The 60948-nt window shown below is 54.2% G+C and overlaps 2 protein-coding genes across 10 annotated transcripts in view; both read right to left on the bottom strand.

The window, feature by feature from the left end:
• Nucleotides 1–1281: 1281 nt before the first annotated feature.
• Nucleotides 1282–25647, bottom strand: LOC101935523 (ultra-long-chain fatty acid omega-hydroxylase-like). 7 transcript variants are annotated; one of them, XM_008176444.4, is made up of 14 exons: nt 25492–25646; nt 24582–24693; nt 22662–22884; nt 21330–21474; nt 14664–14717; nt 12496–12623; nt 11818–11939; nt 6698–6965; nt 6118–6184; nt 5559–5688; nt 4939–5072; nt 4747–4811; nt 4152–4234; nt 1282–3809 (listed from the first exon to the last, which is right to left on the bottom strand). In XM_008176444.4, the coding sequence occupies exons 3-14, from the start codon at nt 22881–22883 to the stop codon at nt 3605–3607; spliced, it is 1623 nt and encodes a 540-aa protein (XP_008174666.1). In that variant the 5' UTR covers nt 22884; nt 24582–24693; nt 25492–25646; the 3' UTR covers nt 1282–3604. The 7 variants fall into 7 exon arrangements, with proteins under 7 accessions (XP_008174666.1, XP_008174668.1, XP_042714880.1 ...); XM_008176446.4 differs by lacking the exon at nt 21330–21474 and adding an exon at nt 17199–17343; XM_042858946.2 differs by lacking the exons at nt 14664–14717; nt 21330–21474 and adding an exon at nt 17199–17343 and having other exon boundaries at nt 25492–25647.
• Nucleotides 25648–53586: 27939 nt separating this feature from the next.
• The window catches only part of LOC101935991 (C-type lectin domain family 4 member G), a 15676-nt gene continuing 8314 nt past the window's right edge, over nt 53587–60948 (bottom strand). For all 3 annotated transcript variants that reach the window (XM_005312588.5, XM_042858952.2, XM_065575565.1), the window contains exons 5-9: nt 60924–60948; nt 58939–59028; nt 57960–58111; nt 56394–56500; nt 53587–55506 (exon numbers count right to left, since the gene is read on the bottom strand). The exon at nt 60924–60948 is cut by the window's right edge and continues 38 nt beyond it. In XM_005312588.5, coding sequence (XP_005312645.2) covers nt 55368–55506; nt 56394–56500; nt 57960–58111; nt 58939–59028; nt 60924–60948 — 513 coding nt within the window. In that variant the 3' untranslated portion in view covers nt 53587–55367. The remainder of the gene's footprint in view (nt 55507–56393; nt 56501–57959; nt 58112–58938; nt 59029–60923) is intronic.

The following is a 60948-nucleotide window of genomic DNA, read 5'->3' as shown; positions in this document are numbered from 1 at the left end:
GCCATCTAGTAAATAGCTGTGTAACCCACTGTCAAAGTGAGTGCCCCCCACACCCCAGTAGACTCACATGGATGGGGGTGGGGGTTAACCCCCGGCCCTTTTGTCCAGGCAGCACAGCTGGGGCTGGGCTCCTGCCTACGTGGTTTAGAAGCAGCTACATACAAGATTTCTGTTATTCTGGTTTTATTTTTCAGCAGTTGGGTTGTTTAAACATCAGCCTTTCCACCAGGTTCAAATGCCTGGACAACCCGGCCCAAGGTTCCCTGCTGCAGGTGGCGTTACTCCATATGGGTGCTGCTGTCACACCCAGCAGGCAGAGAAGATGGGGGGCAGAGGGGAGGTGATAACACAAAGAACTGGGCAATGAGACCTGGGCCTTTGCTGCCCCTCGCCCCCCTCAGCTGCCCAGAGTCTCCCTGCCAGTGACTGGGCGCTAGTCTCTGGGTCACAGCAGGCAGAGACGGGTTAAGGGGAGGGATAGCTCAGTGGTTTGAGCATTGGCCTACTAAACCCAGCGTTGTGAGTTCAATGCTTGAGGGGGCCTCTTAGAGATCTGGCACAAAATCAGTACTTGGTCCTGCTAGTGAAGGCAGGGGGCTGGACTTGATGACCTAACAGGTCCCTTCCAGCTCTATGAGATAGGTATGTCTCCATATATTACTTTTCAGGGGGGAGGGGTAGCTCAGTGGTTTGAGCATTGGCCTGCTAAACCCAGGGTTGTGAGTTCAATCCTTGAGGGGGCCACTTGGGGATCTGGGGCAAAATCAGTACTTGGTCCTGCTAGTGAAGGCAGGGGGCTGGACTCGATGACCTTTCAAGGTCCCTTCCAGTTCTAGGAGATAGGATATCTCCATTATTTAATTTAATTTAATTTAAAATTTATTAAGGGTCTGGACACAAAGAACATTTGGGCCCCCACCCCATTCAAACACAAATGTATGAATACAAAGACTCCATTCACTGTTTACACAATGCATTAATAATGAAGCAAACCAGTTCATGATGGCTAAATAAACTGCTCCATTTTTCCACACAGAAAATGAATACGGCTAGAGATCACTACACGAAGGTGTTCACTGTGACTCTGGACAACCCTGGTGTTACACGAATCAGTCGTTCGCAGGTCAACACTCAGTTCTTTCATCTGCCCCAATTTTCTTATCCCTGACCATTCCGCAGGGGCCCCTCACCTGCGGCAGCGACTCTTGCTGGTGGCCGCTCTGACACTTGTTCCTAACATATTTAACTAACTTTAGGGAAAATAAACAAATATGCACAGACCCATGTCCAAATCAGTGTAATTTATTTATGTAGGATTTGGGTTTTTTTTTGCAAACTGAATAATACAAATAAAGTCGAGTTGTCTTTATTCTTTACTGGCCCTAAGCAGAATAGAAACGCAAACAAGGTGCTTTGCACATTCTTCTCTTTTTTGTTGTAGTTTCTTTTGATTTTTGGTTGCTTTGGTTATTTTTAGCCTTACGAGCTAGTAAATCTGCTGCTGTGAAAAGTGATACTTGTATGTTAATTTTCCCAGACTCCCAGCTAGCTACTCAGTCTGCTGTGAAAAATGACATTACCAAACATACAAATATCACTTTTCACAGCACTTACACAGCCCTGGCAAGCCTGGAGACAAATTAAGCCCGGGATGGGGAGGTGGGTATGGAGGCAGCTGAGGTCCAGGGCACTGGGGGGACTGGATAGGGAGCTGGAGGAGGCAGTGGGTCCCAGGGGCAATGGGGACAGTGGGAGGGACAGCAGGGGCCAAAGTTGATGGTGTGGGGGGGATGAGCTAGGAGCCTGCACCTGCCACTGCATGGCCAAGAGCCGGAGCCAGAAAGCCGAAAGCCCCGCAGCCGGATCCCGTGGCTTGAGCTTGAAGCCCCGCGGCCAGGGGATTGAGCATGTCGACAAAACCCAGGGCCGGAGGAGGCAGAATGGGCCGGGGTCATGGGGGGTGGGTGAGCCTGGGGCTGGCACCTATCATCTCACAGCTGGGGACCAGAGCCAGAAGACCCTTGGTCGGATCCTGGGGCCTGGAGCCCTGCGGCCAAGGAACGGAGCATGCAGTGGAAGTCTGGGGCCTGAGGAGGCAATAGGGACCGGAGAGATGGGAGGGAGGGGGTGAGCCCAGGGCTGGAGCCTGCCGCCATGTGGCTGGGGGACGGAACCCAAAGCTTAGTGACCAGATTCGAGGGCCAGATCCTGAAACCCCAAGGCCAGATCCCAAAGCCCCGTGGCCTCGTCCCTGCAGCAGGGGCCTTGGAATTCGCCATGCTCCGGAATGACCTTAGAAATATCATGAAATCAACTGTCCCCCAGTTCCAGGTCCAGCTGCCCCAGGGGCCACACCCGGCCCCCTCCTCCCTGCCCTCAACCATTGTTTGTCTCGTTGAACCATGAGTTCCCTGTGGCAGAGAGCAGGTCCCTGCTGGGTCTGCAGCCAGCCCCCCCCCCCCTCCCCCCCCCCGGGCACTCTGGCAGTACAATTCCCCATTGTGTGTGTGTTCCCTGTGGCGTGTGTGGGTGTTCCCTGTAGCAGGTGTGTCTGTGTGAAGGAAACAAAGGCATGTACAGGTTCTCTGCCCCAACTCCCCTGGGTGACTGCAGGCAGCAGTTGCGATTGTTAGGCAGCTGCCCCCTGGGTTGCTGCCCCACCCCAAAGCCACCCACAGCAGGCCAAGGCAGAAGTTCTCACCCGGCCCCCTGGGGGCCCCTCAGGAAGATCGGCCAGAGCACAGAGCCACCTGCCCACAGGCCTCTCAGCTGTTCCTGCCCCAGACCAGGCGGGTGGATTGCTGAGTGCAGAAGTGGGGGGAGCAGGCAGGAGGGAAGATTCTTAACCTCCAGGGAAGGGGAGTGAGAGACAGACCAGACCCTCAGCTCCAGACAACAGCATCAGGACACAGGGGGGCTGGCCCTGGGCTGGGGGGAACGCAGGGGCTGATCCACTAACGAGCCCATAGCATTTAGGGTTATTGACCATGTGTTCTTAGATGCCCCACCATAAGTATTTGTCACTTCACCCCCCGACTGCATTTACCCTCAGCCCCCGTGGGTAGGGCCATTAGCCCCATTGCACTGATGGGAGTTCAGGGCCAGAGGCTGAGTGACTTGCCCAAGGCTACACAGGGAGCCCATGGCAGAGCAGGGAATTGAACACAGGTCTCCCACATCCTAGGCTAGTGGCCGAATTTCCGGGCATCCTGACTCTGGCCAGTGGGGGCAGGGAACGCAGGCCACGGGGGTCACCTAGACTGTGAGTGGGCCGAGCCGGGAGCCAGGCTGCTGGGCTCCATTTCTAGCTCTGACATTGAATCACGAGGTGGCTGTGGGCATCCAGCAGGGCTGGGGAAAGGCACTTGTTGCCCTCTCCCAGGGGCAGGTGGGGGAGGGCTAAGCAGCTGGTGTCTGAAAGGAGCCTGCAGCACTTTCGGGGCCTATGCCTGGACCCCAGAGTGCCTCCTTTGGTACAGAGGGCTGGTCTAGATTAGAGGAGAGACCTGGCCCCACCATGATCCCCACCTGGTCCTCCACTCAGCAGGTCCCTGAGCTGTGTGGAGCAGGCTGGATCCCCCGCAGTGGGTGGGAGTGGATGGCCCTAGAAGCGCGGTGCGGAGGGCCGGCTCTCACGGCTGAGCCCCAGCGGCTCCAGGTGCAGCCACAGCCCGTTCTCACTGCGCAGGATCAGCTCGGGCTTGCGCCGCACAGGCCTGCTCTCATCCAGCCGCACAGCGAAGCGCAGCAGCGTCAGCGCCAGCACCACCTTCATCTCTGCCATGGCGAAGTTCTGCCCGATGCAGTTCCTGCGAGAGAGCCAGATGTGTCAGCCGGTGCTCTTCGCCCGGAAACCACACGCCATGTGAGAGCAGGGATGGGGGAGCAGGGACAGACACCCCAGAACCCACTGCCCACAGGGACAGACAGATGCTGGGGGAGCCCAACCCCCTCTGGGAGAAGGGACAGATCCTCAGCAATAACAGCTGACCCCAGCACTGACCAGAGGCCACCTCCTGTGTATCCCACAATGCTTTACTGCAGCCAGGGCGCCAACAGGGAGCCACTCGTTGGTGGGCAGCCGGGGGGGGAGGGGAGGAGGAGGAGGCAGTTCGTGCGGCGAGGGGCTCTGAGCCTGGCAGGCAGGTTACCTGGGTCCAGCAGAGAAGGGCATGAAGGCCAGCGGGGGCTGGTTCTTGGAGTTCTCTGGGTCGAAGCGGTGCGGGTTATAGACCTGGAGCAGCAAGCACAGGGCACGTGAGGGGAGAGAGGATGGGGGGCGGGGCTGGGGTCCCTGAGCCAAGGAGGGAGCAAAGGCAGCCCCCACACCCAGGTGCAGCATGGGCATCAGGCTCCCCAAAACTGAGCTGCCCACTGGGGCCATGCGCTGGCAGCGGGGATGGTTCTGCCTCCATCCAACACTCAGAGCCGGGCCCGGCCCAGTGACCCAGCCCTGCCCAGTGAATGGGGGTGTGACCCTCACTCCCATCTAGGCTAGCTCGGGAGCGGGGGGAAGCTTCCTCTCTGTGGAGGATCGCTGGGAATAGGAAGCTGCTAGACTGATGGTGCTTCAGCACCCCCTAGTGCCACGCCGGGGCACTGGGTCAGCAGTGACTGCGAGGGGACAGCACCCCCTACCGAGCCCCCCAATCCCGCCCCTGCAGCACAGCGCCCCCTAGTGCCATGCTGGAGGTGGCCATGGGGCGGAGTAGAGCCAAAGGGACAGAACAGAGTGACCAGCGATACCTGGGGCTCTGGCCAGACAGCAGGATTGTGATGTGTCCCGTAGATACTGATCAGACAGACGTTCCCTGCCAGAGAGGAAACTGCCTCGTTAGAGGAAAGGGAGAAGGAAGGGAGGTGTTGAGGGCCTCAGGGGTTATGGGCCCAGAACTGGTGCCATGCCCCTGGCTGGGAGGCAGGGAAAGAGGCTGGTACCTTTGGGTAGGACACGTCCGTCGGGCATTTTGATGTCCTCGGTGCAGCGCCGGGACACGGCCGTGACAGGCGGGTGCAGGCGCAGACTCTCCTTGATGCACATGGTGGAGAAGGGCATCTGGGACAGGTCCTCCCTGCAGAGAGCAGAGCTTAGCGCTGGCCCCAGAGGTGGATGCACGAGGGGCCCAGTGTGAGCCCATGAGCCAGGCACTGGGCTGGGACAGACTCGCATCTGCATGGAGCTGGCACTGAGGGGACGTATGACACCGTGAGTGACGGGGGAGGGGGATGCACACCTGAGTGGCAGGGCCCTTGGGCATATCCGGGGGGGCATCAAAACCCAGAGAGGCAGGGCCCTTGGGCACTGGGGAGCAGCCTAGGCCTATCTTGCAGGGGAAGCCCTCCAGTTTGGGGGGCTGGCAGAGGTGAAGGGACCCCAGCGCTAGGCATGGACTGGTGGGGGAGGGGAGGGCAGCGGCTGTGCTAACCCTCACAGGTGGGGCGGGGGCTGTTTTGGGACTAAAGGGTGGGGGAGGCCACACAGGCCCTGGAAGTTGTGGTGCTGGCGGTCAGCACTGCACTGGACAGAGCCAGCGCTGCAGCCGGAGCAGCCATCTCACCATTCAATCTCCTCCGACTCCTTGTCCCGCATTAAGTCCTTGATCTCCTCCCGGCAGCGCTCCTGGTACTCGGGGTGACAGGCCAGGTTATACAGCACCCAGGAGAGGCCGCTGGCTGTGGTGTCGTGGCCTGCAGGGAGAGGCCAGTGCAGCGTGAGAGATGCCGGGGGGCCAGAGAGGAACTGTGGAGACTCCGGGGCTGGAGGGACCCTGCCTGGCTCAGCTCCCTCTGCCAGCACCTCCTCTGGGGCCTTGCTCCCCGTGACTCTCTGGCAGTGCCAGTGGGAACTCCAGGCCCCTCTTGCATGGGGGGCGAGTGGGGTGACTCTAAGCATCTGCCCCCTCTAGCGCCCCCCTCTATTGCTGGGACTGTCTGGCAGTGCCTAGGGGAAGATCTATCTTAGCTCCATTTCACGGAAAGGCACACCCAGGTCACCCAGAGCCAGGGACTGAACCCAGCTCTCCTGCCTCCTCCCCGACCAGAGCCATGTCATCTGCGGAGACCACATGAGGCTGTGAGGTCAGCAGGAGAGCCCCCCCGCCCAGGGCGGCTTCTCACCCTCAAACATGAAGGTGTCGGCCTCGGCTGCGATGTCCTCATCTGACAGGTCCTGGCCGTCCTCATCCTGCACAGAGCACACACTGCTGGACGGATAACTTGGCTCCCCACGGGGCCCAGCCCATGCCTTCCCCATCTCAGACCCTGGGAGGATGGGACATCTTGGGGTGGAGTGACCTAGGCCATCTCCCCTCCACCCCAGCCCAGGGAAAGAGGCAGCCCCTGCCCTGCCCCACAGCCTAGGCCCCAAGGTGGGCTCCCCCACACCCCCATGCCCAGCCTGGCTCTGGTGTTAGAGCTCCCGAGAGGTGCCAGCCCCATGTCGCCAAATGCAGTTTATATCACTCCACACTGAGCATGCTGGGAAGGCAGCACTGGCTCAGCCGCCCCAGAGAGCTGGGCTGGAGGGCAACTCCTGGTATGACAGACATCACACAGCACCTTCCACCTGGCAACGCCCTACCCGGACATCAATGAACCCACAGCTCCCGAGGGCACGGCCTCCCACTGTGCTACCTTGGCCAATAGCAGGACATCAGTGACCTCCCCACCCCCATGGGACAGGCCCCCACCACGTTACCTTGGCCGAGAGCAGGATGTCAATGAAGTCCACTGTCTTGCCCTGCTTGGATTTGAGCCAGGCCTCCCTGCCCAGGTGGCTCAGGGCCTGGTGGCGCTGCTGCACCACGTTGGCTGTGAAGCGGTGCACGGTGTCGCAGGCGCGCTGGAAGCGCCGCCCGTCGGGCGTCAGGTAGTATAGGAAGTCCCAGTGCAGGAGCAGGCGGTGCTGGCGTCGCACCACCAGGGAACTGAGCTCCAGGATGGCCGCGATGTAGTCACTGGGTGTCCTGCAACACAACAGGCCAGCATGTGACTGACAGGCTGGGGCGGGAGGTGCGCCCTGATCAGAGCTGAGGGATCCCGGGGGGCTGGGCCTTGCAACAGAGCAATCGTGTGATCTCCCAGCCACGGGATCTCCGGGCTGGCCGGCGGGGAGGGGACTGAGCTCAGGTGTCTCTGGCGGCTGCTGTGGCTCAGCCAGTGTGGGACTGTGACGCACAACCGGAAAGGGTTAAGCATCCTGCAGGATAAACGACTCAAATTCAGCCCTTAAAAACATATGGGGAGATGATGTTTGTGGTTTTACGTATTTACGTATTTATTGATAGAGGTCAACAATGTCATCAAACAGTCCCTGTCTATGCTGTATTCTGTTAATTCAGAGATCAAAAGAACATCTTAGCATTTAAATGAATAAATGCAGGATATCGCTGTATTCATCTTTGAAATGTATAGCCAATCATCTGCGAATGGTGGAAAAACAGGCAACTGCCTTATGTTAATTTGGGTAGCTAATTACCGGTGGTGGACCTACTTCAAAGTGGCCCTGATTGCCTATTGTTGGCCTAAGGACTCCGACCTATCAAAGAAGGCCTGGAGTTTTATAAAAGACCGTTGGGTCCTGAGCCTGTTTATCTCAGATCTGCTTGATGCTTCATGCAGGGGAAGCCTAAGTCACAAGGACTGAGATCCCAGGTCTGACAGGACCGCCCTGAATATAAACATTGGACTATAACCAATGGACTATTTCTGAAAGAACTCTTTGCATCTACAAAGCTCAGCATCTCTGCTATAAATCTGAACCTCAAGAATGATACTCATGTCTGTATGTATACCGTTCTTTTAACCAATTCTCTCTCTCTTTTCTATTTTAATAAATTTTAGTTTAGTTAATAAGAATTGGCTGTAAGGGTGTATTTGAGTAAGATCTGGAATATTCATTAACCCGGGAGGTAACGTGTCCGATCCTTTGGGATTGGTAGAACCTTTTCTGCTATATGATGAATAAGATTTTCATTGATCCTCATCATATTTGACTTGGGTGTCTAGGTGGAGCCCTGAGGCTGGGCTGCTTTAAGGGAACTCTGTTGTTGACTTCTGCGTAACCAGTGAGCTATAACAGAAGCTGTTTTGCGCTGACTTGGTAAATCTAAGTATTGGAATGTCCACCAGCTTGGAGGCTTGTCTGCCCCATTCTTTGCAGTTCACCCCAATTGAGTGACCTCAGTTGGCTCCCCTGAGACCCCAGTCATAGGGAGCCCCAGACACGGGGGGGTGGGGGTGGGGGGCAGCACGGCCCAGACAGGCTCCAAGGAGCCCCCAGGCTAGTGCAGCCTGTTCCCTGGGTGCACCGAGGGGTCTGGGGTGTCAGGGGACCTACCCCCATGGGACAGCGAGGTCAGCAGGGCATGGGAGATTGGGGGATGGGTGGGGTTCAGAGCACAGCTGGGCCTGGCAGGGATGGAGAAGTGCCCCTCCCCATCAGCTGGACAGAAAGAACGTGGGTTTGGCAGGAGCCGATCTCGGACTCCTCCCCAGAGCAGGCTGATGGGTCAGGACGTCCTGGTGTGAGCAAGTCCTGCCTGGGTTCCCCAGGGTCACAGGCCACCTCACTGCAGCAGAGGTGAGAACTGACTCCCGGCCTGCCAGGAAACCAGCCAGTTCCCCTGTCGCTGCCAGGTGAGGCTCCAGCCCAGCCCTCAGTCCCATTTCTGGCAATGGGGTCTACTCTGAACTTGCACGCTGTGGACAGAAATGCTGGGCTCCCAGTAGGTCCCGTAGCCAGCCTGGGGCCTGTCTACACTAATGTGTAGTAAAACAGGTACAAGCTGCAGATGAGGGCCCTGCAGTACATGTATAAACTGGGGTGAGGAGGGTTCTGGGGGGACGGGACTGAGGTGAGGAGCTTCCTGGCAGTGAGATGCATGCGGCAGCAGGATCATCCCCCCAAGAGAAGCACTGCACAGCCATGCTGATTTCCCCCCGCCCCCCGCAACACCTCCAGACACCCCACTGGAGAGTCCCTGCCCAGGCCTGCAGTAACACCCTCCCCCCCCTGGGATCTCCAGTTCAGGGACCCATTCCGTGAATCTGGATGGGCTCACTGGGGCCAGGCCAGGAAGGGAGGGACCCTGCAGCCCATTCTCCCCACTCTGACCTCCCCTAGGGTGACCAGACGTCCCGATTTTGACGGGACAGTCCCGATTTTAGGGGACTTGTCCCGCGTCCCGACCTTACCTTGGTCGGGACGGCACTTTGTCCCGATATCCGGGACTGCGGCAAGCCGGCGCCACCCACGTGTTCTTCGGGGGCCCTGGGGCAGCGCTGCACAGCTGAGCTCTCAGCTGGTGTCCGCCTGCCGGCCGGCAGGAACCTAAAGAATCCAGCAGCAGCAGCCCCAGGCACACAGAGTGAGGCAGCAGGGAGGAATAGTCCACAGCTCAGCTGCATGCTGGGGGGGCGCGGCTTGTAGACGCCGGCAGTGGGCAGAGAGACTGAGTCCCCCCCGCCTGCCTCGACTTGACCTGACCCCCAGCCATGCGACCCTCCAGGCTAGGAGCCAGAGCGGGACCTGCCTCTGCCTGCTGGATGTTTGCTTGCTGCATGCTGCTGCTCCAGCCTCCTGGTAAGCAATCAACTTACTCCGGCTGCTTTTGCTGTGGCTAGTTGGCTGTATGTGTGCCTGGGGGATCCGCCGGGAGGCAGCAAGAGCGTGGGGGTGCTGGGGGGGGGGCTTTTGTAGAGTCACTGTTCTGCTCTGCTGATGCAGGGGGCCGCTGGCCTGGTGAGCATGGGGGCAGGGAGCCACATTCTTTCAGAGGGGGCTAAGCATAGCAGTACCTACACCCCACAGCCCGCTGGGAAGCAGCTTCTCTCTTGTGGAGGAAGGTGCCAGTGGGGGGGTGAGGACATTGAGTGATTGGGAGGGGGGGTGAAAATAAAATAAAAAATAGGGGAGGAAAGAAATAAGCCAACGAGGGTGACTGTCCAGCAGGGTTGGGGGGAGGGAGGCTCAAGTTGTGACAAATGTTCTCAAGTTTTCAATGAATCCTGTGTGCCTCAGTTTCCCCTAAATTTTGCATGGCTACCCAGTGGGGGAATGGCCAAGCAGGTGTGAAACCTGGAGGCCAAAGGGGGGACTCCCAGGGAGGGTGTGGGCGAAGTGACTCCGATTCTGAACAGCTGCGGAGAAGGGAGCGGGGTGGGCTAGGGGACACCCCCGCTACCTCCCAGCTGGGGGCTGCAAGGCTTTAGGAAATGGGGTGAGCCCAGCCCTTATCTCTCTTGCTCTTGCCAATCTGCCCCGCTTGGGGGCAGGGGCGGCAGGTTATATGGGCTTGTGGTGCCCGAGCACCAGGAATATTCAAGGCTGGGGGCTGTGCTCCACCAATATTTGGAGCTGGGTTTCTCCCTTGGCCCTGCCTGGAGCAGGCCCCGGCCCCTGTAGGCCACCCCCCAAGTCCCTTCCCCCACCCCAGAGCTTCCCTGCCTGAAAGAAAAGAGCCCAGTGCCTCTCCCTTGCTTGCTTCTGCTTTGCTGTTGGCTGCGGCTGCTTCTGCCTAAGGGCTATCGCACAAGAGCAGCAGGAGGGGGAGAGGGAAGGGGGGATGGGGGAGGAGGCGGCACACATGTGTTTGGCAGCCCCCCTCCCCTCCCCTGGCAACCACCTGGAGGAGACGCCAAGGGGACTTCTTGCCAGGAGACGGACATCTGGAGTGGATCTCACTCACCTGAGCAGCTTCTGGGGCTTTGGTGAGTGTTTGACCCTGTGATCCACCCCCCCCCCCTCAGCCCCCACTCCTGCTCAACGTTGGGCAAGGGGCATCCCCACCCCCCACCCCCAGTGAGGGGCAACAGGCTGCAGCAGGGGAGGAAGGAAGCCACATGTGATGGCAGCCCCCTCCACCCCCAGCACCCACCCACCCACCAGAGGGGAGATGGGGGAAGGGGGCTTCCTAGCCCTGAGCAGCTGGGGCTTGGGTGAATTTTGTGACACCCCCCCCGCACCACAGCCACCACCCTGCAGTCCCCACTCCTGCCCCACACTGGGCAAGGGGCAGCCCCATCCCCAGTGAGGCTATGGTGAGGGGCAGGAGCAGGGGAGGCCACACATGCAGGGCCGGCGCTTCCACTAGGCGGTCGCCTTGGGCGGCAGGATTTGGGGGGTGGCCACACCCCAGCCCACCCCAGAGCCCTTATCTGAGGGGAAAGACACGCAACTTAAAGTTCTTTGTTTAGTGTTCAAATAAATCTGTATGTTTAAATATGGATTATGATTGTCTATAATTTAGACTCACTGATTCCAGACCTTTGTGATGATGTAGTTTGCTTCAGCTGTCAGTGGCTGAAGCTGCGGCTGAAGGCAGGACTGGGGCCTCCCCTCTGTGACTGCGGCTGGAGCCAGACCTAGAACCAGGACCCTTCACTCCCCTGCCCTGCAACTGGATCTGACTTGGCAACCAGGATCCTGCGCCCCTGTCCTGCAGCTTCAGGCGGGGGCTGGAGCCGGAGCCCTGTGCCCCTGGCCCCATGGCTTCTACTGGAGCTGGGGCCATGAGTCCTTGCCCTGTGTCTTGTGGTGCGGGCTGCAGCAGGGGCCGTACAACCCCTCTCGCAGCTTCCTAGGGCCCCCTTCATGGCTATGTGCACCTGTGTCTGTCATCGTCATCTCTCTCCCCCCCCCCCCGCTCGCCGACGCCCGCCCGCCCCCCCCCCCCCCGCGCCCCGCTCGCCCAATGTGTCCTGATATTTCACTCTTGTGATCTGGTCACCCTAACCTCCCCCCATGAGGGGGCTCCCACCCTCGGGTCAGCTGGGGGAACTGCCCCCTGCTGGGGGAGCTGCCCCCCTGTCACTCACTCCTGGCAGTTGCTGTTGTAGCTGAAGACGCATTTCTGCAGACTGTCCAGGGTCATGAGGCTGACCTGTCCAAACATGTCCAGGGAGGTGGAGCCTGACGCCACCAGCCGGCGCCACTTGGCCTGTGGGAGAACAGTGCCTGTGAGAGCTGCGCAGCCACCCGCAGAGACAGCCCTGCAGAGCCCAGGGCCAGCATCAGAGACAGCGAAGCAGACAGGGGAGGAGGCTAGTGGACTGGTGTAGTGAAAGGGCGGGGCATGCGGTGGGGGCAGGTGCAAGATCAGTGGGCAGGGTATCGGTGCAGTATATGCCCTGGTGGGGGAGGTGCAGGGCCAGGGGCACAGCGTAGTGATGGTGCAGCATATTCCATAGGGTGTGGGGGAGGCAGGGGTGAGGGCAGGGTGCTGGTGCAGCACATGCCATTGGAGGAGGGCACTAGTGCAGCGTGTGCTGTGCGGGGAGGGTCACAGGCAGGCTGGGGGTGGCAGGTGACAGGGCAGTGTGTGCCATGCAGGGAGGGTGCATGGGCAGGCTGGGCGGTGGCAGATTGCCAGGGCAGTGTGTGCCATGGGGAGAGGGTCACGGGCAAGCTGGGGGGTGCCAGGGCAGTATATGCTGTGGGAGGAGCCAGAGGCACAGGCATGGATTTGGTGCAGTGGGGGGAGGGGAGGTACTCACATGCATGATGTCAGTGCTCTGGTTGAAGATCTTCATGTAGGGCTTCAGGATGTCGAAGTGGAAGGCTGGTGTCAGCATGCGCCGGTGCCGCACCCATTTTGGACCATTGCTCAGCAGCAAACCGTCCCCTGAGATGACAGGCACTCGGCTCAGAGCCTGGCAGCCATGGCAGAGATCCCGTAGCCCAGGCCCCCAGCAGCCCTCTGGGTCACAGCCAGCTGGGGAGCTCAGCGAGAACCAACCTCCCTGGTGCATGTTGGGCAGGCACGAGAGTGTGTGCTCATGTGTGCAATGTGTGCAAGGAGCGTGGGTGGGGGTGTGAGTGACGTATGTGTGTGTGTTTGTGGGGCACATGTGGGCATGAACATGCAGGTGCATGCGTGTGTGTATGTGCAGGTGCGTGATGGTATGTGCAGAAAGGTGCATGGTGCACACCCATGTGCTGGTGCTCACGGCTCTGGCATGAGTAGCTCCAGCTCCACACCGACATAAGAATGGACAGACTGGGTCAGCACAATGGTCCATCCAGCCCAGTGTCCTGTCTGCCGACAGTGGCCATATTTCCCCTTAATCGTCTCTTTTCCAAGCTGAAAACTCCCAGTCTTTTTAATCTTTCCTCATACGGAAGCTGTTCCAAACCCTAGTAATTTTTGTTGCCCTTTTATGAACCTTTCCAATTCCAGTATATCTTTTTTGAGATGGGGCGACCACACCTGCACGCAGGATTCAAGACGTGGGTGTACCATGGATTTATAGAGAGACAATATGATATTTTCTGTCTTATTATCTATCCTTTTCTAAGGGTTCCCAACATTCTGTTCACTTCTTTGACTGCCGCTGCACATTGAGTGGATGTTTTCAGAGAACTATCCACAATGACGCCAAGATCTCTTTCTTGAGTGGTAACAGCTAATTTAGGCCCCATCCATTTGTATGTATAGTTGGGATTATGTTTTCCAATGTGCGTTACTTGGCATTTATCAGCATTGAATTTCATGTGCCATTTTGTTGCCCAGTCACCCAGTTTGGAGAGATCCCTTTGAAACTCTTTGCAGTTGGCTTTGGACTTATCTTGAGCAGTTTTGTATCATCTGCAAATTTTGTCACCTGTTTACCCCCTTTTCCAGATAATTTATGAATATGTTGAATAGCACTGGTCCCAGTACAGACCCCTGGGGGACAACACTATTTACCTCTCTCCATTCTGAAAACTGACCATTTATTCCTACCCTTTGTTTCCTGTCTTTTAGCCAGTTACTGATCCAGAAAGGACCTTCCCTCTTATCCCATGACAGCTTACTTTGCTTACAAGCCTTTGGTGAGGGAACTTTGGTGAGTTACCCCCCTTCTTTTGGTCAGTCAGGGACTCCAATGAGGTAATGCTCATCTGACCCCGAGGGGGGGGGGCAATATAGCCAAGAGGGAAGAAACAACATGATAAAAGGGAGAGACGTTTACAATGCTTTTCCTCTCTCGTCCACCTCCATCTACAGATACCACCACCAAGCGACTGAAGCACTGACCAAAGGGGAGAGCCTGGCTGAAGAGCAACCAGCCAGACTGTGGTGAGAACCATCTAAGTTTGTAAGGGCATTGAAAGTGTTAAGATCAGCTTAGAATGCGTTTTGCTTTTATTTCATTGGACCAAATCCGACTTGTTTTGCTTTGACTTATAAATCACTTAAAATCTATCTTTGTAGTTAATAAATCTGTTTGTTTATTCTATCTGAAGCAGTGCGTTTGGTTTGAAGCGTGTCAGAGACTCCCCTTGGGAGAACAAGCCTGGTACATATCAATTTCTTTATTAAATTGATGAACTTATATAAGCTTGCAGCATCCAGCAGGCGTAATTGGACACTGCAAGACAGAGGTTCCTAGGTTTGTGTCTGGAACCACAGATACTGGCTAGTGTCATTCAGTTGCATAGTCCAAGGAGCAGTGACATGCCAGAGGCTGTGCGTGAACAGCCCAGGAGTGGGGGTTCTCACAGTAGAGCAGGATAAGGCTGGCTCCCAGAGTCAAGGATTGGAATGACCTAGCAGATCACCGGTCCGGATAACACCAGAGGGGAATGTCACACCCTCCTTTCCCCACAAGGCCGTCCCCTGGGGTCCGGGCCCCATGACACTAAGCACAACAGATCCAACCCCAGAAGAAAGCGCACTCACCCAGCCAGGGCTTCAGGAAGCCATAGAACACGTAGTCCTTGGGTGCGATGGCAGCTGTGGGGGAGACCAGAGACGGGGCAGGCCCGGGGGTTAGTGCTGAGACACATACATCACTCGGGGGGGCAGAGATGGGGCAGGCCCAGGGGTTAGTGTTGAGACACACACACGACTCGGGGGGGCAGAGATGGGGCAGGCCCAGGGTTTAGTGCTGAGACACACACACGGCACAGGGGGGCAGAGATGGGGCAGGCCCAGGGTTTAGTGCTGAGACACGCACACGGCACAGGGGGGCAGAGATGGGCGCAACCCGGCATTAGCGCTCAGACACGGTATGGGTGGCGGTATTGGGGCGGTATGCCAGCGCTCTCACACACACACGGTACAGGACACAGGGAAGGAGTGCAGGGCTACTGGTATCAGAGCCCCGGCTGGAGCTGCAGCACTTATTAGCCTGGAAAGGGGCAGCCGCAGGAACGTGGGTCTGTCCAGCACCTGCCTGCTCCACAGGCTGTTTCCTAAGGAGCACTGGAGCATCCCCCTGTGAAAGGAGCCCCCGTCAGACGAGGCAGAGCCCTGCTGGACACCCTGCTCCAGGCTCCTCCCTAGCAGCCAGGAGGCCGGCTGCTGGGGCAGCAGGACAGGCTCAGTGAACAGGGTGAAGGAGCCACACGACAGGGACCAGGCGCTGAGCCACCAGGCCCCTCACGCAGAGCAGGCTCTGCTCCGAGCGAGTCACGGACAGGCAGGACACGGGGCGCAAGCAGCATCTGCAGCCTGGGCTGGGCCTGCGGAGTGACAGACACTGCACCTGGGGCAGTGCCTGCGACCCACGAACCGCGGGAGCTCGGCAGTCACGTGGGGCCTTCACAGTACAGAGCTTGGCATCTTTAAAACTCCCTACTTATTAGTTGTAATCCCCGGCTCTAGGAGCGGGGTGGGATCCTGTGGCTACAGCAGGGTCTGAAGAGGGCTGGGAGCCAGGACTCCTGGGTTCTATTCCTGTCTCTTTCACACACACCCCCGCACCATTCTCCAAATTTCCCCCCACCCCTGAAATCCCACTAGTCTCACGGCCATGCACCCCCACAATGGTATCTGCCCCACACTCTCTGCTTCTTTCCATAGGCCCTCCAAGAACATTGGCCATTTAGTCCTTATGAGTCCCCCTGACCTGTTTCTCCCCTGGACCACCTCCCTCATTGTCCCCTTCACCCCACAGCCCTGCTGCACCCCCTTTGGGACCATGGACTGAGCTGATGAAGGGCAGGGGTGTGTATGTGTCCCTGAGCTGGCTGGATGCTATCAGACCCATTGGGCTGACCCTATTCGCCTATCACCAGCCCCAGCAGCCAGGGATGCCGGCAGGGCCGCAATGAACCTTTGTTCCCATGGGTCATTGGCTCAGAGGCTGATGGCAGCTCCAGCTGGGCTTCAGCCAGCAGCCAGGGGGCCGTGCTCCTCTCAGGACACTAGGGGCTGGCTACAGCCTCTCCCCTAACCCCTCCCCTCACTAAGGACCCTGGGTTGGCAGCCCCCAGCCAGACAAGCAGCTCAATGAGCAGCCACGTGCCGAGCTGAGCTCAGCCCGAGACCTGAGCCGTTCCCTCAGCCAGGCAGCCTCCGCCTCAGCCCCGTGGAGGAGGGTTGGTCCTCCTGCCTGGGGGCTTTTCTAGGGAGCAGCTGCCTTCTCACCACTGGGCCTATGTCCCCAGAGGTCCCATCATGCTGGGAGCACATAGCACAACAGATAAGACCTAGGGGTTACAGTGGACGAGAAGCTGGATATGAGTCGACAGTGTGCCCTTGTTGCCAAGAAGGCTAATGGCATTTTGGGCTGTATAAGTAGGGGCATTGCCAGCAGATCGAGAGACGTGATCATTCCCCTCTATTCGACATTGGTGAGGCCTCATCTGGAGTACTGTGTCCAGTTTTGGGCCCCACACTTCAAGAAGGATGTGGAAAAACTGGAAAGAGTCCAGCGGAGGGCAACAAAAATGATTAGGGGGCTGGAGCACATGACTTATGAGGAGAGGCTGAGGGAACTGGGGTTATTTAGTCTGCAGAAGAGAAGAGTGAGGGGGATATGATAGCTGCTTTCAACTACCTGAAAGGGGGTTCCAAAGAGGATGGATCTAGACTGTTCTCAGTGGTAGCAGATGACAGAACAAGGAGTAATGGTCTCAAGTTGCAGTGGGGGAGGTTTAGGTTGGATATTGGGAAAAACTTTTTCACTAGGAAGGTGGTGAAGCACTGGAATGGGTTACGTAGGGAGGTGGTGGAATCTCCTTCCTTAGCGGTTTTTAAGGTCAGGCCTGACAAAGCCCTGGCTGGGATGATTTAGTTGGGGATTGGTCCTGCTTTGAGCAGGGGGTTGGACTAGATGACCTCCTGAGGCCCCTCCCAACACTGATATTCTATGATTCTATGATAGCTCCAAGCGCCTGCTGGGAATCCAACCCTTGCTGAGCCCCTGGACAGTCGGATGGACGGACGGACAGACACACAAACTCCTGGTGCTGGGGCCACCCTCACTACCTGACTCCAGCAGCACGGGTTTAACGACCTCTGGGTGGAAGAGCCGCAGAATGGGAAACCAGGGGCCAAACCACCAAAGGCAGGAGTGGCTGTAGCGCCCGATGAGCTCGTCTACGCACTGCATCCCCTCCTCCGTGTTCTGACCCTACAACGAGGAGCCATGGGTTAGCCACGGGCCAGCCGGGACTCCGGCCACGTCGACGTGCTGGGCCCAGTGCCCGACTCAGCCCACTGCAGGAGCAGCAGCTCCCCAGGCAGACGCACTGCTGGCTGTTCTCAGCGTGCCTCCCGCTTCATTTCTAATGGGGGAGGGGAGACTGGCAGACTGCCCTCATCTGGCAGTAGGTTGGACGGGACCACTTGGGGCTCCCTGTGTTGTCGCAAACAGGGGCTCCCAGCTGTTCTCTGTACAGAGCTGAATTCAGGGGCTAAGTGGTCAGCGTGCATGAACCCTCAGCCCTGGCATGAACTAGCTACATGCATTCACACAGCCCCGGCACTGCACCCCCGCCCGGCACTGCTCTGCCATCCAGCTGAGCTGAGCAGGAGACTGAGTGCTGAGCCGCCCCACTGGAGTGAGGGCTCCTGAACCCTGAAGCACCCCTGTCCTGGCACAGTGACACACAGCTCTGCTCCAGGGAGCAACTCTCACCGCTCAGACCCAGCCGCTGGCTTTGAGGACTAAAGCCAGACCTCCCCCCTCCGTGTCCTGCCAAGCCAGCCTGGCACTGGGGGAGGGAGCTGGACTCTGGTCCTGCTGCTGCATCAGCAACGGGATTGTTTACAAAGTTCCAGCAGACTGAACTGGGTCCCTGGGCACAGCCCCTAGCCGCAGGGTTGGGCAGCAGGTCAGGGGTGAGCAAACAGGCCCCAGCTTAGCTCCATGTGCCTTTGGCCCTGCGGGCCCAGGCGCCACTTGGAGCAGGGCTAATTGGAAAGAGTGGCAGCAGTATGTGAACGGGAACAGAGATGTCGCCTCCACAAGGGAGCAGGAGAGACTGGAGCAGGAGGCCCCAGGCCCGGGAGCACCGACCAGGCCGGGGGCTGGACTCCTTCGGAGTCTGGCTCCAGCTCATTGCACAGCCCCCTGCAGCGCACAGCCCCAGCAACTCGCTCACCAGAGCGGGGCCTGCGCTGGTGGTGCAGGGGGGAGGGGGGGGGCGTAGCTGCACAGAACCCTCACCCTCTGCTGCACCCGCTGACTCCTCTCAGCACCCGGGTGATTGGAACTATGAGAGACACCAGCGCACTGGGCAACCAGCCCTGGCAGGGGCCACTCTCCCTGGGCAGCAGGGAGGGGACAGGGCCAGCACCGGCTCCCCACGTCACTGATCATTGCTGGCCATCACTACCCTGCCTCTGGAGTGTGTGCATGTGTCCCCTGCCCTCCCCGGGGCCCAGCTGCTTATGCAAGACCAATGATGACAAGTCCCCAGTGGGGAAGTGGCTCTGCTTCCCACCCCTGAGGAGTTCAGCCAGGCAGTGCCCTTGGCCCTGCTGCCCAGACTGTCCTGAGCCATCACCCTGCCCGGGCTGGAAGGGTCTTTGCTGTGCAGCAGGTCCCGCTGGGTGCTGCCTTAGGCCTGCCCTGCATGGCCGGGTCTCTGCTCCTGTTGTTCCCAGGAGCCCCGGGCACAGCACTGCTGGAGCTGACAGCCTCAGTCCCGGCTATGGACCATTGGCTCTCCATGCTGGAGACAGCCAGTCTGTGCTCCCTGTGCCCAGGAGAGGATCTGCTACTGCTCAGTGGCTCTGGTGGGGTGAGGGCTTGTCCATGGCTCCCTGGCAGCACCGGAGGCGAGGGTGGCTATGCTGCAGGGACACCATCTCCCCTCTTCCAAAGGGGGAGCAGTAGCTGCTGGGGAGCTGCAGTCTGCAGCCCCTGGAGGTGCTCTGCCTGCTCCTGCACTCCTTGCCCCCCCTCCCCAACGTGAGGCCCAGACACATTGCTGAACTCAGCCCCCGGGGCATTACTGGACTCGGCCCCATCCCCTTATGGCAGCAGGCAGCTTCTGGGTGCCCCTGGATCCAGAGGGTAGCAGGGGCGGCTGGGCTGGATTCCCCACAGCAGCAAATGACAATCTCACAAGAGCCAAACAGGAATCGGCACAAACCAGGGCACAAGGAAGACCCCCACGAACACCTGGCCCACACAGCGACATTGCCCCATTTTATTCCCTGCCTCCCTGCACAGAGCACGTTGACGGCCTTCACCCAGGGTGAGCTGGTGCAGACACTGGCCTGCAGCAAGAGCAGTCACATCAAGGCAGCTGGAGAAGCTGGACTAAGGCAGCCCATCCTATGGGGGGATCCAGAACTGCCCGGGAGGAAGGGGATTCTGGAGAGCTGCAGAGCCCAGCCCGTCCGACGGGGTTTCCAATGCAGCACAGCCCCAGAGACAGACTAAAGCTTCCTGGGCAGAGCTGTCCCACAATGGAGCAGGGAGGCAATAGTCCCTCCCTCCACTGTGCCCCCACCTCAAATAGGACAGTGACAGCGGGGGAGGGGTCCAGGAGGAGCCATCAGAACCAGGACCGGCTCCAGGCACCAGCCAATACAAATGGGCGGCAGTCCAGCCAGTCTTGGGACTGCACGTCTGGTCTTCGGCAGGAATTTGGCAGCGGGTCCCTCAGTCCCTCCCTTCCTCTTTGAGCTGCCACCAAAGTTCCGCTGAAGAGGAAAGAGGGAGTGAAGGACCCGCCGCCTAAGAATAGAACAGCGCAATTGAGCTGCTGCCGAAATGCCACCAATCCGCCTTTTTTTTCCCCCTGCTGCATGGGGCGGCAGAAAACCTGGAGCCAGTCCTGATCAGAACAACTCAAGCTCTGGAAAACCTGCCTCTCCGGGGGAAGGCTACAGGAGGCCAATAGATTTAATTTCTTCAAGAGCAGGAAACGAGGTGCCTAGATCCCAGCTACCAGCCCCTCCCTGGGCAGGGATGCCTGGCAGCAGAGGGCTCTGCCATCCAGCAGACAGCGGCTGAGTGAGATCCAACAGGAACGAACTGGCAACGCAGTGCAAGTGTTTGACAGGGAGGGGAACGAGCCCTGGGAACAGCTGGCCTAGGGACATAGGGGCTTTGCCATCCCTAGGAGTCTTTACATGGAGATGGGCTGTCCCTTTGTAACGCTCCCTCCAGCACAGCCGGGAGCTCAGGGCTGGCTGCAGGGAGCTCTGGGGAGGGTCTCTGGCTTGTGTGACTCGGGCAGTCAGATTAGAGGGGCAGAACGGTCCCTCCTGGCCCGACCCACCCTCCATTCAGCTCTGGGCCCCCTGGAACCCTCTCTACAGTAACCCAATGCCAGCTGTCAAGGCCAGAAAAGGCTGCTGGGCCCACGCAGTGCAGAACCCAGGGGAGAGCAGCCAAGGTGGCAGGGAAGGATTGGTTCACCCGGGCAGGAGCGAGTCAGTTGAGCCAAGGGGCCTGCACTCATTATGTACGAGAACACAAGGGGTGGGACCCATGGGGGTGGGGGTTGAGCTGGAACAGAGGGAGATCCAGGTTGGACAGTGCAGACTCCAAGGACCTATTGCTGGGAGACGCCCATTAGCTTCCCAGGCAGATTGTCCCCGCTGGTGCCTTCCCCAGGGCTCTGGTCGGGCTGCTCTGCAAGGCTGCAGGTGACTGGCTCCCAGCCCTGCCCTGGGGAAGATAAGGAAAACCTTCATACCAGCACGATGTCACACTGGGGGTAAGGGACTGGCTGGGAGCCCTTCCCTTGGGATGTTCATAGCTAGCCTGGCCAGGGCCCCAGATAACAGACTGCTGGGGCCAGTCCTGCATAGGTTCCCCAGGTGATAGGCTAGAGCGGCCTAGGTGGTCTCTCCCATCTCTGGCCCCACAGGTTGTGTCTACACTGCAATTAGACACCTGTGACCTGCCCATGTCAGCTGACTCAGGCTGAGGGCTGTAAAACTGCAGTATAAACATTTGGGATCAGGCTGGAGCCCAAGTTCTGGGACCCCACAGGGGGGAGGTCCCAGAGGCCAGGCTCCATCCCCAGCAGGAATATTTACACTGCCATGTAACAGCCCCACAGCCCAAGCCAGCCGACACGGGCCAGCCACAGGTGTGTACGTGCTGTGCAGACACCCTCAGAGTCTCACCACCACCCCCAGGAGCCAGCGTACCTGAGGCTGTTGTGATCGGCTTGAGGTAATCAGGGTGCACCAGGGACAGGACTGGTAGGAAGGGCCCCATCCATGTCACAAAGGCCTGGGATAATGTAGCCACTGTTTGGGACACCGAGCTCAGCCCCTCCTCACCAGGTATGAACTGCAGGAGGGATGGGGCAGAGTTAACAGGGTAGGATTGGGTCCCTCCTAGACTCCAGAGCAAGTCAGTGCACACCAGACAGGGCAGAATCAGATCCTCTGATCGGAGGCAGGACTGGGTCTCCGGACCGCCGCGTGCAATGCCTCACCAAGTGTATCTGTCAAGACCCTCACTCCTGAGCACGGCCGATGTCTGCTATCACAGCACATGGTGACTGGCTATGCCCTTGCCACAGCTACACCAGGTGGGGCCATCCACCAGGGGCTTTATAACCCTCCCTCCTCCACAGCAAAGGCGACCGAGCATGCCTAGGGGCCACTCACCACCAACGCAGGCAGAGCCATTGGGGTGCAGCTGGCTGGGAGGGCTGGCACGGGGCTGGGCCAGGGAGCATGGCAGGGGCCAGTGATGAGCAGAGAGGCTTCTATGGATTGGTTCCCTTAGAGACCCCTGCCACTGGGCAAGTATCTGAGCACCAGAGCCCAGGGCCACCCACCAGGGCACATGCCACACTCAGCCTCAAGCCCTGCCTGGAGAACGCAGTATTTGAGTGTAGGGCACTGGGTGGGAAGGAGGCCATTCACCTGCCCCCCCCACCCACCCTGCATGGTGGCCAGAGCCCCACCTGCCCCACCCAGTGCCAGAGATGGAGCCCAGAGGCCTGCTGTATTGGGGGTGCATTAGAGCCAGCAGCCATTGGAAGGGCCCCATCCACAGCAGGATGGGAGCAGCAGTGTGGCCGATGCCTCTGCCTCCAGCTCAGGCCCTCCTCGTTGGGTCAGGAAGTCTGAGTTCAGATGCTGCTCACTCTGGTGCCAGATGGGACGTGTGCTGAGAACCTGGTGGAGCTGTCCCAGGACCCTCGTCTCCTACCCCTGCTCGGTCCCAGCCCCATTCCCACATGTCTGATGGATGGGCATGACTCCCTGAGTGACCTGCCAGGCCATGCTCCCCTGGCCAGCACCGGCTGGGACCAAAGCCCTTCACCTGAAAGGGAGGGAGAGGCCTGAACCAGCTGGGTCACCTGCCCCCAGCCCTCTCAGGGGCTATTCCACCAGCCCCTCCCTTGGGATGGGCAAGGGTGGCTCCTGCCAGCAAGGATCAAGCCATCTCTCAGTGGCAGCAAGGAGCAAGAGGGGAGAGAAGACACTCACCCCCTCCCCACCCCCACGTGACATGACACCTACCATCCCCAAGTGCCCCAGCAGCCAGTTGCGACGCGGGGGCTCCGGGAAGCAGCGCAGCCGCTGGCAGTTCACATAGTAGCGGTGCCAGGAGCTCCCCAGCTGCAGGAGGGTGCGGAAGAGCAGGGCCAGCAGGGCAAGGAGCAGGGCAGAGACGGTGTAGGCACGGAAGGGGGTCTGCTCCATGCTCAGCAGCTCTAGCACCCAGTCCGTGAGCGGCAGCATCCTGTGGGGAAGAGACAGGGCTGTCACCGGGGGTGAACTGCCACTGGGTCCCTTTGTTACAAGGTGTATGCACGTTACTGAGCTGCTGAGAGGTCGATAAGCTGGAGAGTAGGGATAGGGTCCGGAGTGACCTAGAGAAATTGGAGGATTGGACCAAAAGAAATCTGATGAGGTTCAACAAAGACAAGTGCAGAGTCCCGCACTTAGGAAAGAAGAATCCCATGCACTGCTACAGGCTGGAGACTGACTGGCTAAGCAGCAGTTCTGTAGAAAAGGACCTGGGGATTACAGAGGAGGAGAAGCTGGATATGACTCAGCAGCGTGCCCTTGTTGCCAAGAAGGCTAAAAGCATATTGGGCTGCATTGGTAGGAGCATTATTCCCCTCTATTTGGCACTAGTGAGGCCTCATCTGGAGTATTGCATCCAGTTTTGAGCCCCCCACTACAGAGGGGATGTGGACAAATTGGAGAGAATCCAGCAGAGGGCAATAAAAATGATCAGGGGGCTGGGGCACATGACTTACGAGGAGAGGCTGGGGGAACTTGTTTAGACTGCAGAAGAGAAGAGTGAGGGGGGATTTGATAGCAGCCTTCAACTACCTGAAGGGGGGTTCCAAAGAGGATGGAGCTCAGCTGTTCTCAGTGGTGACAGATGACAGAACAAGAAGCAATGGTCTCAAGTTGCAGTGGGGGAGGTCTAGGTTGGATATTAGGAAACACTATTTCACTAGGAGGGTGGTGAAGCACTGGAATGGGTTACCTAGGGAGGTGATGGAATCTCCATCCTTAGAGGTTTTTAAGGCCCAGCTTGACAAAACCCTGTCTGGGATGATTTAGTTGGTGTTGGTCCTGCTTTGAGTAGGGGATTGGACTAATCTAATAACTCCAACCCTAATATTCTAGGATTCTATGTGTGAGCCAGGAGAGAACCCAGCCCCTCTAGCCAGCCAATAGCCCTTCCTGCTCCTCACCCACCCTGGCCCCCCCAGTTCCCCCACACAGCCAATAGCCCTTCCTGTTCTCCAGAGGCAATGTTTGTGTGTGGGGGGGTCTCATATCCCCCTCCCCAAGATTCCTGCCAGGGTTTATATCCACTGGAGCCACTGACTCTTCCCCAGGGCTCAGGCCTGGGGTCTGCAAAACTGCCGTGAAGCTTCCCCTGGGCGGGCAGGGCACTTGGCAGCAGGGTGCCAGCTCCCTCGACCCTCGCCATGCTGCAGAATGGCCAGTGCTTGCACCTGCCCTCTGCAGTGCCCACAGCGCCTCTTCCCAGCTCACCTCCGCTGCACAACTGGCTCCTGCTCCCTCCCTTCCCGCCCCCCCCCCCCCCGCACACAGCTGGCTCTAGCCCTTAGTGCCCAGCACCCATCCCCCACCTCCCAGGCACAGCTGGCTCCTTTCCTGCCCTTCCCCCCTGCACACACCCGCTCAGGGCTGCCGCTCAGGGCTGCCGCACAGGGCTGGACCTTGCCCCAGCTGCCTGCAGGCTCAGTGCGGTTCCCTCACAGCTGGAGCCGGGACCCTCCTGCACGCAGCTGGCTCTAAGCTTTTACTCCCAGCGCCTCCAGCTCCTGCCCCCCTTCCCCCATAACAGCTGGTGCTGGGCTCTCCGGGGGGGCACAACAGCCACTCCCCGCCTGCCTTCCCCAAAGCGACTCAGGTGCAGCAGCTGGTCTTCGCAGGCCCTGGCTTCCTTACCTGCCCGGAGCTCCTTGGACACCAGCTGCAGCAGCCTTTCCCCCGGGTCCAGGGCCGGCTCTAGGTTTTTTGCCACCCCAAGCTCAGGCGGCGGTGGGGCTCGCAGGCGGCGCTGGAAGCGGAGGGGGTGATGTCACCTTCTCCCAGTGCCCACAGGGGCTTTACCCCCTCCCGGCTGTGCAGAGAAGCCCCGATAGAAGGGGGGGCACAAGGCAGCGCCGCAGGCAGTGCGCAGATGAGGCGGCGCAGCCCCGGCTCCCCGGCAGGACTCGCCCTCTCCTCCCCAGGGAGCGACTGGGCCCTGGCAGCTCAGCATCCCGGGGCTGGGGCTTCCCCTTCCCGCTGCGCCCGGGGGCATGGCCCCCTTGCCCCATCTAAGTGGCGCAGCTCCGAGAGCGCAAGTGCCCCGAAGAAAACGGATGGCCGGAATGCCACCCCTGGAAACGTGCCGCTGCTCGCTCGGGTCCTAAAGCCTGACAAGTCTGGTGCTGCCAAGGAGGGACTTTCCAAGCTTGTGTCTCAGTGGGCTGTAACCTGAGGCGCAGCTCCCTGCTAGACCGGCCTCCAGCTGCTAGGACAGAGAATCCGAACATGGCATCCAAAGCCGCTCTAGAAACCCAAACTCCTTTGTCTCTGGAATAACTGCCCTGAACCCCGCTGCGTACCACGAGAGCCTTTACATTAGGCCCCCCACCATCAATAGTTATGGGGCACCCCTGCTCCCCACTCCCCCAGCCCTCCCTGCTCCCCCCCAGCCAACAGCCCTCCCGGCTCTGCAGGGAGACCGGGGCATTCGCTTCCGCCAGGATCCCGGCTCATGGGAAGCCCCGGTGACACCCCCGGGGCTGCAGCCGGGCTGGGCTATGCAGAGCCCTGCCCGGGTAGGGGACGAACCAGCCGCTCCACTCACCCAGACCAGACACTGACGCTAGGACTCACGGGCTCAGCTCTGGGCGTGGCCTTTATAGACAGGCGGGGCTGGGCCCCGCGCCAGGTGGGGAGGCGGGGCTGGGTCCGAGAAGGGGCTCGGTTCGGCTCCGCGGGCGATGGGCTCCATTCTGGGACACGATCGCCCCCCACCGGGGGTCCGCGCGGATCGGGGTGTGGCTTGGAGCGGCCGCAGCCCGGGGCTATCGCTTGGGTTCAGCACAGCAGAGCCCGGCCCGCCAGCTCCAGAGAGCGGGGGCCGCAGGTCACCCTCCAGCCCGCACGGCCTGGGAGACACCTCTGCTCTTGCATCAGCAGCTGACTTGTCTGCCCGGTTCCATCCGGGGGCACCTATGCAGCTGCCCCCTTGCCCCAGCTCTGCCCATAGCGACTCCAGAGGCTGCAGCGCTGTACTGGTGCACCCAGGGGCCCTTGTTTCTCTGGCGAGGGGGCAGGGAGCCCAGCCTGATTCTCAGGGCTGTGCAGCTGGCAGGGAGCGGGAGGGGAAAGCCCAGCCTCCCCCCCACCAGCCAGCATGAATTGGCTCTGCACTGGATGAACCTGGGCCCATCACACAGAGTAGGGTGACCAGATGTCCTGATTTTTATAGGGACAGTTCCGATTTTTGGGTCTTTTTCTTATATAGGCTCCTGTTACCCCCCCCCCCACACACACCCCCTGTCCCGATTTTTCACATTTGCTGTCTGGTCACCCTAACACGGAGTCACTGCACAGACCCAAACATGCCTGGGGGAGCCCATCCAGAACAGTTTCAGAGTAGCAGCCGTGTTAGTCTGTATCCGCAAAAAGAAGAACAGGAGGACTTGTGGCACCTTAGAGACTAACAAATATGCATCCGAAGAAGTGGGCTGTAGTCCACGAAAGCTTATGCTCTAATAAATTTGTTAGTCTCTAAGGTGCCACAAGTCCTCCTGTTCTTCTTCATCCAGAACAGTGTCATTTTCAGAAAAAGCCCCGCTAACCAGCTAACCCCCTACTTTACACCCCGTGAACATCTGACACCCACAGCCTGGGATTGCTCTGTTGTGTGTGTGTCTGAAAGCGAAGTTAGGGTGTGTAACAAACTGTAATCCAGGTTGCTCTCAGACCTAATTCAAAGTTAAACAGGCAGTAAGTTAACACACTGTTAATCTTTAACAAACTTATCTCTACTAGCAAACTGACACCAATTATGGTACAGAATAAAAAACTAGCTTGGAACACAGTCATAGCTCCATATTAATAATGGTGCTCGCTGGTCACTGGCGGTGAGTGACCCTGGGCCTCAGCACATACAAGTGTGAGTCTCTTCGGGAGCCAAAGGAGCTTCAGGGGCAGCAGTAGACAGCAACCTCTAGGGCTATGGCTTCACTGCAAAACCAGGTGTGTTTTTACATGGGCCTAGCGCTGATCAAGTACAACCCTAGAGGAGACATGTAGCTAGGTGAGCTCAACCTTAAGTGTGTGCATGGGGGGGCTAGTGTTGACCTCAGCAAGTTACATGAAGATAAAAACTACCTGTGCCTCATCTCCACCAGGGCTCTATAGTGAGATCCAGAGAATTTAAGGCCAGAAGAGACCATTAGACCATCCAGACCTCCACAGGCCCTTACATGTCACTCAGCTACCCCTGCATTGAGCTCAGTAACTTGTGTTGGACTAAAGCATCTCCCAGAAAGGCCTCCAGCCTGGATCTGTAAACATCAAGAAATGGAGAATCCACCACTTCCCCTGGGAGTTTGTTCCAATGGCTAATCCCCCTTTACAGAGCTATCACCCCTGTAGAAACAACTGTTTTGGGTTGTTCACTTACAGTGAAGTTGTAGCCTATGTGTGTCAAAGCTCATGTCCTTGTTCACTTACTCCTGGTCTCATTGGGTTCCAAGGATGTCTGAAAGAAACCTTAACTTCCAGCAAACTATGTGTGGGGCTGGATTTACTTCCAGGACTTTTACAGAAATAACTGAAAACAGCACACAGTAGCTGAAGACAATTGTGAAATTAGCCTAAGAGGTAAGGCACTTTTCTGAGAGGGGAAGCTCCCCAGAAAGGTAATTTTTAAACTTATTTCTTGTTCTTCATGGTTTTGAGCTATATAACAATAACATCTAGCTCTTATATAGCACTTTCCACCAGCAGGTCTCAAAGCACTTTACAAAGGAGGTCAGTCAGTATCATTATTGCCATTTTACAGATGGGGAAACTGAGGCACAGGGCAAGGAAGGGCCTTGCCCAGCATGCCCCAGCAGGCCAGAGCTGGGAATAGAATCCATATCTCCCGAGTTCTTCCCTCCAAGTTCATTTCCTCCAAACCAAGACCCCATCCTGCAGCAGCTGCAGCCCCAGGGGATGCACAATCTGGCGCAGGATCGGGGCCTACAGTTTTTGTCTGGATAATATTATTCTATAGAGTCCTGTGGAAAAGAAAACCCTGCTGCCAACTGAACTCTGGGTCGCTCCAGCTCCACCAAACCAACATGGGATAAGTTCCTTTGGTCCGTCAGGCACTGGTGACTGAATCCTGGGCTGTCCTATGCAATGTAGATGTGAGCTAGAAGAGTGAGTCAGGTTTCCTTTCAGTCACATGACTCTATGTTTAAATGTTTATTTTATTGAGGTAAAAGGTTGGCAAAATATACATATAAGTACACAGCCCCCACATAATCCCTACTGCACCCCAACAAATATTACCTTGCTTTTTCATTATCAAGGATATGATGTTTATGAGAGGGTTGTAAATACTGTTATATTAACCTCACATGTTTCATGATTCTGTCTAGTGATAAGGCAGCATATACTTACCTTGGGGCATGCCACCTTTACCCCATTTCATACTCCAGCCTTGGGATATAAACACCTATGAGCCATCACTGGATTTTTTCTCTCCCTGAAAAATTCAAGCACTTTGCAAACTAATTAAATCAGATATATATTTAATTAATAGATGTTAAGGTCAGATTTAAAGACTCCAAGTGATGGAGACCCCACTATGTCCCTAGATCAGTTGTACTGATGGTTCCTCACTGATAAAAATTTCTAGTCTGATTTTTGTCTCCATTCAGCATGTTTGTTAGATTAAAGAGCCCTGTACCATCAGCAATCTCCTCCATAGAAACAGGATAACAGCGAGCAGCTAAGGGCCGAGTTTCCATGGGAGTTTGTAGGAGATATTTTGAAGCCTTTGCTCTATCGGAACATTACAAGAGTGGACAGCTATTGGGACCTGCACCGGATGTGCCACACTCGCTTCCTGCCTGAAGAGAGAGGAGACTCCATCTGCATGAGGTGTGAGGCTGGTAGCTTGATGGAGGAGAAGGTTTGTGGTCCAGAGAAACAGCTGACCACTTTCCAGAACAGCAGGGTATGGCGAATTTCCTGGATACTCAGATCCAGCCTGCACCACGGCAGATACCACACTGGGAGGGTATGGAGTCCAGTGACCAAGGGAGACAAGAAAACAAAAAAGATGACTGGAAATTTGTCATCTCCAGAGATAGAAGAACCCAAAGGATCTGCTCACAGCTGGAAATATCAAATCGCTGCCAGGTGCTGAGTAAGACATCTGAAGAGAGCAACCTCCAAGAATCAACCAGAGGGAAGGACCTACAGATATCAGAGGAAAGAACTGAGAACTACTGCCAGCTCAGACTAGACAGACCCAGACAAGCCCAAGAGAACATCCACAATTGGCCAAAGAAGACAGACTCTATGCTAAGAAGAATAGACAGGACATTCTGCAATGGGAAGAAGCATGGCAGGACAGCTTGCTGCCTTCTGTGAGCGAAGATGAAGGACACCGCCACCAGAATAAACTAGATTCTGAGGTCAGCAGAGACACCCCTTCTGCAGTGTTCCACAAAGATGCCACCTTAAACATGTTTCCGCAGATCCTGGAACGCTCCTGCACAGGCTGGAGGCAGGGCTTAAAGGGGGAAGCAGAGCATCTCAGAAGGGGGCAGGCAGTGGAAGGGAGCAGACCTGTGCTCTGAACTCTTGGGAAGGGGCATCCCAGGAGCTCTTGCAACCTGAGGCTTGGAGATACTGACCTAACCAAGATGGACTGGGGACTTTTGAAGCTCAGAGACTTTAATTTACCGTGCAGGAACATAAGAACATAAGAACGGCTGTACCAAGTCAGACCAAAGGTCCATCTAGCCCAGTATCCTGTCTACCAACAGTGGCCAATGCCAGGTGCCCCAGAGGGAGTGAACCTAACAGGCAATGATCAAGTGATCTCTCTCCTGCCATCCATCTCCACCCTCTGACAACCAGAGGCTAGGGACACCATTCCTTACCCATCCTGGCTAATAGCCATTGATGGACTTAACCACGATGAATTTATCCAGTTCTCTTTTAAACGCTGTTATAGTCCTAGCCTTCACAACCTCCTCAGGCAAGGAGTTCCACAAGTTGACTGTGTGCTGCGTGAAGAAGAACTTCCTTTTATTTGTTTTAAACCTGCTGCCTATTAATTTCATTTGGTGACCCCTAGTTCTTGTATTATGGGAATAAGTAAATAACTTTTCCTTATCCACTTTCTCCACATGTAAATATTTAAATATATGGAGATATACCCAGGGCCGGCTCCAGCATTTCTGCAGCCCCCCCCCCCCCCCCAAAAAAAAAAGCAGCGATCGCAGTCGTGACCGGCGGCGGCAATTGGGAAAAAAGAAAAAAAAAAAGCCGCGATCGGCGGCGGCAGGTCCTTCGCTCCTAGAGGAAGTGAGGGACCTGCCACCCCTGAATTGCCGCAGGTGCTGCCCCTCTCCCTTGGCCGCCCCAAGCACCTGCTTGTTAAGCTGGTGCCTGGAGCCGGCCCTGGATATACCTATCTCATAGAACTGGAAGGGACCTCGAAAGGTCATCGAGTCCAGCCCCCTGCCTTCACTAGCAGGACCATGATTTTATATACCTCTATCATATCCCCCCTTAGTCTCCTCTTTTCCAAGCTGAAGAGTCCTAGCCTCTTTAATCTCTCTTCATATGGGACCCGTTCCAAAGCCCTAATCATTTTAATTGCCCTTTTCTGAACCTTTTCTAGTGCCAGTATATATTTTTTGAGATGAGGAGACCACATCTGTACGCAGTATTCGAGATGTGAGCGTACCATCGATTTATATAAGGGCAATAATATATTCTCAGTCTTATTCTCTATCCCCTTTTTAATGATTCCTAACATCCTGTTTGCTTTTTTGACTGCTGCTGCACACTATGTGGATGTCTTCAGAGAACTGTCCACGATGACTCCAAGATCTTTTTCCTGACTTGTTGTAGCTAAATTAGCCCCCATCATATTGTATGTATAGTTGGGGTTATTTTTTCCAATGTGCATTACTTTACATTTATCCACATTCAATTTCATTTGCCATTTTGTTGCCCAATCACTTAGTTTTGTGAGATCTTTATGACGTTCTTCACAGTCTGCTTTAGTCTTAACTATCTTGAGCAGTTTAGTATCATCTGCAAACTTTGCCACCTCACTGTTTACCCCTTTCTCCAGATCATTTATGAATAAATTGAATAGGATTGGTCCGAGGACTGACCCTTGGGGAACACCACTAGTTACCCCTCTCCATTCTGAGAATTTACCATTAATTCCTACTCTTTGTTCCCTGTCTTTTAACCAGTTCTCAAAGGAATAGGGGATGCCTGTAGGAAGGTATCCAGGGAGGCAGCTACATAGCACCCCAAAGTGCCAATCTCAGCCGCCTACCACTGGGCCCGGGTTCCCCTACCAACCCCTGAAAAGGTGACAATGACAGAAGTCTATCCCTTTGTGGGGAACCTAATTGGGGATGATCCTGAAGGTGCAAGGGTCCAGACCCCAAAACCCAACCCAAATGGGAAGCCTGAGAAGAAAACAACCCAGCACACCTGGCCTGACCACTAGGTGGAGCTGCCAGTGAGTGTTCCCCTTCATATGGTACAAACACCCAGATTGTAAACCAGCCTCTGTGTTATGCATCTGACAAATCCAAGCACAAAGGGGCATGTAAGGAGAACATTTTAAATTATCTCTATATTAATACCTGGGGAATAAACAAGAGGAGCTGGAGACACTCAGGTAAGAGAGGACACACAACACAGCTGGTATTAATGAAACTTGCTGGATCGGATTTGTGATTGGAACGTTAAAAATCAATAGTTACAACTTGTTCAGTAAGGACAGAATGGGAAAAAGGGGAGAGGTGGTACTTTACCTCAAAGACACTGTTACCTGTCACCTGTCACAAACAATGCAGAATCACAGGACCGCAAAGGCTAATGGATTAAAATTCTCACTGGTAAAAGTAAAACTGGGGATGGGGAGGGAGGGGGTACTGGTGGGCGTCTGTTACAGACCACCTAATCTCATCAGGGAACAGAACAAACTGCTTCTTAAGCATCTGTCCATAATGTGTAGGAAGAAATACTGTGTTATCATTGGTGACTTTAACCTGGGAAACATTTGCTGCACATTTCCTTTGGCCGGTAACAAAACTTCCTTGGGGTGTATAAAAATAATAGACGATAATTTTCTAACACAGAGAATCCTGCACCCAACACAAAGGAACTCAGTATTGAACCTCGTTCTGAGGGATAAAGAATGGTTAATCACTGAGCTGAACATTAGCAGTTGCCAAGGTACCAGTGATCATGGTCCGGTTGCATTTACTTTGTGCAAACAGAATACGGCACCAACTAGGGCCATGTGTACTTGGAATTCTAAAGGGCCAATTTCCCAAAGCTTAAAGCAGCGGCTGGCATAAGTGAGTGGGACCATGAATATATAGTGGGAAATGGCAATGAAAACTGGGAATCATTTGGGGAGAACTTATTTGATAACCAAAGAGTTACGATTCTGCAGACTCAGAAAAAATGAGATTGGGCCAAAACCCAGCCTGGGCCAAAGGAGATGTGGGTTCAGTGATAAAACACACAAAAATCAGTATATAAGGGGTGGGGAAAAGGGGAAATAACTGGCAATGATTATAAGTTACAGTTAAACAATGTCAGTATCCTGGATTTCCAGGATGCTCTGTGCCCCCGCCCCCTCCCCAGCCTTTGCACAGCCATGCTGGGAGTGTCCCCTTCATTGTGCTGGGCCTGAGGCATCCACTGTTTGCAAGGGTGAACTCCACGGCTCTGCTAGTCAGAGATGGAGCCCTTGGGCTCCAGCCCCCCTGTTTTCAGAGGCCTGGGAAGATCGAGCCCCTTCCTCACCTAGGACTCAGGTTCCTGCCAGGTTTGGCTAAACCACAAATGGCAGCAATACGTGCCCGGCCCATTCCTCCAGGCCCTGGCCGTGGTTCTACCAGGTAATGTCCTGATTTGTACAGAACACACCCCACTAGCCAAGCCACAGCGTTCTCATAAACCAGTGCAGACCAGTATCAAACCCGTCCCATCCGTCTTCACCCCAGCAGGGCACAGAGGAAGTTTTCACATGCCCCCTGCGCTCCTTTGCCACCCCAAAGCTTTTGGTTTGAAACAGGGATCAGGCCCTGCCACTACCTCCTCCCATTCGTCTGCCGGGGGGGAGGTGAATCCCATTCCTCAAGCTGTCAGACATCTCGACTGCAGCCTGGGGCGTCCTTCCCCCCCCTCTCCCCCCCCGGGGTGGGGTAGGAAGTGAGCCCTTGAACAGGTGGGCAAATCAGAATGGGTGTGTCCCCCTGCAGAGCTGGGCATAACCCAGCGGTGACTCTTAGGCTCTGGCTTCCAGGGCCAGGGGAGGCAGGGATGCTGGGCCCTCCCCAGCATTGGCAGGCCCTCTCCAGGGCTTTGTCTCCACCCCTGGGCTGTGCATATACAAGGAGTGTCTCTTGTGGGTAACCTATTGCCCTTACCACTGGGACAGAATCCTCTCTTGGTCCCCACCCCTCCTAGTGGGCTGTGATTCATGGTGTTTTAGTTAATGGAACCCACAATATCCATGGCCACCTTCTGAAAAGGGACATCTGGTACTAGCAGTGGCCTTCCAGCTGCTTAACATGTCCCTGGGGCTTTTCTCACTCCATGGCAGGGCCCATACATCTGACAGACCTCCTTCCCTGCCTCTCTTTCCCCAAAGCCAGCTGGAGTCTCAGCCACAGTACCGCTCAGTTCCCCTCAGTTTTCCCAGTAAGGGCAGGCAGTTGACTAGCTCCCTTGATCACAGAATGAGGTTTCAGGGAGTTTACACTGCGCCGGGGGTCTCTCGCCTCAAAGGGCTGGTCTACACTAGGGGTGGGTGGGGGATCAATCCAAGATACGCAACTTCAGCTACGCGACTAGCATAGCTGAAGTGAAGTATCTTGGATCGAATTACTTGGGGTCCAGACGGCGTGGGATCAGTGGCCGCGGCTCCCCCGTCGACTGTGCTACCGCCGCTCGCTCTGGTGGAGTTCTGGAGTCGACGGTGAGCGCGTTCGGGGATTGATATATCGCGTCTTAACGAGATGCAATATATCGATCCCGGATAAATTGATTGCTACCTGCCGATACGGCGGGTAATGAAGACGTACCCATAGATTCTAAGGCCAGAAGTGACCAATGTGATCATCTAGTTTCACCTCCTGTGTAGCAAAGGCCAGGGAACTTCCTCAAAAAATTTCCTAGAGCAGATCTTTTAGAGAAACATCCAATCCTGATTTTAAAATTGTCAGTGCCAGAGAATCTACCACCACCCTTGGGAAATTGTTCTAGTGGTTAATTATTCTCACCCTTAAAAATGTATGCCATATTTCTAGTGTGAATTTGTCTAAGGGAGCTGGGATCCCATTCCTGCAGTCTCTCCCTGCTCCCTGTGGCCTCTGGTTCCTCTGCTCCTTGATTCCCAATCAGGGCCGGTGCTACCATTAAGGTGAACTAGGTGGTTGCCTAGGGTGCCCCCAATTTTTTTACAGCATTCCTCCCCGAGCATGCGGTCGCCGCTCCACTTCTCCTGCCTCCCAGGCTTGCAGTGCCAATCAGCTGGTTGGCGCCGCAAGCCTGGGAAGAGAATTAGAGCCGGGGCGGTGTGCTCGGGGAGGAGGGGGAGCAGAGGTGAGCTGGGGTGGGGAGGTGCCATATGGCTCCCCGGGCCGGGAGGGGGGTGGGGAGCTGCCGCAGGGGTGCCTCAGGGCGGTGGGGGGGAGCTGCCGCAGGGCTCCCCAGCCCAGCTCATCTCTGCTACGCCCCCTCCCTGAGCACGCCGTCGCTGCTCCACTTCTCCCGCCTCCCAGGCTTGCAGCGCCAATCATCTGTTTGGCGCCACAAGCCTGGGAGGGGAGGAGAATTAGAGCGGGGGTGGCATGCTCGGGGAAGAGGCAGAGCAGAGGTGAACTGGGGTGGGGAGCTGCCGCACGGCTCCCCGGGGGTGGGAGCTGCCACAGGGAGTGGGGGGGGCAAGGTGGAAGTTTCGCCTAGGGCGCAAAACTTCCTTGCACCGGCCCTGTTCCCAATTCATGCTTTTGCTGCTGCTCTTTGTTCTTTCCCTGCTGGGCAGGATCAGCCAGCTCCTGCAGCTGCAGCTCCTCTCCCTCCACTTGAAGCATCTTTACTTCCAGCTCCAGTTTCTGCTGCTCCTGCTCTTGAGCTAGATGCCCTGTGGCTGCTGTGGCCGGCCACCTGGGACTCTGCCATCTCCCCTGGGTTCTCCATCTCCCCACGTTGTTGCTGGAGAATTGGGCTGTTCTCTTGGAACTGCATCTGGGTCTGGATCAGGGTTCACTTCCCAATGCTTAGTCCTCTCTGCACAACTCTATAATGTGCCTCTCAGAGAGCAGGTGACACGCCACCTCCCCCGCTGTTTCCTGGCACTATGCTTGTTTCTGCTGCTGCGGTCACTTCTTGCAAAACTCTGCTGTTGCATTCAGCATCCCAGCGCCAGCTGTCGTGGATCTACAGGGAGCTCTGCCCCAGCTATTACAGTCGCTCTGGGGCTGCTCCCTTCCTTGTTCTAGGCCTGAGGCTTCCACTTTTTACGAGGGGGAGCGCCATGGCCCCACAACTCTGAGATGGAGCCCTGGGCCTCCAGCCCCTCTGCTTCTCACCGGGGCTCCCCAGTGAGTCCAGCTGAGGGTAGACCCCTGTGAGAGACTCGACCCCTTTGGCAACGATGCAGCCAGCAGGCATTGGCAGTGACACCGCACAGACTGTTCAGACCACGCCATCTTCATTAGTCACCTGGGCTCCAGGACCGAGGGGGGCAGGTTTGCCTGGGAAAGCCAAACTGAGCTCAGAGCCTGTGTTGGCAGCATCCCCTGCCCCTCTGCTCAAAAATACCTGGATTCCAGCTCTCTCTGCTGCACAGCAGTCATTTTAACACCTCACACACCCACTTGGTCCCTTTGTCTCAGCTGCCGTCCTGCTGAGCACACATGTTCTGCTCCCCTTGATAGTTCATTCAAACCAACCCAGACCTACCTGCTTAAGACCTACACCCCTTTTCTCACTCTGTCCCAGAGGAAATATTAACCCCTTTACACCCAGGCTGTGGCAATACGCAGTGAGTGAGGAAATGGAGTCATGCATATTGTTCATAAAACTATTACAAAAATGTCCACATTCTCCACAACAGGTGACTGAGAAGGGAAGTCAAAGGAACCACTGAAGTATCAATGGCCAATAGGGTTAAAGACACTAACATCAAGAAAATAAACACACCCTGTGCTGGTACAAGTCCTTTGCTAGACGTAGACAGTCAAGTTGTAAACAGGCAGAAATATTCAATAACTATTTTTGTTCTGTCTTTGGACTGAAGCAGGCAGATGCACCCATCCCAGATGCTGTGGATAAAATGGAAAGCTTATGATCTGTAACACTGGAGGATGTGAAGCAGCATCTGTCCAAATTAAGGGGTGACTTGAACACAGTCTATAAGTACCTACACGAGGAGCAAATATTTGATAATGGGTTTTTAATTCTAGCAGATAAAGGTTTAACAAGATCCCATGGCTGGAAATTGAAGCTAGACAAATTCAGACTAGAAATAAGGTGCACATTTTTATCAGTGAGGGGAACCCCCCATTGGAACACCAAGGACTGTGGTGAATTCTCCATTGTTGGCCATTTTTGAATCAAGATTGGATGTTTTTCAAAGAAATCTGCTCTAGTTCAAACAGGAAATATTTTGGGGAAGTTCTATGGCCTGTGTTACACAAGACGTCAGACTAGACCAGTAGTTTTCAACCTTTTTTCATTTGTGGACCCCTAAAAATTTTTGAAAGTAGGTTCAGAACCCTTTGGAAATCTTAGACATAGTCTGTGGACCCTTAGGGGCCTGCAGCCACAGATTGAAAACCAATGGGCTAGACGATCATAGTGGTTCCTTCTGATCTTGGAATCTACAAATCTAACAAATCTATCAACGAAGAATTAGAGGCTAAATATATAATTAATGCCAGTCAGCAGGGTTTCCCAGGGGGCAGGTCTCATCAAACCAACCTGTTGTCTTTTTTTGACAAGATTATGACTCTGGTGGATACAGGTAACTGTGCTGATAGACTATACTCTTCAAGGCATTTGACTTAGTATCCCATCACATTTTGATTTAAAAACTTGCAGTATATGGAATTAACAGGGCCCAGATTAGATGGATTAAAAACATTGTAGTAGTTAATGGGGAGCTATCAATGAGCAGGGCTGTTTCTGGCAGGGTCCCCCAGAGAGCTGTTCTTGGTCCAATGCTAGTTCACATGTTTGTTAACAATCAATATGATGATATAAAATCTTTGCTGGCAAAGTTTGCAGATGACCCAAACATTAGATTGGCGAGTAGTAAACAATGGGGAAGACAGGGTACAAGGTAGGTCTACACTGTGTCTACGTCTACACTGCTAGCTGGGGGTGTGAGTCCCAGCCCGAGCAGACACACTTGTGCTACTTCTCACTGAGCTAGCGCGCTAAAAACAGAGTGCAGCCATGGGAGCACAAGGAGTAGGAGGGGCTAGTTGCCCCAAGTACACACCTAGCGTCTCTGATGGGCATGAACTCAGGGTGACTACCCCTCCCGCCACTTGTGCTGCCATGGCTGCCCCCTACTTTTAGCGCGCTAGCTCAGTGAGAACGAGCACGAGTGTGTCTGCTCGGGCTGGGACTCACACCCCCAGCTAACAGCGTAGACGTACACACAGAGTGATCTGAATCGCCTGGTTAAATGCACACAGTCCTACAACATGTTTTAATCAGGGCTGCCCAGAGGATTCAGGGGGCCTGGGGTAAAGCAATTTTGGGGGCCCCTTCCATAAAAAAAAGTTGCAATACAATAGAATACTATATTCTCATGGGGGCCCCCGTGGGGCCCGGGGCAAATTGCCCCACTTGCCCCACCCCGGGCGGCCCTGATTTTAATATGTTAAAGGAGTAGAAAACCGGCCTTATAGCAATGAACTCCAGGAGCAAAATCTACTTAGCTTAACAAAGAGACGGTTAAGGGGTGACGATCACAGTCTACAAAAACAACAAGGAGTCTGGTGGCACCTTAAGGACTAACAGATTTATTTGGGCATAAGCTTTCGTGGGTAAAAACCTCACTTCTACCAGACTCCTTGTTGTTTTTGTAGATACAGACTAACACAGCTACCCCCTGATACTTGATCACAGCCTGTAAGTGTCTCCATGGCACCTGGGGGAGCACATATTGATATGGGCTCTTCAGTCTAGCAGACAAAGGTCTAACATAATCCAATGGCTGGAAGCTGAAGCTAGATAAATTCACACCGGAAATGATGCGTAAGTGAGGGTAATTAACCACTGGAACAATTCATCAAGGATTATGGGTAAGGCTAAGATTTAGTCATGCGTATTTTTAGTAAAAGTCATGGACAGGTCATGGGCAATAAACAAAAATTCATGGCCCGTGACCTGTCCATGACTTTTACTATAAATACCCCAGACTAAATCTTAGCTGCTGTGGGGGTTCCTGGGGGCCAATAGCTGGCCCCTGCTCCAGCAGTGGGGGCTGATTGCCCCCAGCTGCCCACTGCTCCAAGAGCCCCCAGGACTGCTGATCCGGTGGTGGCCGGTGTGGCTGGCCCCAAGCTTCCCCAGGCAGCTGCTCAAGCAGCCCTGGAGTCAGCCACACCAGCCGTTGCAGATGTGGAAATCCTGGAAAGTCACAGAATCTGTGACTTCCATGACCTCCATGACAGACACGCAGCCTTAATTAAGGGGAATTCTCGGTCACTGGCCATTTGTAAATCAAGATTGGATGTTTCTGTGCACCAGTTCAAACAGGAAGTATTTGGGGGAACTCCAATGTGCTGTGTTACACAAGAGGTCAGACTAGATGATCACAGTGGTCCCTTCCGGCTTTCGAATCTATGATGAGAGATTCTGTCTTGGGAAGCCATGGCTCAGAGAAGGACTTGGGGGTCATCACAGATAACTGCCTCAGCATGAGCGCTCAGTGCAATGTGGTGGCAAAAAGGGCTAATGTGATCCTTGGATGTATAAAAACAGGAGTAGCAGGCAAAAGTACGGGAGTGGTCTTGCCTCTGTGCACAGCACTGGTATGGAAAGATTCCTACTTGAATACTGTGTCCCGTCCTTGTTCTGCATTTCAAGAGAGAGGTGGAGATATTGGAGACAGTTCAAAGGAGGGATCCTGGGGATGGACATGATCCTGGGGCTGGAAAACAAGCTTTATGATGTGAGGCTTAAGGAGCACAACTTCTTTAGATGATCAAAGAGGAGGTCCAGCGGCAACTTGATCACTGTGTCTAGGCACCGACACCTGGAAAAGAGACCTGAGAGCGAGGGGCTTTTCAACCAACTGCAGAATCACAAGAGCCAATGACTGGAGCGGAAGTGAGATAAATTCAACCTTGAAATGAGATGTAATTGCTTAGCAGTGAGCGTAATTAAACAGTACAGCAGCTCCCCAGAGAGGGCGGGTGGGGACTTACCATTGCTTGGAGTCTGTATGGCCAGACTAGATCTTTCAAAAAGACATGATTCAGTGCAGCTCCTAGGATAAATTCTAGGGAGTGGGGGGAGGGGGAGGGAGGAGGAGGTGAGAACGGGCTAAATGGCTGAGATGGCACCTTCTGGCCCTCAGGTCTATGGATCTATGAATTCCTCTGGTTGCCCCCTTCCTTCATGGGCCAAGGGGGGAACTGGAATCTCTGCATTGCCCTCAACATGTTTGAACACTTGCAGATCTTCAGTAAGACAGTGCTTCATGTTTCCTGGTTTCAACCACTCACCTGCAGGGGTTATTTTCCCTGATGCACAATTGGCCAGATGTATTCTGTCTCCTCCCAGCCCCCACCATCCACCGTTCTCTGAAGCATCAGGGGTGGCCACAGCTGGAGACAGGACACCAGACAGGCTGGACCGGGCTCTGAGGTAGTACAGAGGATCTTCCTTCTAGATGCTTGGCTAGTGAGCCTTGCTCACATGCTCAAGGTCACAGTGATCACTAGGTTTGAGGTCAGGAAGGAGATTTGCCCAGTTCAGATAGGCAGGAACTTTGGGGGAGGAAGTTGCCTTCCTCTGCAGCATGGGACATGGATTGCCTGCTGGGATCAGCTGGGCAAGTTTCCTGTGATTAGGGTGAATATACATCCCGTTCGTAGGCACCCACTCCGTGGGCTGGAGCACCCACGGGGAAAAATTGATGGGTGCTCTGCACCCACCGGCAGCTCCCTGCCCAGCCCCTCACCCCAGCTCACCTCCATCCCGCCTCCAACTCCTCCCGCGAGCACGCTGCTGCATCCTGCTTCTCCTCGCTCCCTCCCAGCTGTTTTGTGTGGCAAGCCTGGGGGGGGGAGGAGGGAGAACTTGGGGGAGGAGGTGGGGTCGGGGTGGGGATTTGTGGAGGGGTCCAATAGGGGCAGGGAGGGGCGGAGTTAGGGCGGGGACTTTGGGTTGGAGTTGGGGCAGGGGCGGGGCCGGGGGCGCAAGCACCCACCAGTACAGAAAAAAGTTGGCACCTGTGATCCCGTTTTGGCTGGGACAGTCCCTTTTTTAGGCCCTGTTCCAGCCATCCCGACTTTTTTGACAAAACTGATAGTTGGCAAGAACAAATGGGACAAATGCCCAGTTTTGTCAAAAAAGTGGGGTGGGACCCCTACCGGGGCGCGGAGGAACATGCAGGAGGGAGGGCAAAGTGGCTACGCCAGTCCTGCGCTGGAGGAAGGGCTAGGGAGAGCGGCTTGTCCCATGTTCAGGGGGCAGAGTGGGGCCTCCGGGCGCAATACCTAAGGCACTTTGTGAATCTAGCCCTTAGGCCTTCTCCTCACAGCTAATAAAGGTGATATTTGGTTTTGCTTTGTTTAATTTGGGGTAACTAAGGTGCGGAGGCTATTCCGAGGCAAAAAAATAGTGAGGACAAGGCACATCGGTTTTAGCAGCGAGAGAAGGCCTAAGAAAATGTCTTTAGAATAAGATCAGAGGGCAAAATGCTCAAATGTTTGTGCTGAAGTAGAGAAGTGCAAATTTTGTTTTGAAAACTCAATCAAATATGTGTCCAGAGGGATGTGGGGGAGATGTCTGTATAAGGAACAATTGCAGAGTTTCTGCTTAATTGCTTGTATTTAGAATGTATTCATGAGTGTTCCAGATACAATGCTTTACACTAGTTTCGGTATTTTGTGTACATTAAATGTTTGTTTACTATAGGCCAGTGATACACAGACCTCAGTGGTTCAGGAGTCAAATTAGCGATTAACATGACCCAAGAGAGCTACAGTAGTGTGAATTCATTGTTTCATTTAATATATATATTATTCTCACAGCAAAATGACTAACTCAGTTTTCTTATTTTATCAAGCACAGTTGGTTAATAATATAGTAAACTCATCCTGATTGGTTAATAATTTAGATTTGGTTAATAATTAAATCACACGGTGTTTTAATATCCTGTGCTGCAAAGAGCTGCAGGAGACACATTAAAGAGCTACTTGCAGCTCGCGAGCCTCAGGCCGAGTGTCACTGCTGTAGGCCACACAGTTTCTAATCTATAATAGAAAGAGACTAATAAAGGAAAGCACGATAGCTTCATTCAGGGTTTTACATACCATGACCCTACAGTTTAACTCCATAAAATGCTTTTCCAAATGACAAAGATACCTTAGTTTATTTGTGTCCAAATTTAAAATAGAGATTTCACAATGATAGCAAATTGTGGTGGGAGTGCCCCCAACCATCACAACTTGCTACCCCAAGGTCAGAAGATGGGGAACGGTAGAGGAAGCAAATTGTGGCAGGTGTATGCCAATCTGACACGATTTGCTACCCCGGGACCAGAGGACGGGTAAAGGCAGATGCAGCGACCGTGACAAGCCAGCAGAACAGAATACCTAGGTGTCAGTAGCTGCTACCAGCAGCAAATTGTGAGGGTAGCTGTTTGGGATATTACACAGTGACATTTTGAGACCTATTTGTTAACCAATTTTTAATCCATTTATTGTGTCCCAGGTTAAGTTTATATTGCTCTAGCTGGACTGGAAGATCTCACAAGCACCTTGAACCTGAACTCTTGGGCTTGGGGAGTTTACAAATTAAGCCACTTCGCCATGGAAGCGCCATAATTTGCTGTGACAGTGATAAAAAGCTCCACAGATGAAACTAGCCTGTGGAGCTGGAACTTCCAGTGGAGAACGGTGCGGCTTATAAGCGCTGCAGGAGCAAACACAGTTCAATACAGAAGCTATTTCTGCCTCCAGAGCAAGTTCTATATACATCTTGCTGCAACGTTAACACAGGGACTCGGTATCATATGCTCCCAGCTTGGAAACGCTCATACATGTGCTTAACTTTGTCCCTTTGGGATTAGTCACAGCAGTAAAGCTAAGCACATGCATAAATGTTGTCTGGATTGGGGCCATACTTCCTGGCAAAAGAGAGGAAGGCTGATCCAGTGGTTAGGGTATGCACCCAGGCCTCACGGGACCTCACTTCAAGTCTCTGCTCTGCCCCAGAATTCCTGTGTGACCTTGGGCAAGTTGCTTAGCCTCCTTGTGTCTCAGTTCCCCAGCTGTACAATGGGGATAACAGTCCTGACAGTTGGACATTAGTAAAGACTTCCTAACCATCAGGGTAGTTATCTACTGGAATAAATTGCCTAGGGAGGCTGTGGAATCTCCATCACTCATGGTTTTTAAGAGCAGGTTAGACAAACTCTTGTCAGAATGGTCTAGATAATACTTAGTTCTGCCATGAGTGCAGGGGACTGGACTAGGTGACCTTTCGAGGTCCCTTCCAGTCCTATGATTCTATGATTATAAGGAAAAATTCCAAGGCAAAGCATGTTAGATCGCGTGACACTTTTCTTAGGAGATGATGGAATGGTGCACTCCACTGTCTATGCCAGATTCCTGACATTTTGCCCCTAAAATCACAATGCACCCTTTCCTAGTCCCACAGGACATCATATGCTTCATTAAAACATTCATGGGTGTAGAGCAGCTGCTGTATTCTCCCCCAGCGGTGGCTGCATTTCTGGCTGTACAGTGTGCACTGTAAAGTGCCTTTAAGATTCTTCAGAATGAAAGGTGCTTCAAAAATACAAATCCATCCATTGTCAGATCTCCAACATCATTTTACCAATTGGTTTCTATAGCCTAATTTTGCTGCTTTTTTTATGTAAAAAGCTTAGAAGGCTTTTTAAAAAAAAAATCTGCTTTTTCACCATTAGAAATTCAAACCTTGTCTTTCCTAAAAGTCTCTGTGGACATCTTGAGATTATAGCCGGTACCTTGGAAGTGATGTGAAGCTTGATTCCTTCAGAGGAAAATGGATTTTTACTTAGCCTGTCAAAATTCTCTGGCTAACCCCTACTTAATTCCAAAGCCATATACACAGTTGGGAGAAATGATTTGTTTAAGATTCTTTACACCCCACCTCTTGGAATAACAGATGAAAGAGCTTCTAACCTATTTCTCTTGGTCCTCCCAGGAGACCTCGATCCCACAAAGAGATGGCAAGGCTGAGATTCCTAAAGTAAGAAAAGCCAGCAGGAAAAACAAATCCTTCAGTCTTTCTTTATGCATCACAAAGCAACAAGTTACACCTCCTTTTTCATCTGTACAGGTCACTGTTAGTACCCCTTGTGCAAAGGAAATTGGCATACGGCTATTGTGAAATTCATCCTGCTACATGTAACTTATAAACAGCTGATTTCAGACAGGCTGGGAATCCTCAGTGTAAATGTACATCTAGGAACAAAGAATGTCGGCCATACTTACAGGATGGTGGAGTCTGTCCTGGGAAGCCTCTGAAAAAGATTTGGGGGTTGTGGTGGATAATCAGCTGAACATGAGCCCCCAGTGTGGCGCTGTGGCCAAAAGGGCTAATGCAATCCTGAGATGCATAAACAGGGGAATCTCGAGTAGGAGCAGAGAAGTTATTTGTAGGGTGACGAGATGTCCTGATTTTATAGGGACAGTCCCGATTTTTGCGTCTTTTTCTTATATAGGCTCCTATTACCCCCCACCCCATCCTGATTTTTCACATTTGTTGGCTGGTCATCCTAGTTATTTGGCACTGGTGTGACCCCTGCTGGAATCCTGTGTCCAGCTCTGGTCCCCACAATTCAAGAAGGGTGTTAATAAATTGGAGGATGAGAGAAGAACCACAAGAATATGCCTTAGAGTGATGGACTCTAAGTGCTCAATCTATTTAGCTTAACAAAGAGACGGTTCAGGGGCGACTTGATCACAGTCTATAAGTACCTACATGTCCTGTTTAGTAGAGGACGCTAGTGGAAGAGCATGAATGTTCAAATGAACATGCATGTCCTAACACAGGCCCAGCTCCTCAAAGGTATTTTGGCTCCTAGATCTGGGCCACAGTTCTCACAGTGGTCTGAAAAATGTGGGCAGCCCAGCAATGAATGCAATAGCACAGCTGCTAGTCCTCTGCCCCCATCAGTTCTGCCCCCTCCCAAGCCCCACCTCTGCTCTTCCTACAGATCCTGCGGTTCTTCACCCCCGGGGTGGGGGGGCTGCAGCATGTTCCCCCTCCCCGTTCCCAGGCCAGGTGTTGCAGGGAAGGAGGGGGTGTCTAGCGGAGAAGTCGTCCCATTGCTACAGGAGGGGAGGCGGGAGCAGAGCAGCCCTGAGCTGTTGTGGTCTTTCTGTTCCAGTCCCCCTCCCATAAGAAGGATGTCAGCTTCTGGGTGGGTGGGGTGGTAGCTATGCCTGCTTCCCACACCAGCTCTGATTGGCTGCTTTGCATCCTGTGAGCATTTGGGGTACAAGCCCGTCTCTCACTCACATGGACACGTTACTCCATCCCCCAGGCGCCGCCAGGAAGAGCCCTCCAGAGAGGAGCAAGGACAGATGAACGACCCACGGTTCCTTCCCTATGGGGCTTAGCCACCATTCCCTGGTGTCCGTCCCTCCCTGCTTAGGGGCTGCAGGGGCATTTCACAGCGGGGCTGTATCCCCACTCACCCCCTCATCACCTTCCCTCTCCCCCGAGCTTTTCTTTATCACAAAGCTGCTCCCGCCCCCCGCTCCCCTCGCTCCGGAATTGGAGCAGCTGGAGCCATCACTGTGCCCTCTCCCCCTGCCTGGAGCTGCTCCTCTCCCCGTCTGCTCCCCTCAACACTGCCCTGCTGTCTCCCTCTGCTCTCTGGAGCCCAAACATTCTCCCCTGCTCTTGATAACGCTCTAGCTCTATGGGTCTCAGTGTCAGGACTCCTGGGCTCTGCCGCTGACTGGCTGGGTGACCTCGGGTAAATCCCACCGCCTCTCTGAACCCCACTTCATAATAACCAGAGTTAAAGACACGACTCCCATCAGGGCCTTGCCAAACAAATTTCATTGGACCAAATCACAGCCAGCTCTCTTCTTCACTTCCCAGCCCCTCAGGGACTGATGGGCTGTGGCCACAGACAGAGCAGGAGGATACTGAGATGCCACCAAGACCTCAGGCCCCTGCAGTGGCAGAGAATTGTTTGGGTGAGACAGGTCCAGATGATCCTAGCAGGGATCTCTGCTCCATGCTGGAGAGGAAGCCGAATCCCAACTTCTTCCCCCATCAAGGTCCCTGCCAGTCTGACCTGGGGCAAAATTCCTTCCTGACTCCAAACCTGGCAATCAGTGTGACCCTGAGCCTGGGAGCAAGAATCACCAACTGGGCATCTAGGAACAAAGCACTTACTGTAACACCTCAGGGCCCTGGTCCATATCGTCCTGTGTCCTTCCTCCAGCTGTGGCCAATCCCTAATGCTTCAGCAGAAGGCGAAAGAAAACCAAAATGCACCTGGCCAACTGTGCATCGGGGGGAAAGTATTCCTCCCTGACCCCTGCAGGTGACAAACTGAAGCCCTGAAGTATGAGCATTGATTGTAGAAATTGTCTAAATGCAAAGCCGTGAGTGTTCACAGCATGGTGAAGGCCATGCAGTGCTTCCTCTGCTCTCCAGGCCTGGGGAGGAATGGATGTGACAGGGAGAGCAAAGAGTCTTGTATTTTATCCTGGTGCTGGAGCCAGAGATACAGGCCAAGGGTGGGGTTATTATAAATGATGTGAACAGTGCCTTGAATGTGCTCTGCGCTTACATGACACAAATCTCACAAGGCCTTGCCCAAAGAGCGCGCAGCCTGACTGAGGCAAGAGAGACAAGCAGGACAAATCCACCCCCTCTTTCTCTGCGTTGGGTGAGAGCAAAACACGCTCCCTGCAAGGGTCCTGTGGGGCTGCCGGGCTTGGCTGCCAGGCTTCCATCTCTTTCTTTGCCCCCTCTGGCAGCGTGTGGAAGCAGGATGCGTGTGCACTAGGAGACCTGTGGGAAGAGATTTCCTTCTGAGAGCAGAATGCTAATCCCCACTAGGATGTTGCTCTGCCACCCCAGTCTGTCCCCTAGCAACAGGAGAAACAGCAGTGGACATTGGGACAATCTCCAACATCAGGCCCCCCATGGCATCACCATGGCAGCACCCACCCCTCCAATTGCTTCTGCCTGCAGGCATTGCTGCATTTCAGCTGCTCTCTCTCCCCAAGCCATGCTATGGATCTGTTCGCCCCTGAGCCCTGTTAGGAGCCAGCCCATCTCCTCTCCTCTACAATGAGTCTGTTCTGATTCCATTACAGAGCCACTGACCTTGGGGCCTGAACCCCCCACTTGGGCCGGGATTTGACACTTGGCAGAAAAGCTTTGAGACAGGATATTCCAGTTACTTCAAAGGCAAAAGTGGCTCTGGAGTAGCAGGTTCAATGGAACAAGGTCTCCCCTGCCCTGAGCACATTCTAGGGTCACTCGCCACATCTCTCCTTTATCTTTATCCCCAACCTCCTCACCCTTCTCACTGCAGACCTGGGCCCCAAAGCCGCACATCTATCAGAGATTTCAAACCCAAACTGGGATCTGGGTCCCAGTTGACTCATCTTCACTATGAGGTGAACCACAGCCCAGGACCCCGCAATTTGGGCTGTTAGAGATGGAGCCCAGATCTGAATTTGGTACCTTGGCCCATCTCTTATAGTGACCCATAGCACAGGGTGGGACTAAGGGGACCTTATGGCCTCTTCTTTCACACATGTGTGTGCACACAGTACACACACACACAGGGAGCCAGGGAGAGCTGGAGAATGGACAGTCACCTCCATTTACCCCTGTCACGCTGTGTGGAGTGGCTCACAACTGTGAGTGTTGACCTCCAGACAGTCTGTCAAAAACAGGACAGACACGCCAAGCTGGTGGTGTCTTTTATAATTAGATTTCACCAAGCCAGTAACAACTGTGAACTCCTGGATCACTATATGAGCCTTACCATGGAGTCACACACAGTCCCCTTAGACTCTCCAGTCTATCTCAGACAAACTGGCCTTAGGGATAAATGGTCACTTACACTAAAAATCACACCATATTCAGGTTGCTTCCAGTCCCAAGGCACCAGTCATTTATCCCAGATCAGTTAGTACCCTCGATCTTCTACCGAAGACAACGCCTCTAGCCAGTCCTGTAATAAACTATCTGAAAGTTTATTAACTAGGAAAAAGAAATAATAGAGTTATTTACAGGCTAAAGCAAACAAACATATGCACAAATGAGTTGCAATCTACTCTAAGGTGCCACAAGTACTCCTTGTTCTTTTTGCTGATACAGACTAACACGGCTACCACTCTGAAACCTGAGAGTTGTAGTGATCTGTCAATTCAAAATGTCTTTGAGGGCAGACCCAAAAGGCAGCCCCGGGGGATCTCTGGCTTCAATTTGGTGTCTCCAGCCCTGTCAGAGTTCAAATAATGAATCAGGAATTTTTTAAGAACACTTTGCTAGATGCCCCCAAAGCCACAATAATGACAGAAGGCCATATTGGTTAAAAAAAAAGAAGACCTGGTTTAGAGGGGAAGTAAAGGCAACTATATATATATAGATATAGATATAGACACCTCTACCCTGATATAACGCTGTCCTCGGGAGCTAAAAAAATCTTACCATGTTATAGGTGAAACTGCGTTATATCAAACTTGCTTTGATCCACCGAAGTGCGCAGCCCCGCCCCCCCGGAATGCTGCTTTACCGCGTTATATCCGAATTCGTATTATATCGGGTCACGTTATATCAGGGTAGAGGTGTATATATAAAATAAATGGAAGAAATGGAGAAGTTGATCGTAATGAATATAAATTAGAAGCTAGGAATTGTAGAAAATTGATAAGGGAAGCAAAGGGACACAAGGAGAAATCTATGTCCAGAAGTGTTAAGGACAATAAGGAGTTTTTTTAAAGTCTATTAGGAACAAAAATAATCCTAACAATGGTATTGGTATATTACTAGGTGAAAATGGTAGAATTATCAATAATAATAGAGAAAAGGTAGAAGTGTTCAATAAATATTTCTGTTCTGTATTTGGGAAAAACACAAATGATGTATGAGGAATACCAAGCAATGGTAGGCAAACAGTATAATGGCTAACAAGGGTTAGGCTGGAGACTCTTGCCTACATGCTCGGGGTCTTACTGATCGCCATATTTGGGGTCAGGAAGGAATTTTCCTCCAGGGTAGATTGGCTGAGACCCTGGAGGTTTTTCGCCTTCCTCCGCAGCATGGGGCAGGGATCTCTAGCAGGAGGGTTCTCTGCCAATTGAAGTCACTAAGACACAGGATTTGGGGACTTCATCAGCAGAGTCAAGGAAAGGGTAGGGACGGCTTTGTGGCCTGCAGCATGCAGGGGGTCAGACCAGATGATCATAATGGTCCCTTCTGACCTTAAAGTCTATGAGTCTATGAGTCTATATGATAACACTCTTTCCATTCTACTAGTATCTCAGGAGGATGTTAAACAGTAGGGACTCATGTTTAAATCAGCAGGTCTGAATAACTTGCAAACAAGAGTTTTAAAAAAGCCTGCTGAAGACCTTGCTTTAATGTTCATTTTCAATAAGTCATGGAACATGGAGAAAGTTCCAGAAGAGTCAAAGAAAGCTAATGCTGTGCCAATATTTAAAAGGAGTAAACAGGACGACCCAGGTAATTACAGACTTGTCAGTCTGAGATTGATCCAAGGCAAGATAACAGATCAGCTGACACTGGAATTAAAGAACAGCAATATAATTAATGCCAATCAACATGGATTTATGGAAAACAGATCCTGTCAAATTAACTTGATATCTTTTTTTGTTGAGACTATAAGTTTGCTTGATAACAGCAGTAGTGTTGACGTAATATACTTAGACTTCTGTAAGGCATTTGACTTAGTACTGCATGACATTCAAACTAGATATAAAATTAACACGATGATACACATTAAATGGACTAAAGCTGGCTAACTGATAGTTACATTTTGAGACTATATATTGTGACTCATCATCAAACAGGTGTTTCCAGCAGTGCAACACAGGGATCTGTTTTTGGCCCCACATTATTTAACATTTTTATCAGTGACTTGGAAGAAAACATAAAGTCACTGACAAAGTTTGCAGATGATCCAATGAATGGGGGATATTTATAGCAAACTACATTCAAAAAGCGACATAAAAAGAATCAGTTGCAAATTCGAGCACTAAACAGGCAATGGTTAATTAAGGTTACCCCTGCAACCTCAATTTGGCCCTTGTGCTCACGCATTATGATACGGTCTTTAATGCTATGATCACTCACTATTACTCACAGGACCCTGGCCCCAATACTGGCATTTCCACACTTTTGAGTACATGACTTTGCAACCTGAAAAAAAACAAAATACCATCAAGTGGAGCCAAAATAACACTCCCCATGGGACAACAGCAGAGTTGACGCATTTCAATATACAGCGTGGACTTCTGCCACTTGAGCTAACAGAGGAACTGGTAGCAGTGGTGGACTATTATCCTCTCTCTGCACCAGCCTCTAGAGAGGGATGAGACACACGCTTTGCCAGTGGGTTCACAGCTATTTGCCTGACAGCAGAGGAATGCTGAGACTCAGGGCTTGTCTATGTAGGGGGTTTAGTGAATTAGTGTGGATTGAAAATGCCTGAGTACACATGACGCAAATCCTTAAAGCGGCTAACTTGGGAATCCTGGGCTCTGTGCCAGCTTGGAGAAGGGCATCTGTTCTGACTCTGCTGCCCCCTCCCCCACCCCAGCCTGACCCCTTCTGCCCCTGCCCCTAATATCTCCCTCCTCCTCACCCTCTCCCCTCTGCGCCTATGCCACTAGCTCTTATCCCTTTCCCCCACTACTCTCCCCTACTTCTCAGCCCCCCAAACAGCCAGCCCCACTGTGCTCCCTTCCCCCCTCTCTCACCCCTATGGTTAGGCTGTTTCCCCATCTCTGAGGGAGTATGGAGTGCACAGGAGAGACAGTCTGGTGCCCAGCACCACAGCATCCCCCAGCAGCCAGGAGGAGCCATTATAGGAAAAGCTCTGCTCAGCCCCGTAGCCTGTTTCGGGTTATTTCTGGGCCCGTTTCGCTGTGATGCCCTGCCCTGCTCTCTGCACATCTGCAGAGTAAAGTATTGCAGCTAACTCCATATCTTCACCCCACTGCTTCTCTCCCTCGCTTTGAGCCAAACAAAGTCAATGCTGCAGTGCTGGTGGCTTTTGGGAACTGCGCAAGGTAAGCGCCGCCCGTCTGGAGCCCGCAACCCCTCCCTTCCCAGAGCCCGCAACCCAAACCTCCTCCCACACCACAACACCTGCCCCAGCCCAGAGCCCGCACCCCAAACCTCCTCCCACACCACAACACCTGCCCCAGCCCAGAGCCCGCAACCCAAACCTCCTCCCACACCACAACACCTGCCCCAGCCAGAGCCCGCAACCCAAACCTCCTCCCACACCACAACACCTGCCCCAGCCCAGAGCCCGCACCCCAAACCTCCTCCCACACCACAACACCTGCCCCAGACCAGAGCCCGCACCCCAGACCAGAGCCCGCACCCCAAACCTCCTCCCACACCACAACACCTGCCCCAGCCCAGAGCCCGCACCCCAAACCTCCTCCCACACCACAACACCTGCCCCAGCCCAGAGCCCGCATCCCGCACCCTAACTTCCTCCCAGACCCCGCACTCCTCACCCCCCTCACACCCAAACTCCCGCCCAGAGTCCACACCCCCTCTCGCACCCAAATTCCCTCCCAGAACTTACACCCCGCATCCTCTCCCGCACTCCAAGCCCCCCTGTCCCATCCCTGAGCCCGCACCCCACAACCAAACTCCCACCCAGAGCCCTGCACACACTCCCACACCCAAACTCCCTCCCAGAACCCACACTCCACACCTCCTACCACACCCAAACTCCCTCACAGAGCCCACACCCTGTACCCCTCCCGCACCCAAACTCCCTTCCAGAGCCTGCACCCATACCCCCTCCCACATCCAAACTCCCTCCCAGAGCCTGCACCCCTCCCGCACCCAAACTCCCTCCCAGAGCCCGCACCCCTCACCCCCTGCCACACCCAAACTGCCTCCCAAAACTTACACCCCGCACATCCTCCTTCACCCAAACTCCCTCCCAGAGCCCTCACTCCTCATCCCCTCCCGCACCCCAAACCCCTGCTGCCCCAACCCTGAGCCCGCACCCCACAACCAAACTCCCACCCAGAGCCCACACCCCCTCCTGCACCCAAACTCCCTCCCAGAGCCCGCACATCACAACCCCTCCTGCACCCAAACTCCCTCCCAGAACCCACACCCTGCACCCCACAGGGCCCCCCCTGCACCCAAACTCTCTCCCAGAGTCCGCACCCCCCCACCCAAACTCCCTCCTAGATCCCAAACCCTGCACCCCCTCCCACACCAAAACTCCCTTCCAGAGCCCGCTCTCCCTCCTGCACCGCAACCCCCACCCCAAGCTGGTGAAAGTGAGTGAGTACAGACCAGAGTGAGTGATGGAGGGAGGGGGGATGGAGTGAGAGGGGGGTGGGAAGGCGTGGAGTGGCAGCGGGGCCTGGAGCTGACCAGGAGGGTTTGGGAGTCCCTGAAAATTTTTAAATCAAAATGGGGGTCCTTAGATAATACTTAGTCCTGTCATGAGCGCAGGGGACTGGGCTAGACCTCTCAAGGTCCCTTCCAGTCCTACGATTCTATGAACTGAACTCCCTTGATGACGTTTTCTAGGGACAACTCTCGCCCCAGCTAGGCTCCTGCTGCTACTTCCCCACCACTCTCCTCTCTGTGCCCAGAGTGCCCTCAAAGTGCGGCTGTGTGCAGCAGAGGCTGCTCCCCAACCCGTAGCATTTACCACAGGGTTTGACCCAACGTGAAAGCCTTGAGACCCCTTTGCTGGAGGCATCCAGCATTCCCTGCATTAGAGGCATGGTGACACCCAGTCTCCCTTCCCCAGCTCCTCCCCATGGGAGACAGCAACAAAATGGGTCAGCACCTCTCCCTGGGCAGCTGAATTGATCTCAGCCCAGGGACTCAGATTCCTCTCCTCATGGGCACATTGTGCTGGAGATCACCCCTGAACCCATCCCCCGCCCACACATTTGCCCTTCCCCCCAATCCTATCCATGTGACCCCAGGGACCTCTTGGTGCCAACTGGCAGAGGGGACGACGTGGGTGCACAGGGGTAACATGGATCCCCTGGGTCACGAATAAGAATAATAATTCACCAAAGGTGACATGAAAGGTCTCTACTGAAAGCTAGTAGCTCACTGGTCATCACAATCACTGTGAAATGTATGTACGGATAATAGTTAAGAAGTTAAGAATAGATGCTGAAAAATATGTGGTCTGAATTGGGGGCTGGTCACCAGAAGGTGATTGTGACGGAGCGCCTGCCCCGCACTGACCCTGAGAGGGTTAAAACCCGCCTAGGGAGGCTGAGGGGCAGGCAGCCAAAGGAGGGGCTGCAGGGGAAACAGCCAATTAGGGCACCAGCTGAAGCAGCGGCCCAGCATGAGTGAGTCTGCTGCAGGGAACCCTAGGGAGAAGACTGGCTTCCTAGGGGGCTACAGAGAGACCAGCACCGGAGGAAGGGCAGGTGCTAACAGGGACCAGGGGAGCTAGGGAGAGCTCCTGGTGGGCTGCCAGGACTTACAGGCTTGAGGCCCTGGGAAGAGGGCAAAGGAGCTGGAGCCAGAACCAGAGGCAGGATCAGAAGGAACTGAGGCTTTGGGGAAGTGGCCCAGGGAATAGAGACAGTGAGCTGGAAGGAAGAGGCAGCAGGAAGCTGCTGTTTGCAGGGTCCCGGGACCCAGAGTAGTGGGCGGGCCTGTCTCCTCCTGACCAGCAGGAGGCACCAATGTGGTGTATGATGCAGTGACAGTGATAAACTGGTTCATTTCAAGCAGGAGGTGAGAGACGCTTCTCTCGCTGTCTGAACTGGTGTGTGCTTATGAAAGGAGGGTCCCAGCTGTTAAGTGCTGGGAGAAAGACTTTTGGGTGAGCTAAGCTTTGTTAGACTGGGAAGTGTCTTGTTAGTTAAGTTTAGGCTCTATGCCTCGGGGGGTCAAAACTGAATATCAAATTCAGACCAAACTGCTGAGAAATAGGGCAGATACACCCCAAAATAGGTGGTTATTCTTCCATAAGATATACCTAATCAGCAACAAAAGTAAACTTCTGTCTCACCACACTGGCCAACAAGAAGTCAGAACTGCAGACTCCTTAGATATTCCAGTCCTGGATTCAACACTCAGACACTAGACTTAATGGTGAGTGATTATTTAAAACCAATTTAATCAAACAAAGGGTTCTTCTGATCCCAAAGGACCAGCCACATACCCAGGTCAAAATATAACTCAGATCACGCAGGGTGTCAATCTTTTAATATCTAAAGGTTTATTTATAAAATGAAAGAGGTGAGTTAAAATTGGTTAAAGGAATCAAATACATATAATAATTACAAAGTTCTTGGTTCAGGCTTGAAGCAGGGATGAACTAAACTGCTGGCTTGTTAAATCTCTGGTTGCTTCCAAATGATTTGGAAGGTCCTCAGTCCTTTGGTTAGAATACTCCCATAGTCCAGAGATTACAGCAGGAATGAGTCAAAATGGAGATGTTTCTTGGGCCTGTTATAGCTTCTGCTATGTGGAGGGAAACACATTGTTCTAAGCAAAGCCCTCAGCACAGTTTGTGGAAAAGTACAGGCACAAGATGGAGTTTAGTATCACATGACCTAGTCACATGCCCACACATGCTTCAATGAGTCATAACAGAGGCCATTACCCATATTCTAGCTAGAAAGTCCACAGGAAAGTCCATCAGGTAGGGATAAGCCTTTTCTATGGTCCAGTGTGAGTTAGGTGTTCTTTGATGGGCCATTCAACTTGAATAATCCCCTCACAATGTGCTGGCCAGACTAAAGTAAGCTGTCTTGTGGGTGTGAGTGAGGAGTGAGGGGCTGGGGAGGGGAAATCAGGGCACAGCAGAGTGAGGGAGGTTGGTCTCTGGAGTGAGGGGCTGGGGAAATCAGGGCGGGAGATAGACAGGTTTACCACCACCTCCAGCCCCCCTCCCCCCCGCTTCCCGGACAGCGCTGGTACCTACTTTGCAGACCGGTCCAGAAGCCAATCAGTTCTGTCTGTCAGGTGGGGGGGGGGTGGGGGCGGGAAGAGCAGCAGCATAAATTGCCACGTTGTGGAAGAGTCTATTTTGTCTAGTAGTTAGAGCAGGGGCTGGAATTCAGGACACTTAGGATCTATTCCCAGCTCTGGGAGTTGAATGGGGTCTAGGGATTAGAGTCAGGACTCAGGAGGGTTGGAAGTCAGGATGCCTGGGTTCTATCCCCGGCTCTTGGAGGGGAGGATGGTTTAGCGGTTAGACTAGGAGTGACCAGGACTCCTGTTTCCAGCCATGTGAAATACTGTGGTGTCAGGGCTGGCTCTAGGATTTTTGCCGCCCCAAGCAAAAACAATTTTGGCCGCCCCCCCCGTTTTTTTCTTACCCCACCCCCGGTCCTGCCTCAACTCCGCCCCTTCCCCAAATCCCCAGCCCTGCCTCCTCCCCCCAGGCTCTCAAGCCTAGGAGGGAGGGAGGGAGGGGGAGAAGCAGCGCGTGCACCGCGGCCACTCGGGATCTCCCCCTCCCTCCCAGGCTCTCAAACCTGGGAGGGAGGGGGAGCAGTGGCGCGCGAATCAGCTGTTTCGCGCCCCGTGGCACACGAGCAGCAGCAGCGGAGGTGAGCTAGGGCAGCTGGGGCACATTTTTAGGGGCGGCATGGCCGGCGCCAGAATGCTGCCCCTAAAAATGTGCCGCCCTAAGCACCAGCTTGTTTTGCTGGTGCCTAGAGCCGGCCCTGTGTGGTGTAATAAGAGCAGGGGACTGGGAGTCAGGATGCCTGGCTACTAATTCAGTCTCTTCCACTGATTCACTGCTGTGACCTGGGTAAGTCTTTGTGCTTCAGTTTCCCCATCTGTAAAGTTGGGGTGATAATACCTTGCTCTCAAGAGTGGAAGGGGTGAGGTCTGTGAGGTTTAATGCATTGAAGTTTGTAAAGAGCTGGCAGACCTTGCATGGAAGGGGCCAGAGGGCAGTGGGGTGGCTCTGTGGTTAAGATGAGCTGGCTGTGTTGTGTTCCTCTTGGCCACAGTTTAACAAGTCCACTTCTTTTCACAGATCCAGCCAACCTCATTCATCACACATGTAGCGTCGTTCCACTTCCCGTCTTTGACCATCATCACGCAGTCCTCGCCACTGCCAAAGTTGTTGGGCTCCCCTTGATTCCAGTTGCTGGGGATCAAAGAAAGTAGCAAACTCAGCCAGGCATTCGAGGGAAGCCCTGGTGAAATGCACTCCCTGAAATCCCACTTAAGCCCTCAGAGAGGGTGATCCTGCCTCAACCTCTGAAAGGTGGTTTGAGGCTGACTGGTGCAGAACACTGGATAAGAGCCAAGTGTAATGATATAGGGCCTGACTGACCTCTGTTACTCCAGTTTTAAACTGGTCTAGCTATTAACTTCAATGGAATTTACACTGGTGTAACCCTGGGGTTATACAGTGGTGGATCAGGGCCGTACTGTTACAGTGAGAGTTACCCACAGTCTTACAAGTGCTTTTCCTGAGTGGGTGAGAACTGATCAGGCTTGGAGGACACCCTATGTGGTTAGTGATGTGATGCACATTCTCTTTGGTCAGTTCTCGCTTCCAGCCTGACTCTCTATGTCGAGTTAATTCTCGGGGTAGAGTCACTTCCTGGGAACACTGGGTATTTGGGCTGAGATTTCTGCTAGAGGGGACTGACCTGGGAGCTGTTGGTGACACCTCTGTCCCAGGACTAGTGTAAATAAACAAGTTACACTAAGAAGGAGCCAGATTCCACCGATTTCTTCTCAAAGGGGAAACTTCCCCGTAAGACCCTGAAAACTGCTACTGCTCGGCTGAATGTGACCATTTAAAGCGAAGCATCATCCACCACTTTATTCTCTACCCCACTAGCTCTGGTTCCCTGTGGGGAAACCCTGGACAGTTTAAAGAGCAGAACAGATGGAAGATGAATCAAGAAAGGGCAGCTCCACCCACTCCGCCAATGACTCGATGTGTTTGAAATGTACTGATTGGCCAGTTGCACCGTAGCCAACCCTCCCCCCCCAAGTACCAGTGAGCGGGATTGGGCTGACCTGTATGACACGGAACTGTCGTCGACCCATATAAATGTCCCTTCATTGCTAACGTCGTGCAGGCCAATCCAGTACTGCTTGCCGTTAGCGTTCTTTGTCAAAAACTCCTGAAAAAAGAAAATAATTGATTGTAATAAAATATTGCCCAAATCTAAGGCACCACCCCAACCCCACTTCCCACAGCCTGTACTCCTCTCTGGCTCTCTGTTGTTCTCCTTTTGCCGAGATGTGGCCCACTGGGTTATTATTAGAATTATAGTAACACCTAGGCAGCGACTGAGATCAAGTCCCCATTGTGCTACATAGACACCTAGTGAAAGACACTCCCTGCCCCAAAGATCTTACAATCCAAACAGACAAAACCAAGGGTGGGAGGGGAAACTAAGGCACGGTGATTTGCCCCAGGTCACACAGAAGGTCAGTGGCAGAGCAGCGAGTAGGACCCAGCTATCCTGGCTCCCTGGCTTGTTCCTGCACCACTAGACCAGGCTGGCTCCCCTCCCAAAGGCCCTGCTGAGGGAGATGTGGCTCTGGATGGATGTGGAAGCACTTTGTGGACATGGAGGCTAGTCAGGAAACATCAGGGGTCTCCCAAGTGACTGTGATCTCATGGATCCCAGTCCTCCACCAGATGCTGTGTCTCCAAACCCTTTCCCCATCACTCCTTATAATCAGGGGTCTCTCTCCAACTCCTGCAAAGTTTCCCTTCCCACGGAGCTTCCCTGGAGCTGTCAGGCTGACTTGCCTGAGGGTCCCCAGCAGCCTGACTAGCGCTTGGGATGAATTGTGCATTAACTCTTGGGAGTTGGGGGAGTGCCCCAAGTCTGTATTCTGGTAAGTGGTTTGCTCCTCGATCCTGTGCCAATAGATGGTGCTCAAGTATATGTAGCATAGTCCCTGGGTTTTGTAGGACCAATACAATTTCTTGTGCACTGCAAATGGCTACATAATCCATCCCCTGTTATCCATTCCCAGCTTCTGGCAGTCGGAGGTTTAGGGACACCCGGAGCATGGGGCTGGGTCCCATTTTGGATAATAGCCATTGGTGGAACTATTCTCCGTGAACTTATCTAGTTCTTTTTTTACTCCAGTTATACTTTTGGCCTTCACAACATCCCCTGGCAATGAGTTCTGCAGACTGACTGTGTGCTATGTGAAGAAATACCTCCTTAGGCTTGATTTAAACCTGCTGCCTGTTAATTTCATCGGGTGACCCCTGGGTCTTGTGTTATGTGAAGGGTAAATAACACTGTCTCCACACCAGTCATGATTTTATAGCCTCTATCCTATCCTCCCTTAGCTGTCTCTTTTCCAAGCTGAACAGTCCCAGTCTTTTTAATCTCTCCTCATCTGGAAGCTGTTCCAGATGAGGAGATCATTTTTGTTGCCCTTCTTGTGCACATCTTTACACCAGTGCATAATGTGTTTCCTAGGCACTGAGCAGAAAAATGTCAGCTCCTATCCTGTCCCCAGCATCTCTCTCATCCCAAGAGCCTCCCATTTGCTGGGAGACCATCTCCATGCCCTTTCTGGGCTGTGTGGCTGGACTCAGTGAGCCTGACTTACCTGCTTTTGATTGCTATCAATAATAATCAGCATGGCACCTTGGTCTTTGCAGGCCTGCTTGGCATAGGACCAGTGTTTTTGCTCTGTGGAGAAGTAGTAGCAGTTCCCTGCATTCAGCAGCCAGCCGGCTGGACAAATGCTGCAGGCAGAGTCTGCAATGCAAAACAGCAGAGGTCACTCTCGGTGCTGGACTGCAAAGGACAATAATAGCATCTGCCTAGTGCCCTTTAGCCAGTGACCTCAACGCACTTAGCCAAGGTGGGGAGGCGTCACCCTCAATTTGCAGAGGGGGAAACTGAGGCAGAGAGAGGTGCAGTAACTTGCTCAAGATCATTCCCAAGCTGGGAAGAGAACTCAGAAGTCCTGATTTCCGGCCTCACCTGCTCTAACCACTAGCCCAATGGTTTTCAATCTTTTTTTCGTTTATGGCCCCTTAAAACATTTCTAATGGCAGTGCAGACCCCTTTGGAAATCTTCAACATAGTCTGCCGACCCCCAGGGGTCCGCGTACCACAGGTTGAAAACCACTGCACTAGACAACATTGGCCTCATAGGAGCTGAGAATAGAAGCCAGCCCTCTGCTCTAACCACTAGACTTCATATACTCCCAGAGATGGGACTAGAATCCAGGTGTCCCACATTCCAGTCCCCTGCTCTAACTATTAGACAAAACTGACTCCCTGACAACCTAGCAGTTTATTTGGGGGAAATCCCAGCGAGCCCCCTGAACTATATTAATCCATTATTACTGCTTGTGGGGAAAAGGAGCAGGAATCCTAAGTGCACAAGGTGCCATGGCCCAGGCCCCCATTTGCTGGGTGCTGTACGTTATTTATTACTTGCATTCTGGCAGTGCTTAGACGCCCCAGTCATAGACAGGCCCCGTTGTGCCAGGCATGGTACAAACACAGAACAGAAAGACAGTCCCTGCCGTGAAGGGCTGGCAATCTAAGCAGGTCGAGGCCGGCGCGTATCTCACCGTTCCCTTTCTGGACAGCATCCAGAATCTTGTAGGCCTCAGCCCTGATGTCATCTCTGTCACTTTTCGCTTTGGCCAGATCCTCCGACACTGCAAATACAACACACCATCACATGTAGGAATAGGGCTGTATCCCTTTAAACAGTCTGTGAGCCTCGAGTGACGCTCACTGTTAGGGTTACCATACTTAAATAAAAAAAGAGGACCCTCCACGGGGTCCTGGCCCCACCCATTTCCCACCCCAGCCCTGCCCCAACTCCGCCCCTTCCCCGCCCCAACCCTGCCCTAATTCCGCCCCCTCCTCCCTCCCACTCCCAGCCACGTGGAAAGGGCTGCCCAAGCGCTACCAGCTTCACGGTTTGCCGGGCAGCCCCCAGACCCTGCGCCCCCGGCCGGCGCTTCCCCAGTGCAGCTGGAGCCCGGGAGGGGAAGCGCCCAGCCGGGGGCGCAGGGTCTGGAGGCTGCCCGGCAAACCGTGAAGCCGGTAGCGCTTGGGCTTCGGGCAGCCCCCTTGCCTCCGGACCCTGCGCCCCCGGCCGGGCACTTCCTCTCCCGGGCTCCGGCGGCGCAGGGTCCGGAGGTATGGGGGCTGCCCAAAGCCCGTAGCGCTCGGATCTTAAACAGAGCCGAAGAGTCAGGGGAGGAGCAAAGCCGCCGCGGCCGGAGGCTCCGCTCCTCCCCTGACTCTTCGGCTCTGTTTAAGAGCTGACCGGCCCCAGCGCTACCGGCTTCGGGCAGTCCCCATGCCTCCGGACCCTGCGCTGCCGGAGCCCGGGAGGGGAAGTGCCCGGCCGGCGGCTGGGGTCCGGAGGCAAGGGGGCTGCCTGAAGCCCATAGCGCTCGGGCAGCTCGGCTCTTAAACAGAGCCGAAGAGTCAGGGGAGGAGCAGAGCCGCCGCGGGAGGGGAAGTGCCTGGCCGGCATTTTCCCGAACATGTTCGGCTTTTTGGCAATTCCCCCCGGACGGGGGTTTGAGTGCCGAAAAGCCGGACATGTCCGGGAAAAACCGGATGTATGGTAACCCTACTCACTGTGTTCTGTACTTTAGAAGCAGCCAGAAGCCAGCCAGAGCAGTGGGTGTGTGCAGCTAGGCCTGGCATATCTGTGTACAGATCGTAAACAGCGGGATTTGGGGCCTGGCTGTGACACTGAAATGGGGCCCCTATCCCAGCAGCAGGAGGCACTGAGCTTGTTACTCGGTCGGTCTGATACATCATTAGGGACTGGAGACCTGGCCGGAATCGCCAGCTGAACCTGAACCTTTCACAAGGGTCAAAATCATTCCTCTAAAACCAGGTCCCCTCCCCCGAACCTCAGCAGGAGCCCTGCCCTCCCTTTGCACCCAGACACACTGCCCTGCCCCCCCAATTCCCTACCTCTGGTTCCCCAGTTTATTACACCTGGGCCTTCTTCTGCCCAGCCCTTTAATCCACCTGCCTCCCCTCGACCGCTAATGAGTCACCATCCCCATCTCCCTCCCCCGACCCTCCCCTGCTTCAAAAGCACATATCCCCTCTCCTATTTGTCCCAAGTGAATCTAGGGAGCAAGAAACAGCCAGATCTCCCTCTGTAGCAGCCCAGCCCATGCGAGTCCCTAAAGGCCAGAGGCTCCTGCAGTGACTGGGAACGCACTTGGGGTGAGAATCCCTGGAACTGAAGGTGAACTGGCTTCCCCAATTCGCCCCAGTTAGAGTCACACACAGTGAATCTGGTGCAGGAGGAGCCCTGAGTGCAGAGGCTCTGTGGGCACTGGTTGTGTCCCTGCCCCTCCGGTGGGTCACCCAGAGTAGGGCATGGCCTCGGTTTCCAGCCTCAGTGGCTTGGTCCCAAATGCTGCTTGCTCAGGCTGGCCTGGGGAATAGGGGGGATGGATCCAAAATCGCCATGGGAACCTGGCTCTGGGATTCTCCACCCCCCCCTTCTTTCTGCCGTTCTCCACCCCCTCCTCTGCCTGAGCCCTGCTCCCTCCCCTCCATGGGTACTCACCTTCCGTTTTCAGTGTGGCCTGGTC

This window comes from Chrysemys picta, chromosome 22, assembly GCF_011386835.1.
Source record: "Chrysemys picta bellii isolate R12L10 chromosome 22, ASM1138683v2, whole genome shotgun sequence".
In the NCBI taxonomy this organism is placed as follows: Eukaryota; Metazoa; Chordata; order Testudines; family Emydidae; genus Chrysemys; species Chrysemys picta.
Note: the sequence above shows the minus strand (reverse complement) of the source record. Positions and strands in the feature narration are given on the sequence as shown.

What these genes read in the sequence shown, in the direction of transcription:
- LOC101935523 (XM_008176444.4), bottom strand. Translation starts at nt 22,883, where the DNA reads ATGCTGCCGCTCACGGACTGGGTGCTAGAGCTGCTGAGCATGGAGCAG. An exon ending in TACAACAGCAACTGCCAGGA is followed by an intron (nt 6,966 to 11,817) that starts GTGAGTGACAGG and finishes GTTGTGTTGCAG; the next exon opens with GACACCCAGTGACTACATCG. An exon ending in CGGACGTGTCCTACCCAAAG is followed by an intron (nt 4,812 to 4,938) that starts GTACCAGCCTCT and finishes CCTCTCTGGCAG; the next exon opens with GGAACGTCTGTCTGATCAGT.